This window comes from Chlorocebus sabaeus, chromosome 7 (genome assembly GCF_047675955.1).
Source record: "Chlorocebus sabaeus isolate Y175 chromosome 7, mChlSab1.0.hap1, whole genome shotgun sequence".
Classification (NCBI taxonomy): Eukaryota; Metazoa; Chordata; class Mammalia; order Primates; family Cercopithecidae; genus Chlorocebus; species Chlorocebus sabaeus.
In genome coordinates this window covers 602469-674557 of record NC_132910.1, presented here as the reverse complement: position 1 = coordinate 674557, position 72089 = coordinate 602469, and the positions used below count along the sequence as shown (strand labels likewise).

Sequence of the window (72089 nt, the reverse complement as noted above, 5' to 3'; positions counted from 1 at the left end):
AAGATAAAGGTCCTGGCAAAGCTGAATGAGAACGAATATGAGTGATAAAAAGGGGGGCAGTGCGGGAGAAATTTTTGAATTGTCTGAAGTCCAGTATCCAGCCTTTCCATTGCTTGAAGCATCAGTAAAAAAGGTGGGACCTTTAACTGGAGTGTAAGAGATAGGATTATATGGCAGTAAAGAATATTGTTGCAGAAAAGCAAATAATTTATTACTAGGATAATGCTGAGAGAAATAACCAGCATACTCAGCGCAAGCCACTTTTAACCCTTATGATTTCAAATAGAGATTCAATGTGTTGATTAGATAATCAGGTAACAATTTTTATAGGGTCAGCACCAAGCAACTGATGAGCTCGATGTCATCCTTTAACAATTAATTTAGCCAATTTATCAATATATGGGTGCATTTTTAAAATGATTTTGTTAGCCAAAAACAGCCACTCCAGAATATTATTATCTTGGTGTAAAAAGGCCGTTGGTGAATGGGGAATATGAAAAAGACACAATGAAAGTGCAAGATTGGGTGCAATATAATCAAGGTGAGCTCCACTGATTTTATTTTCTACAAATGACAATTCTTCTTCTGCTACAGGGGATAAAGTCCCCATAGGTTGAATACAAGTATTTACAGCTCTACGATCAGTTAATAAGTGCCATTTTCTGTTTTTTTTTTTTTTTTTTAACAGACAAACACGGGAATTCCATGCAGAAGTACTTGGTTCAATATGCCCCTCGGCCAATTGTTCCTTAACTAAATTTAAAACTTAATTTAAATTTTAAAGCCTTAAGTTTTTCTTTAGATAATGGCCACTGTTCCACCCAAACAGGAGTTGTAGTTTTCCACTTTAATTGTAAAGTTTGAGGCTTGTGGACAGTGGCTAAGAGTTTAAAGGATTGTAGCCCATTTTGAACATTATATTTTTGGCAGCTGAAGAAAAATGAGGAATGCTTAAAAAGGCACCAAATTGTTGTAAAAGATCACGGCCCCAAAGGTTAATATTAATGGGAACAATATAAAAGAACATTTTACCTTGTTGTCCTTCAGGTACTACACAGCTCAGGGGCTCGACACTTTGGTAGACTATAGAAGCAGTACCTAGGCCGGATAGAGTAACCGATACTTGTTTCTTTTTCCAATGATCAGGCCTTTGAGCCAAACATATAATAGATACATCCGCTCCTGTGTCGACTAATCCCTCAAAAAGTATCCCATTAATTTGCAATGAACATAAAGGTTTTTGATCAGAAGCTAAAGTTTCCCAGAAAACAATTTTCCCAGTACTACCAAAACCTCCTTGATGAGGCACATCTCTAGATAAGAAAGGAAAAAAAAAGGCAATAAAAGCAATTGTGCAATACGTTCCCCTGCCTCTAGGCGCATAAACTGTGAGACTTGTACCATAATAAGGATTTCATCAGTAAAATCAGGATCAATAATTCCTGGGACCACCATTAACCCCCGCATAGCACTGCTGCTTCGACCTAGTAAAAGTCCTACATGTCCCTTTGGCAAAGGACCACACACTCCGGCAGCCAACTTATATATTCCTCCATTAGGAGATAAAGTATAAGGTTGGACAATAGCTAGGTCAGCAGCGGCACTCTGCTTAGTGGCAGCATAAAGCTGAGAAACTGGGGTAGGGTAAGATGTCTTTAAGGAGGACTCGAGGTCATTCCTTGATGTTGTTGTAAGCCACTGCTCAAGGGTACTGGGGTAGGCCTGCATTGTAGTTGTTGGGGCCCCAAGCCTGCGGGCCCCGGCTCCCGTTTCCCAAGAGGGGTGACAATACATTCCCACTTTTATCAGTTTTTGAACGGCATTCATTGGTCCAGTGTCGACCCTTGCCACATCGTTTACACATATCAGATGGTAACCTTTTTTCTTTTAGAGCAGAAGAGCCTAATTTTTTCCAGCATTCCTTTTTAAAATGACCCGGTTTCCCACATTGATAGCATATACATTGTTTAGAATTGCCTTTTAAAGCCTTAGAAAGTGCCCCAGCAAACAATTGAGCATTGTAAATAGCTCCTCCAACACCTGCACAAGCCCGAATGTATTCAGCTAAATCAGCTCCACTAGCTTTTAGAGGATGCAGCAATTTTTGGCACTCGGGATTAGCACTCTCAAAAGCCAGAGTATCCAAAAGAATTTTAGCAGCAGGGCCTGAATCTACAGTCTTTAATACAGCATCTTGAAGATGGGCTACAAAATCTGGATATGGCTCAGTGGCTCCTTGAGGGATCTTTACAAAAGATAAAGAAGTTTTACCTGCTATTTCAACCTTAGTCCATGTTTTTATAAACAAGGCTTTAATCTGAGTGAGAGCAATATCATCTAGGCCTACCTGAGCATTAAGAGTGGCCTATTGTTCTGAACCTGTAAGCTGCTCTTCAGTAGGTCCTGGGGGATTTCGGGTAGCATTTTTTCTAGCATGTACTCTTGCTTCCTCCCACCACCAACTTTTTAATTGAAGCCATTGCGAACGATCAAGGACAGCCTGTCCCAACGTTTCCCAGGCAATAGAAATCATCATATGTTCTAAAAAGAAGGAATCGAGAAGGCCAAGAAAAAATGGTGAGTGAGGTCCATAATTAGAAATTGCAGCTTTCATTTCTTTCAAAAATTTAAATTGTAGGGCTGTAAAAGTCACATTCTGGCCACCGTTTGAGAACTGAGCTTTGGGGTCAAAAGCAGCCCATGTTATTGGGAATAAATCTAATTCCTCGAAATCATCCTTTTCCTTCGATTCCTTATTTTCTCCTACAGGAGGAAGAGATACAGAGAAAACCTGAGCTGACATAGGCAAGGAGGTTGGAGGTGGAGGCAAAGGGAAGTCCTTTTCCAAAGGAGCAGAAGGGAAGGTAACAGGGAAGGCTCATGGTGAAGAGATAGGAGAAACAGGAGCAGCGGTATCTTGCAATTTTAACAACAGTTGTAACAGCTCTAAAATGCACTGCAAATCAGAATTTCCTTCAGATGAAGGAGGCATTAGCTCTTTTTCCAATTCCTTGTCCTCAACAACTGGGGCATAAATATGTTCCTCTCTAGGATCATTCCTCTCTAAAGCTTCAGATACCTCACCTCCTGTGGCAGTATCGCCATGCTCTGAGTCTGTTTCAAGTAACTCTAATGCCTGAGTAATGGAACTACACAAAGTCCACAAAGTCAGAGGCATCATTTGCCCTCGCTGACGAGCTCGATGCAGGGCTTTAACCACTTGTAACCATTCCTTTCTATTTAACTCATTTTGGTTTGATTTTGAAACCAATAACAATGTTGTTCAACATGGGCAAACAATCACTTCAAAGTCTTATGTTCCTTAACTAACTTCTACTCCTATAGATATCAACAGTCGCTGGAGTAACCACAAATATTCAGAGGCCAGAGAGGTGGAATTCCCCATAATTTTCCCATGGGTCCCCCTTTCTTTATTTACCTGCCCGGGGTGTTCCCACTCCGGTTCCTTGCTCTGGTGGAGCCACGGACCCTGCTCGCTGAGCCAGATGTTGGGGTCCGCGTGTTTCCTAAACAAAGGAATGAACACACAAGACAACACAAGACAAGACAAACATGGCAGCCGCCTCGGATGGCCCGCTCTGCTTTATTTTATACAGTCGTTTGTGGAATGTTGCCAAGTCACAAGACATTTGCTTTGTTTGCAAGAGCAGGACTTATCGGAACGTCTCATTTTCGAGCACGTAGTCCTCCACATATGGACATTAAAAACACAGTAAAATCCTAAAAGTGTGTGAATTTATATTTTTACAACTACTGAATCATTCATTAAGCATTTTAAAATATTTTCTCATAGATTTTTATGTATGAAATAGGTGTCCTAAAAACTAGATTCAAATAAATTAAACGACATAGTATACTGAGGTGATCATAAGTGACTCAACTTTTTCCAACTTACTCTACTCCAGACACATATACATGCATTAAAAAATGATGTCAAAAGACATATATAGCCTAGTATAAAATGAAGGAAGAATGTCCTCCAATTGTTAAAATTGGAGGGAATTCTATGAATAGATGCTTGTGAAAACTATGAAAAAATGACTTTTGGGAGGAAAACAAATGAGACATAGTATCTTGAAGCAAGGAACAAAAATGTACAGAGTGCAGTGACTTTTCTTAAAAAATAAAGTAAAACATGTGTGTAACTGGAGATCTCCCTATACTGCAGCAGAGGAAATTTTAAATATTGTGAAGGTATTCTCTTACAATAGAGAATATGAGGGATGTTGCAGAAATCCACACACGTTGAAGATTTCCTCAAGAAAACCATATGAGGAAATAACCAGTGATACGCAGCTGGAAGATTTTCACCCAAGGATTGTAGATAGAGGACACAATCAGAAGGAGGCTTTGATTTTTAATATATATATATATATATATATTAAGATAAGGTGGTATTCCATCGTCCAGGCTGAATGAAATTCAGTGGTGTGTTCAGGGTTCACTGCAACCTCAACCTACCAAGCTCAAGTGACTCTCACTTTGCTGTCCAGGCTGGAGTGCAGTGGTGTGATCACAGCTCACTTCAGCCTCAACCTCCGAAGCTCAAGTGATTCTTTCACCTGTCTCCCAAGTGGCTGGGACCACAGATGCATGAGACCACACCCAACTAGTATTTTAAATTTTTGTACTGATAAGCTCTCATTATGTTATCCAGACTGATCTCAAACTCCTGGGGTCAATCTTCTTATTTCAACATCCCAAAGTGTTGTGATTACCGATGTGAACTACCATGCCTGGACAAAATGAGATTTTAAAATAAGCATGATTCAAATATTCAGAGATGCAAGAGTCACGGGGTGAGGTGAGAAGGATGAATAAAAAATAAATCAGATGTTTCTGAAATCAGAAATGGGCTCCCTAATTATATACAAAATGATGATTGAGTACATGAAATAAAATGAAACCAAATGCTTGACTGACAGAGTCCCCCAGAGGAATCACCTAATGCTCTAGATATTGTCAGTAAACAGATTAAAACCTAAAAGCATTGCTTGTTAACATCTTACATTAAAAATTTCCTGATTATCTGCTTTTTTCCAAATCTCTCTTGTTTCTAGTTGTTTTCTTGGTCTTAACTACTCATTACATGCTTTGTTCAAACATTTATAACCTGATTGAATGTGTTTGTCTCAAGTTGTACTTCATTCTGTCTTAACTCTTGCAACCTGCATGTCCTCATTATGACAGATTAATCCAACTGTAAAGTTCACCTTGTCTGACTGAGGATTATTCATTAATTTTTACTTGTTTATCTGACCTTTATCAATCTTGCTTTTGACAATCACTCTGAGCCACTGTCATGATGAGTCAGGATTCTAGATCTTCTATGAAGAACAAATTCATACTTAAATAAAGTCTCTATACCAAAGAAGAATCTATAGAAAAACGGCACTTGAAGAAATCAGTGCAGTACATGCACAAAATTCTCACTGGATCATAAACCCAAAAAGTGATTAATCCGACTAATAATTAGGAACTTGCAATGAAATCAATGAGACATCTTGATATGCTTTGAATTGGTGACAGTTAATATCCATTATAGGTAAAGCACCAAATACCTGGCTACTCCAGTGTTGATTTGTTGGGAGTATGAATAGAGTGGTGATAGGCTAAGAGTATGCATGGGTCCAGCATGACAAAACTTCCTCTAACCAAGTCTGAGCTAGCTACTACTGAAATAAAAAATCCAACCTGCTAGTACATCATTCCTATTATACATTTGGACATTAGGGAAGTGACCACCAGCGGGGTGGTGAACCCAGTGGGCCAACTCTAAATGCATCTGTCTCAGAACCTCTACATGCCCCCACTTTCAAAAATGTTATTTTCAAAAGAAAACCATGCCTCCTACTCAACCAAATTTTTCCAAGATTCAGTGTCCAAAGGAACACAACTTTTAGAATGATAGCAAATGAAAAATTTGAAAATGTATGCTTTACAAGTTTTCGGTTTCTTATCCCCTGGGTACAAATATAACTTTATGATACTGAATCAGGATCCTGTAAACATTCCTCCTTCACCAGCTAGTTGAATATTAAGCTTCATCAGTAGAGAACACTGGGGGTGGTTGTGAGGTGTTAGATGCTGGAAGACACATCCCTTCCAAGAGCCTACTCTTTACTGTTATTCAGTAATTTTTACAATTATTATTGGGTTTTAAGAATTTGTATGTTAAAGAATATATTTAAGACTATTAAATAATATATTTAAAGAATATAAGAAGGAAATTTCTAATTAGCACATTTGTTTTTTCTTTAAGAAACGTTACATTCGGCTTAGATATTAATTCAGAAAACTACATAAACCATTTGTCCTTGACATAAACAGATTCAGCTTCATATGTTACTTTCACCATTAAGTTCACCATTATTTTATTTTTGTCTTCAACTTCTGTGGTACTTCATATTCCAGTCTTTAAGCAGCGTATTCAAAATTTTATAAAAAAAGATTATCACGAGGATGAAGAATGTTATTTCAATTCAATGATTCCAGGTGATTAGAGTTTCTGTGTTTAAATTTTGTTAACTCCTGAGATATTTAAAAGCTTTTAGAATCAATCTCAAAGAAACAGACACATGCACAATACTGGCATTTTTGGAATTCAATATACTATGTGATTTTATGAGTCTCTATCAAGTCAACCTTCATATTCACATACTTTCCTAACTATATGTGTACATAGCGTTTTATGTGAAAAGATTTCTCAATATGAAAACAAATGAAAGTATTCTTTGATAACTCATGAATAGACATAGATTTCTGTATCTGGCTATATGGTCTATGAATTGCAAAGAAGATCTATTTTGGCAAGGTCCTTGATGCATTTTCAGAAGTTGTTTCATTAAAAAAATATAAATAGACTAAAATTTAGTTTGTGTAGTACACGTTGAGTTACATTATTTCCTAGGTAATATTTATCTATAAGGTTTCCCCTTTTATAAAGAAGACATTTCTATAATAGCACTAATACATTACACTTTTTTTCTTGTACTTTGCTATTTTTTTTCTTTCTAATGGCATGACTATATGTTCAAAGTTTAGTAAAATAAAATATTTGGTGTATATTTCTTTTCTAGACATTATAATAATTCATTTTATTACCAATTATTGCTACAACATTTTCTCCTAGAGAAGAGTACTATAAAAATCTATTTCATGTGTCAGAAATAATCATTATGCCTTTCTTTCTTTCAACTGTTTTAGACACAACTCTTGTCAGATGGAAGAACTGCTCTTATGTTGGTTCCCTTCTTCTCTGCTATTTGCTTTTCAAACCCTGTTCTGACTCCAAAGGCTGTAATGAATAACAGTTGAATGTAGTATCAGAGAGCTTTTTGCCATTTACTACGTTTTCTCCAGCATAGATTTTAAAAATTGTTGCATGTGATATTTGGCTCTTTATTCCACCTATAATTTAGTTTTTGATATGTTATGAGAAGAGAATAAGTAAAATAATTATATACATTTCTGGTTTGTATAACTTCAGTATACCACGCATTAAAGTAGGTGGAGATATCATACTTGACAAGGTAAGGACAAGAAACGTGAGATCTTATTGCAGGAGAGAAATCATGTAACACTTTAATCTAGAGGGACTGGACTAAACCTGCTGGACCATTTCTATAATTCCTAACTAAAGGGAACTAACCTTTTCTTTTCTTTTATGTATTAGTCTCCAATTACAAATTGTCATTACTAAAGAAAAAATAGTAACTCAATGGTATTCAAGGTCTCATGTGGAAAATATCTTCAGTCTTTCTAAACAAACATTTTACCAAGTTGCATAGTTTTACCTAGGAAGTCAGTTATGACCATCTAGAGTTTTGAAATAAAGAAAATTTTCATGAGAAAATGTGTTGTATTTCATGAAGGATATGAATTGGAAACACCCATTTAACACAAAGAACTTGCCTAAACACCATGCTAAGAGAGTTGGCTACGTTTAGTCCAGCTTATATGTGCACTATGTCATGGGTTTGTCCTGGAAGGTGACCCTAGCCTTCATGCTGAGGCTTTGCTCAATAAAATGTGATCCTGCCTAATTGCAAAATTACCCTATCTAACTCTCTTGTCTAATAATCAATCATTTACACTTAATTTCTAGGTAATTTTCTACTTCCATATATCCAACTACTCTCTTTTTGGTTTCCTTATTTTTATTTACTCATATTCCCATTTTATTCACAAACAGATTTTCTTTAAAAGTCTCAGTTAACCTTTGTCTTAGTTGGAGTTGAGTTCAGTTCATACTGTAGTCTCTATCCCCTACTTCAGTAGTCAAAATAAAATTTGTCTTGCAATTTTTAACAAGGATCATGCTCCATTTTTCTTTTCTTTTCTTTTCTTTTTTTCTGACAGGCACACATATATTCCATATAATTGTATCTGTTTATATAGAAGAGGTTTCTTTACCTATGTAATAAACATGCACATCCTGCATATATACTTCTGAACTTGAAATAAAAGTTGAAATAAAACAATAAAAAAATATATAAATATATTTATTTTATATATTATATGAATGCATAATATATGAATTTATTATATATTATATAAATATATATATAAAAGAAGAGATTTCTTAAAATGCAAAGTATATCTAGTCTTTCTGGCCTTCTCAAGGAAACAGACTGAGTTTCTAGTGGATCTCTTTTTATTTTTGGTTTAAAAATGTACATAGATTAGCCTTAAGAGTGAATTATTACAGGTTTTCTGAAATTAAAATTGTACATTACTTAATGTTTAACAAAGATTAAAAATTTCAAACAAATCAAGAAGGCACAGGTCTTGTAAAATGCAGTAAAGAATTTTGTCCATAACTAGCTATATACTGGTGGCATTAAATGGCATGATTTTGTATATCATGCCTGCCTGCCTTAGATCTCAAACAGATCTCTCTTTTCTTTCTTACCTTAACAAACAGTTGATAATCAAGCCACATATTATGACAAAGAGGGTAACAATTGCCATGCAGGCCAGCACATCCATAGAGCAGTACTGCAACCAAGTGAGGTTGTGGGTAGGTGGCAGCAGGTACTTGGTTCCATTGTGGTGCATGACAAACTCAATCCAGAAGAGTTTTTGGTCCAAGGGCTTCAGAGACTGATCATAATAAATGATTGATGACTACATCACATTCTTTTTACAGCTACTGGAAAATCAAATAGACATCAACTTAGATAATGAACCAGAAAAGACAAATATGTGAAATTTTTGTGTAGATGTTAAAAAGAATGCCACATAAAAGTGGATGAAAAATAAAATATTTTAGTTCATGGTGGTTATAGAGATTTTGGTTTATGGGCTAGAATTTGTTTCATCCATAAGATTTCAAGATGTAAAGAGATAATTTAGAGAGAACAAGTATTTTTAGCCTAGAAATTGAAATCAGATAAGTCCAAAGGGTTAAAAAAATCATTTGAGAGTACAGAAATTGAATTATCCAGTAAAAAAAAAATTAATGGACCTGGTGTACAAGTTTCAAAATAATATCAAAGTCTAGAGATAGCAGACAAATCTGTCGAGGTCAGGTACATGTCAGGGCAAAGCTCATAAGAAGTTGGCACTGACCAAGAGTTGGAATTAACATTACATCAGTGGATTCATGGTTAAAAGTATGAAAGTGGACGGCCTTAGTTTGAATCCTAACCTGATATCTACTGGTCCTTTTTTAAAAAATGTATCTGTTCCAAGTTTTTTTTTTATTGTTAAATCAAATAAATAAGAATTGTATCTTTCTTGCCTGATTATTGTGAGTCATCATGTAATGATTCTCAGAATACTTGGTAGAATTATTCTCATCATAAAGTGATCGTCAGTAAATATTCACTGTCATTACTCTTTTTCTTGTATTGGGATTGTGGTTTTCAATATTTTACTTTGAGGTGTTGCAGTTCCATTTGTTTCTAGTGTTGAAATAATTATGGACTAATAGGCAAAGAATAAGGATGCATATAAGTATATTGCTTACCAAGTCAAAACCAAAAAGTGCTAAAGCATGGCACTGTAGCAATAGCAATGGAGGTAACTTCTCTCCTTGCTATTTAAAAAAACACGTGGTGGACTGAGTTTTTCAGAAGAGGGCACTAATTCTGATATATTTTTTCATACAATTGGGTTACGTAATACAAAGAACCAATACAATGTGTGTCACACACATTCAGTATGTATCAACTAATTAAAAATTGTCATTTTTCAATACCAGAGCTATGTTTATTAAAAATTATTGCTATTACTAATATAATAGTAATAGCATAACTGAAATTAACGTATGTGCTGAAATAATTTTTAAACCACATATTTCTGGTTTCATACATTTTGGCTATTAAACAGAAATATTCCAACTTATCTCTTTCAAGTCAACTATTTTTTGATATTATAAATCTTCCAAATAAGCAAATCAACCACCACTGTAAAAACAAAGAAATGGCTACATTTATACTAATATCTCCTCTTTTCAATAATTTTTAAAAGGAAAATTTGAAAGCTCTAGTGGTTTACAAATTATCAATGATAGGATCAAAATGTAGTGTGAAAATTTGTAAAATATTGAATATAATGGAAATTAGAGAGATTGATTTTGTCATGCTGATTACTGAAAATAAATCATCTTAGGAATGCTTTAAAAACAAAAGAAATGTATAACTAATATGATATCATGAATATGTTTATTTGCTTTATTATGGTAACTTTTTAAATATGTATTTGTATTCCATAATATCATTTTATATACCTTCAATATACACAAAAAATATTTAAAAATGAACATTTGATGAGTTCTCATGATGAAAGACAACATAAGTGTGCTTAAAATTAGTCAGTACTGTAATAATATTTATAGTTTTCTGCTTCAATTTTATCCTCAATCTTCCTTATAATCCTTCTTTTACCATTTTTAGCAATTCCTCTTATTTCCGTTTTTGGCTATTTTAGAACTTATGCACTATCCTATAACCTCTGAAAAAATGTTTTCACTAAATCAAACAAACAAAAAAAACCATATTGTGATACAATGATGTATTGATCATGGCCTTTAAGTGTTGCAAAAAATATATGTACTCAGCACTGTGTTCATGTTCAGAGTCACTGCTATTCCCTTGGCCTTCATGTGAGAAAGTATGGCTACATGCTATGAGGTTAAAAATTTTACATTCGTGTAGGGTCATTAATGCCTGCCTTTAATGCATCGAGCAAAGGTGTAATTTGCATTGTTTTTGAGTCCAATCTAACAGCTTCCCCCTTAGCCTTCATGTTAGCAAAGTTGTCAGATTGCTCTGCAATAAAGGAAGGCCTACCATAGGGATTCCATGGTAGATTCTCTCATATATTCCGTTGGATCCATCATGAGTTATAAAAGCTTTAGTTTGTGAATGACCTACGATTAGATGATTTTTTGAGAAAGTATGCATTATAAGTCTTAGAACTAAAATGAGCATTGCACAATATGAGTCAATGAAACAGGCAGTGTTCTCTAGATAACAAATTATTGTAACAGTAAAACTGCGTTAAAATCGGTTTCAGATCACAGAGAAAGAAGCACGAAGTACTCTGGGGCAGTAAGTGAAGGCTACTCATTAAGACATGGTATGTGACTTGAGACTTGAAGAATTAATACAAGATTGTCACACGGACAAATAGAGAACACTGTGAGTAAAGATAATTGTGTATCACCCATTTCTCATTACCACCCTCCCCCACAAAAGAAGTAGGATGCATGCTCAGACTTCTCTTAGAGAAATGATGAAGTCACTGAGTATGATAGGGCACAGTATCCAGTGCAGCAGGCAGTGGGGTGGTGGTGCTGCTTGGATAGAGAAAGGACAGGCCACCCTCCATCATGAAATGTGTTATCAACACTCCAGGATAAAGACCGGGGATTTACTCCTATAGAAAATGCAGCAGCTCGTAATGAAAGAAGAGCTGTCATTTTTCAGTTGCATTTGCGACATCTATACATTAGGAGAAAGGGTAGGTGTAATGATCAATTAGGAGACTGACAACCGAGAGAATCATTGAAAAAAAACTTCGTGAAAGGTAACTACACTTGAAATAAAGATAGTTTGTTTCTGACCATAAAGAATGTGACCGAGTATAATAAAATATCAACCCCTTTTAGTTTGTTATATTTTCCATAGGACTGGAAGATAAATGTAAAGAAGTTAGATTTTATTTTTGACTTTTTAAATAATAAATGGTGAATCATTTATTACGTCAACAGTGTGTTTTCTGTTGAACCATTTTCATCCTCAGATGCTGTTACTCAAGTTTTCAATATTTGATCCTCAGGGTCTTACTGGGAAGGTGATTCTGGATTATCCACTATATAGTTGAGTATTGGTACTAAGGTATCTGATTTCCTGTCATCACATTTCTATCGAACTATGTAGATAAGGGAGCATACTGATGAGAACACGTGGACACATAGAGGGCAACAATACACAGGGCCTTTCAGTGGGTGGAGGGTGGGACAAGGGAGAGGAGCAGAAAAAATCACTAATGGGTACTAGGCTTAATGCCTGTGTAATGAAATAATCTGTCAAACAAATCCCCATGACAAAAGTTTACATATATAACAAACTGAAACATGTACCCCTGAACTTAAAAGTTTTAAAAACAAGTTAGCCTAATGTACCTTGTTCTATGAGTAAAATACAAATTATACCATTTCTGTTAGAATTCTAAAAAGATTGAGATCACCTAGTCAAATGCCTTCCATATGGCTAATAAGGAAATGAGGACAAGTTAAGTAATGAGAACTATTGGAAGACTGAAGTAAATAGAACAACGATATTATCTTGACGAATTTTTATATTGTCATGTTAAATGCAATCATGATGTTTCATATATAGTGACCTAGAGAATTGTGATAATAAATTAAAAATTTAAATATTTAAGTAATTTTTAGGCAGACATAATTCTAGTGTAAAGAAGAGTAAAAAGTTACTAATGGTCTATACCTATGTTACTAATGTATTTACTACATACATATTCATCTTACAAATTTAATATTAAGCTTTTCATTTAATAAAAAAATTAAATGGGAGGGAGTTTACTTATATTCACTCATTCCACAAGTTAGAGTCTGATATCTGATAATTTACTAGAAAAGCTAATCTATGCCATCATCTGTGTATGAGAAATAGATTAATTTACTTAGAAAGTACATATAATTTGTTTCTGATTACAAATTATTAAGCATTTCTTCTAAGAAAAAATTGTAAGTGATATTTTTCACATATATCCAGAATATTATCACATTTACTACCACTGCAAATTATTTACATATAAAAATGCTGATTGGCAGTTTATAAATAATAGGGCTGTTGAAAAACTTCAAAAATTGTGATGATGCTAAATTTTGTTCTGCTGACTGTTAACTCTTTGATGGTACACTCTAAAAGCATTGACAGATTCTGCCTACCTTAAGGGCAGGATTTGATCTCCTTTTTTTCTGTTGCATCTTCCTATGAGATTGGCCAAGTCCAGTCCACCAAGGTAGTTTGTTTTTTCTGTGTCTCTAAATCTACGTGGCTAATTGGGCACCTAGACTCAGGATTGGTGAGTTTGGGTTTCCTTTCTTCTAAATAGCTCTCTGAACAATGCACTGAATAGACCTATTTCAAGATTTGGTTAAGTAAAGAGGCCTAGATTACATGGAAAGCCTAAACTCCATGATACATTTCAATTTTTTTATTTTCAATACCTACTTATTGTTATTGTGCTAGTGAAGTAACCCATAAAGTATAACTCCTTTCTGATGACATTTGTAGTGAGTACAGTGTACTTAGAAATCCTAAAAATAATATAATTGAATGGCAGGGCAGAATTTGGTGACATCCGTTGCCTGCCTCCACTATCATAATAATACGAAAATGCCACACTGGACCCCCTAGTTTTGAATTTTTTGCTAATCATAATATTAATGGCAAAGTATTATTAATCAATAACTGTCTTTGTGCTATTTTATCATCTATTATGTATATTTTTTTAAACTGACATCCTTTTGTGGGAATCAGGAGGACCAGAGAGAGACTTTGGGTTATATACAGGAGGATATCTTTATTGAGTGCATTCAGACTCAGCAGACTTAACATCCGAAGATTGGTCCCGCAACAAAGACAACACTTGACTTTTATACACACTTTCCAAAAGGGGTGGGCTAATCTGATGCAGGCCTACAGTGGCGTGAAAGTAGGGATACAGAGGCAGAACAATTAATCAAATTGTGACAGTTCATGACTCAGGATTACACATGACTATTGCTATGTAACCTAGATGTCTCTTGTCTAGGTTCTGCTCAAAAGAGCCTTGCACTGGCTTACCTTATAACCTTCACTATGGTGCCCAGACAGCTGTAGTTCAGGCCTGCTCAGGCTTCTCATGACTTTCACTGTACTTTTTAGATAAAACAGAATACTTGAAGTTACTAGTTACGGAATCTATAACAGAGAACAAGAATCTATAAACTCATACCACAAAACAAAGGAAAATTTGTTTTTCTTCTCTCTATGTTGAAGGAGTGCTGGGAGAGTCTCCGGACCACATTTTGTGTGTGTGTGTTCTGGCTTTTTAGATAGTATTATCAAGACTTTCCCTGGGTCTGGGCTGCACCCGTTGCTGCCTTTGGGATAAGTTAGCCTAATACAGGAAAGCTTATTTCTCTTTTTTAATTTAATTTTTCTTTCTTTCTACAATTTCCCACCTCATCTTTCCCTTTGATGCCTCCTGTAAATGGAGTTTAATAGAAGGCATCACTATCATTTGGTTACTCATTACAAGTCAGTTCTTCTCTGGTACAGGTTGAAACTTGGTTAGAGCCATCAGTCGAGTGGAGGTGGTTCCGTTAATTATGGATTCTATGGTTGATTGGAGGCTTCTGATGAGGAGGGGTAAAAGGCAAGGGAGCATTAGGCAATGCTTTAATACAGCCAACACTACCCCTAATGATTTAAAATCACCAAAGGATGAAAATCAACCTCCTAAAAGGGAATCTGGAGACCATCCGAGTTCCAGGTCTGAACTGGGACATGAGCTGTCTTCCATATCCTTGCAGTTATTTCTATGATGGCTTTCCTGATATCATTAATTTCTAGGCAGGAATTCATCAGGCTCAACTTTCCGCATACTCCTTCTTTCTGGGCTAGGAGGTAGTCTGAAGTCAGTCTATTCTAATAGATGGTGTTCCTTATTTCTGTGGTATGCTGGGCCAGCAAGTCTAACGTATTTGCTGTCTCATTAGTGATGATTTCAAGCACTGCCTGCAATATTATGATGCAATTAAGCATGTAAATAAGGGTACAGTACCCCCTGACCTATCTTGTGTCCAGGTACCTATAGTATGTATGATACAATAAAGTCTTAACTACTGTATTTCTTATCCATGTAATGAGCACGCAGTGAGAGCATCCTAATATGGGTCCTCCTCCTTCTAGCACAGATATGGGGATCAGCACAAACAAAGCAAACAGTAGCATTCTTATGGCCAGAATGGGCAGTAAAGGCAGGTAGGTGATTGGTTAAAGCAATAGCACAAGAGCAATGTAATGAATAATACAAAGAAAATTACTGGGCCTAAGATTTCTGGCCATATTTACTCATTTGGTGATAATTCTTCAAGCTTTGGCCGTGCATAGACTAGTCAATTCTTGGTGTGACTAGAGCAGGGCTTGCTGTTTTCTCAAGCTTCCACCGTGCATAGACTGGTTATCTTCTAGAGTGATCAGAGCAGGGCTGTTGTCGTCTCCACTGGCACCGTGGTCTCATTGCAGGATCAGCTGGGTCAGATGGTCTGGGTCATGCTGGCTCATCCACTGGTCCTGGGCCGATGGTTTCAGCTGCCTGTGGTGGATCCAAGGCATGACACCTGCAACTTTAACAACAGTGGGAGTGGACAAGATCACAGTATGGGGCCCATCCCATAAGGGGCACAGAGTAGTTGGATTCTATTTCTTAACCTAAACAAAATCTTCAGGTTTGAAAGGGTGCACTGGGTCTGTCACACTTATAGGCATTCTTTCCTGTGCCCAAAATAAACCTTTTTCATGTCCATACCTAAAGCCTGCATTTGCCTCCTTAAAGTTAGTTTTTGTAGCTCATGGAGATTACCTTTAATCTGACTTATGATTGGGTGTGGCCGGCCGAACAAAATCTCACAGGCAAATATCCAGTGTGGTTTGTTTTGTGGGCGTGCACCTGACTCAGAGAAGGACCATGGGCAAGACCTGGTCCCGCCTCAGATGAGTTTTCTGACAAAATTTCTTCAGCAGCTGCTTGAGTGTCCGATTCACGCACTCCATCCTTCCTGAGCTCTGAGGCTGGCAGGTTGTGTGCAAGTTCCATTTTATTTTTGATAGTCGAGTTAATCTTGAACTATTTCAGCCACAAATGCTGGTCGATTATCTGACCCCAAAGTTACAGGCAGTTCAAATCTGGGAATAACGTCTCTTAACAACACCTTGGTCACCTCTCATGCCTTCTCTGTCTGGGTGGGGAAGGCCTTGAGCCATCCTGAAAAGGTACAGACAAGCACCAACATGTACCGATATCCCCCTGCTCGGGGCAATTCAGTGAAGTCCATAAGCAGGTTTTCCCAGGGCACAGTTCCTGTTTCCTGAATTCCCAGGGGCTGAGTGGGTCCTATTCGGGAGTTGTTCTGAGCACAAGTTAAACACTGTTTACAAATGGCTCAAGTAATAGCGGTGAGTCATGGCACATAGAAATGATGCCCTAATCGTGTCTCTAGCGCCGTTTTTCTCCTGTGAGTTCCTTGGTGAAACTGTTTTACAAATCTGGGGCCAACATTTCTGGTATGGCTAGAATCCCATTGGAGAATTTCCATCATCCTGCTTCAAAGTCATTCCCATTTTCCTGGGCAAATCAAGCCCTTTTATTTGGAGTGTAGGTTGGGGGCCCCTGGAAGGGAAATCTCTGGGAGGAGGGGCATAGCTAAGGCTTCTTCTTTAGAAGGTGGAGTTGCCATTGCAGCTTGCTTTGCCTCTTTGTCTGCTTTTCTGTATCCTTTAGCCTCTAATGTTCCTGCCTTTTGCCTACATTGCATTACTGCTACCTGTTTGGGGGTCCATACCATATCTAAGAGCCATAGAATTTCTTCATTGTACTTTATTTCCTTACCTCCAGGTTGAGTCCTTTTTATTTGTAAGTAGCCCCATGACCATGCAAAATGGCTAAAGCATATTTAGACTCTGTGTAAATATTTCCTGCTATCAGACCTATCAGCTCTTCTTTCTGAGAGGAAGTTCCTGTAGACAAAGACTGTGCCTCTACTACTGAGTCCAAAGTCACCACTGCATACCCAGTGTGGCAGACCCCTCTAGTATGAAGCTGCTCCCATCAGTAACATATTCAATGTCCAGGTCTCCGAGGGGCCCATCCATCAAATCTCTCCTGGCTTGAGAACCCTTCATCTACCACATCCACTCAGCAATGAAGGCGGCTTCCTGACATTGATTCAATGGGGAGCAAGGTGGCTGGGTTTAGGGTATTCACAGTCTCTAAATTTATGCAGGGATTTTCACATAGGAGCCCTTTTCATTGAGTTATTCTCGGATTTGATAACCAATAGTGCCCCCTTTGGTCGGTCAAAGTTATAACTGAGTGTGGTACCTGGATTGTCAGTGGCTGTCCTAAAGTCAGTTTATTAGCTTCCTGTGCCAGCAAAGCAGGGACAGCTAGTGCCTTAAAACAAGGAAGCCATCCAAGTGCCACAGAATTCAATTGCCTGGATAAATGTGCCACCGGGTGATGTCATGACCCTATGGCTTGAGTTAGAACTCTTATGGCCATTCCCTTTTGCTCATGGACATATAAAAAAAAGGCTTAGTTAGATCTGGCAGTCCTAAAGCTGGGGCCTGAGTCAAGACTTCTTTGATTTCCTTAAAGGTCTTCTCCTGGTCGGCCTTCCAGAAGAGGGACTCCTTTTTCCCTCTTTTTGGCTTCATATAATGGCTTAGCCACGAGCGAGAAATTTGGGATCCAGATGGGGTAGAACCCTGCTGCCCATAGGAACTATTTTGTCACTGGGTGATAGGAATAGAAAGCACATAAACAGCCTGCTTCCATTTGCTGTGGAGCCATCTTTTCCTTTGGCTTATATAGAAGCCTAAATACTGGTCACTTTTAAGGCAGATTTGGGCCTTTTTCCCTGATACTTTATATCCTGCCTTCCATAGCAGGTGCAGGAGGTCTTGGGTCCCTTGGAAGCAGTCCTCCCGGGTTGGGCTGCTGGAAGAAGATCATCAATGTACTGGAGCAAGATACAGTCACTATTCGGTGGGGTATATGCTTTAAGGTCTGAGGCCAGTGCCTCTTCAAAGATCGTAGGAGAGTTTTTAAATCCTTGTGGGAGTCTTGTCCAAGTGTACTGTGATTCACCCCATTGAAAAGCAAAAATAGACTGACTGAATAGTGCAAGCCAGAGACAGAAAAATGTATCATTTAAATCTAGGACTGTAAACTAAGTGGCTCTTACTGGAATATGTTCCCTTAAAGTAGATGGGTTTGGCACCACTGGGTGGATGGTCACCATGGCCTGATTTTTGACACACAAATTCTGTACTGGTCTATATTCACCAGACGGCTTCCGCCCTGGCAAGAGAGGGGTGTTCCATGGTGACTGGCATTTGACTATGATTCCATGCTTATGAAGCTGCTCTAAGTGTTTGCGGACAACCCGTAGGATCTTGGAGAGTATTGGGTCCTATCGGACCAGAACCAGAATTGCTCCCGATTTTAACTCTACCACCACTGGTGCCTGACTTACAGCCAGTCCAGGTGGGATACTTTAGCCCAAACTCTGAGAATTTTAGTAAGCAACCCATGCGTTTCATTTACTCCTGGTTCCAGAGTCTTTTTTGCATATAGTCTCCATTCTTCAGCCTGCGGAACAGTAAGGGTTAACATCATAGCCTCTGGGCGAGGTAGGTTTAAAGTTACATTCCCTTTTGGATAAAATATAATCTGTGCCCGCAGTTTTTGAAGTGGGTCTCTTCCCAGCAAAGGAACTGAACAATTTGGGAGGTATAGGAATTCATGTTGGACTTCTCATCCTCCTATAACACACCTCTTTGACCAACAGGTGAGTCTCTTTTCAGAGACCCCAGTACCTCCTACAATAGTTGCACAGTTCTTGGATAGTGGCCCTATAGGTTGGGTCACTACTGAGTGTTTAACTCTGGTGTCTACCGTAAAGTCCATTAGCTGGCATCTCTCTTCTAATCTGATGTGGGCTCCTCCGGGCCCAAAGTGAAGCAGCCTGGTCTGTCCTAGTCCTCCTATCCTTCATCCCCTTCCAGTCTGATCAGAGCAGTGTCTGGTTTCTCCTGGGTGTGGCAGCCCCCAACTGGTGACCTTACCATGGCCCTGACCCTTCTCCTTGATATTATACTCTGGACACTCATCCTTCCAGTGTCCTTGTCTTTTGCCCCGTGCACACTGATCTCTTTCCAGCCTCAGTCGGCTCTCAAATCCCTGTCCATACTGGCCTCTTCCCCGCCCACGTCCATGCCCGCATCACGACCCTTTGCCAAGCCAGCTTCCCTCTCTGTGAGGGCTGCTGCCAGCAAATCAGCCTTTTTCTTAAGCCTTCAATGAGCCTGCCTCTGCCTCCTGATCTCGGTTAATGTACAACTTGTGGCCACTTCAGTGAGCTGAGTAGCATTCATGCCTGCAAAACCTTCCACTTTCTGCAATTTTCGCCTGATATCCCCCTGGGCCTGCAATACAAATGCCCTGTTCACCATGCGCTGGCCTCACTGTGTTTTATAAAACTGACTGGGGCTTTCATCTGCGCCCTGAAGCACCTCTGAGATTTTCCATAAATTGATTGCCTTTCTCCCGCCTTCCCTTAAACTTTGCAGAGGTGCCTCTTGGTATCTGGGCAGCTGCTGTAGCTGGGCTGCCTCATTTGGATCCTATGGGGGTCCCCTTGTTTCCCAGAGACGCATTTGTATAGCCGGAACATGACCTGACTGGAGAAAGCTTGCTTGATTTCCTAGCATTTCGCCTTAACTTCCTGGAGCGAGCGCTCAGATTTTTTCATCTTAGCAGAGACTAGGGGCGTGTATCCTTTTCAGCTTGACTCCTCAGAGTCAGTAACTCTGGGTAAAGGGGGTTAGATTGGAACATATGAAGGAGGGGTCTCTTTTCCCGCCAGTGGTTCTTGCAAAACCGATTTTTCCTGCGACTTTCTTTCTGTCTCCGTGTTTGCCAGAGAAGCTTTCACTTTTCACTCTGCTCATGCTACAAGCTCTTGTGACTTTCTCTTTAACTCTGTGTTTACAGGCGAAGCTTTCACTTTGTCTTTGCAGCTGCCAGCGCAGCTGATTTCTCTGCTCCAGTGTGAGCATTCCGCAATAAGCTGCTAAACAGGGCTGCATTCGGCCATGAGTTCGTATAAGGAAATTTGGTCTGAATGTGACTGTCCTCCGACTCTGGTCACCACCTTAAACACGTGACCAATGGTCTCCCTATGTGTGGTACATTCGGCCGGCCAGCCAACACCAAAAGAGAGCTATTCTAATTCACAGAGAGCTCTCAGCATTCGATGGGTTCACCTTGACTTCCTAACCCCCCCGCAAAGCCTTTCTTAAAGTTCTTTAACATGCATCCCAATGGGTTGGGTTTCGACAATTTTCCTCCCATTCCCTCCTGGTTATGACACAGCACAAGCACCTTTCCTTTCATTTTAGACCAATTGGCCTCGGTTGGTCCTACACTTTGCTTGGATAGATGCTGGGATTGCTTCAAGGTCTGAGCTTTCATAATAGTGCTGTTATGAATATGGATGTGCAAATATCTCTTTGAGATCCTGATTTTAATTCTTATGGATAAATATCCAGAAGAGGGATTGCTGCATCACATGGTAATCTTATGTTAATTTTTTTGAGAAACCTCCACACTGTTTTCAGTAGTGCCAAGTTTTTAAACAAACCTCATCACTCAGTTCCTTTGGAAGGAGGTATGTGCCACAAGATACATTTCCTCTATTATTAATGCATAGCTGTGCGTGTGTGTATATTTGACTTAATACATATAATAAGAATTAAAATAGCATCTTTACACAGTAATGGGGAAAGATACTGTTAAAAAATATGGAAGCCAGACTCTTCATTTGTAATATTTTAATCACTAGTATGGATTCTTAGTAAGACTAGTGTTATTTGTTTACTTATCTTTAATTTTATATTGTTCTAGTTCTGCTAAATAACTTGTATTTATTCCAGGCAGCTTTTCTGTTTAGTCATGAGGATTTATTTACCTGACTATGAGCACAAAGGAAAAGTTATTTGTTATTGGGAAGATGTTATATATTTCTCTCAACTATATAATCTAGCATAAAACTTTTTTTTATGTTCTTACTGGACATTTACATATTCCCAGGTAAATTCCTGTTTAGATCTTTTAAACATTTTTTGATTAGGCTATTTGTCTTTTTAACATTGAGCTGTGAGCTTTCTTTATATATTTTTTATATAAGTCACTTATCAGGTATGTAACTTGTAAATATATACTTCAAACTCTGGTTTCTCTTTTGACTTCATTGATGGTGTTCTTTGATGTGTGCAAATCTTAATTTTGATGAAACCCTGTTTATCAATTTTATTTTGGTTGCTTCTGCTCCTGGCGTCATATCTAAAAACCTTGCCAAATTCAGTGTTCCAAAAAATTTTACATTTCTGTATATACAATTGTTTTTGTTGCTTTGAAATATGAATGAATTCATCCTGTCATCAACCCCATGAGGTTGATAATACTATGACCACCACTGCCATTTCATTGGTGAGGAAGTTGAAGCAAATAAAGCCACCTTATTATTCCTACTTTTCTTTATAAATGTATCAATACCTGGATGATTTGTATAAAATATTCTGTTGTAAACGCTTCCTATAACTTTTTACATCAATGTTTTAGTGTAGATGTGTCTGTGTATGACATGATTCATATATATGTATACAAATACAAATCTATATATTTGGTGATCTATACATAGTGATATAAATGTGTGTATATATAGACACACACACATCTATATATAGTGATATATAGTTAAATCATGGCTTAGGCTCAAGAATATTTGTTGGGAGACTTGTTTAATGATGAGACTTCTGGTTAACAAAGACAAATAGGTTTCTGTCAGTTTGGACCACTGTGATCATAAAGTGCTTCACTGATGTGCAGATTAAAGGTGTATGGCTTGATTTAGCTATTTTCCACAAACTTTATATACTTTTTGTATTCCTTGTGTATATCGTTTTGTTATGCTAAAAATTTAATGTTATATTTATAGGAGGGAAAGATCAAAAGACTGGAAAAGAGAAAAAATTAGACATGATCTTTTAAAATATAATTATGTAGAATAATAATTATTATTTCAAACTGTCTTCAATAAACACATTGAATTTCCCAACATACCTATTAGATAGTAAAGTGATGCTGTGTCTTGTTTCAAAAGAAATGGACATATATATGTACATGTATGTTTAGCAAGATTGAAAATTCACTAAGTCCTTTTAGAGTGCATTTCCTATATTATCACAAACTAAAATTAAAAACTTACATTTGCAATTAAAGGTCATAAATGAGAATAAAACCAATATGAAATTTAGGATTGTTTTTCCTAGCTCTGTTAAGAATGATGATGCTATGTTGATGAGAATTGCACTGAATTCATAGATTGCTTTTGGCTGTATGGTCATTTTCATAAAATTGATTGTACCTATCCATGAGCATAGGAGATGTTTCCATTTGTTTGTGTCATCTATGATTTGTTTTGACAGAATTTTGTAGTTTTCTTAGTGGAGGTCTTTCACCTTCTTGGTTGAGTATATTTCTAAGTATTTTATATGTTTTTTTTTTTTTTTTTCTTGATTCAGCTGTTGTGAAAAGGGTTGAATTCTTGATTTGATTCTCAGTTTGAAGTCTGCATAGCCAAAGCAAGACTAAGCAAAAAGAACAAATCTGGAGGTATCACATTCCCCAACTTCAAACTACTACAAGGCTGTAGCTACTGAAACAGGGTGGCACTGGTATAAAAACAGGTATGTCGACCAATGGAACAGAATCCAGAATCCAGAAATAAAGCCAAATACTTATAGATAACTGATCTTTGACAAAGCAAACAAAAACATAAAGTGGAGAAAGGACACCTTATTCAACCAATGGTGCTGGGATAATTGACAAGCCACATGTAGTAGAACGGTACTGAATCCACATCTCTCGACTTATTTAAAAAAAATCTACTTAAGATGGATGAAAAAATTATACCTAAGACCTGAAACAATAAAAACTCTAGGAGATAACATCAGAAAGTCTCTTCTAGACATTGGCTTAACAAGGACTTTATGACCAAGAACCCAAAAGCAAATGCAACAAAAACAAAGATAAATAGATGTGACTTAATTAAGTCACATCTATTTAGTTTAATTAAACTAAAAGACTACTGCACAGCAAAGAAATAATCAGCTGAGTCAACAGACAACTCACAGAATGGGAGAAAATATTCACCAACTATGCACCTGACAAAGGACTAATATTCAGAATATACAAAGAGTTCAAGCAAATTAACAAGAGAAAAACAAATAATACCATTAAAAAGTAGGCCGATCAAGAATTGACAATTCTCAAAAGAAAATATACAAATGTCCAACAAACATTAAAAAAAAAAAAATGCTCAACATCACTAATTATCATGGAAATGCAAATCAAAACCACAATGCAATACCACTGTCCTCCTGTAAGAATGAGAATCATTAAAATCCCTCAAATAATACAATATTGGCATGGATGTGGTAAAAGGGAACACTTTTACACTGCTGGTGGGAATGTAAACTAGTACAACCACTATAGAAAAGAGTATGGAGATTCCTTAAAGAACTAAAAGTAGATCTACATTTTTACCCAGCTGTCCTACTACTGGGTATCTACACAGAAAAAAACGAAGTCATTATATGCAAAGACTCGTGCACTCACATCTTCACAGCAGCACAATTCCCAACTGTAAAAATATGGAACAAACCTAAATGTCCAACAACCAATGGGAGGATAAAGAAAATGTGATACACACACACACACACAGACACACACACACAGTCATACACCTTGGATTGCTACTCAGCCATAAAAATAACAAAATAATGCCATTAACGGCAACCTGGATAGAGTTGGAGAACATTATTCTAAGTGAAGTAATTCAGGATTAGGTAGTCAAACATTGGATGTTCTCACTTGTAAGTGGGAACTAAGCTATGAAAACGCCAAGGCATAAGAGTAATATAATGGACTCTCAGCACTCCGGGAAAGGTCGGAATGGGAAGAGGGATAAAAGACTACACTTTGGGTGCTGTGTACACTGCTTGGGTGATGGGTGTGCCAAAATTTCAGAAATCACAACTAAATAAATTATCCATCTAATCAAACACCACCTGTTCCCTAAAATCTATTGAAATAATTTAAAATATGAGAATAAAATCAACCAGATGAATATTTTTAAGTGACCAGAAAAAATGGGTACACTGAGGCTCAGGGTGAAAGATTGGCTCAGCAGAAGCATGGGACTGGACCCCAGCTCTCCTGACTTTTAGTCCAGTGTTCTCTCCACCACTCACTCACTCATTTCTACATTTCTGATTTTTTTTGGACAAAGATGTCTTGATTTTGTTGAAATCACATGGAAAGTCTGAATTGGCTCATAGAACCAAAGACTTTGTAAAATAGTTCAATATTACTGTAGGAAGCAGGTAGCAGTAGCTATATTTCTAATTCCACATACATTCTATTGGGGAAATGAATAAAGCTCTAAAATAATAAACATTTTGCCTCAAGTTTTGGGAAAAAAAATGACGCTGAAGCATAGTGCTTCAGCGTAAAGGTCAAGTAGCACTACTCATCTCAAAATATTAAAAGGAAGAGAGAGATTTTTAATACAATTCAATTGTTTAATAATTCCTTTAACAACAGTTAAAATATGAAAATCCTGCTCAAAATGAAGCCAAAGTAATCTGAGTATTTGCAAAACAGTACCAATACTGTCAGTGGACTTCTTAATATTCTTGCATTTAAGTAAAATATATGAAATGTACTTAAGCTCAGTAAATTTTTTTTTCATGTAACCTATGAATGGGAGCAACGAATTTCAATATAAGCTCTACAAGTTTAAATATCAGCTCGTATGACTTTATACTATTTAATAGTTTTGCCAGTATTTTCCCTCTTGACAAAAAGTGTTTCTAACCATTAAACAGGTATTAAATCTCTGAAAAACAAATTTTTATTTGACAAGGTAAGTAAGTTTTAAAGAGATTTTCTGTCACAGAAAGAAAGGAATCTTGCGTCATAACCTTTCTTGTTGGAATAAACTGAAGAAGTCCCATCTATCTGATTTCTCAGCTTCAAGACTCAAATACAGCTAATCTCTTTTCCCCTTCTTTCCAGTTCTAGCAAATTTCCAGAAATAAAACATACAACATTGTATGATGGTAAATGTTACAGTTGCCACACAGGTCAGCAGGAACCCAATCACATCCAAAGAGTGGTACTGGAAACAGGTTAGGTCGTGGGCCGCAACCCAAGGGTGCTTGGCTCCTTTATGGTGACTGAAAAATTCAATCCAGAAGACTGCTCAACCTTTACTGGTTGATCATGACAAATTCTTGATAACTTCATAGTGTTCTCTTTATATCTGAAGGATAAACATAGAGATACCAAAATTGAAAGTAAGTTTATTTTCTTGAGCATATCAAGTCCATATATGGTTTTTATTTTAACTAATTAATTAATTAATTAATTGAAACAGAGTCTTGCTGTGTTGCCCAGGCTGGAGTGCAGTGGTGCAGTCTCGGCTCACTACAACCTCCACCTACCATGGTGTCAAGAGGTTTTCCTGCCTCAGCCTCCCGAGTAGCTGGGATTACAGGCACAAGACACCATGCCTGGCTACTTTTTGGATTTTTAGTAGAGACAAACAGGGTTTTTCCATGTTGGCCAGAGTGGTCTCGAACTCCTGACCTCAGGTGATCCACCCGCCTCGGCCTCCTAAAGTGCTAGGATTACAGGCATGAGCCACTGCGCCCAGCACATGAAAGGTTTTTAAAGTTCTAAATGATTCAAAGTAAATGACATATAATTGACATAGAATTTGTGCAATTTAGTTTGAGTCATCATAGAAACTTTGGCTTTTACATTGGAATTTTATCATTGACAAATTTTTAAAAGTAAAATGGAAAGTCAGGAAAATTAATTTCTTACAGGAAAAACAAATATAAACCATTTTATTATTACTTTTTAGTTTGTTAATTTTTAGTTTTTGTGGGTATTTACCAGGTATATATATTTATGGGATGCATGAGATGTTTTGATACAGGCTGCAATGTGAAATGATCACATCATGGAGAATAAGGTATCCTTCCCTTAAAAGGATAACTTTGTGTTGTGAACAATCCAATTATACTCTTTTAGTTCTCAAACAGGCGTATGAGAACGTGCGCAACATCATGAGCAATTTTAAGTGCTTTAGGAAAGATAGTGGAAATACAATTTGAGAACTATCATTTTTAAGTTCCAAAAAGGAATTGTGTCATGGCGAGTGAAATGCCTCATAGCTAGTCACTCTGCTTCTACCCTACCTTTTGTCTCCTACTGTTTCCTACCCAGTAGCCAAAATGATATTTTTGAAATAAAAGTCAGATTTTGCCACTCCCCTAATTAAGATTTTTGCCTGACTTCTCATATTAAGAATAAAATCCAACTCTGTTATTTGGCATACAGGACCCTGCAATGTCAAACACTGGCAAACTGTTCTCCTAACACTTTTGCCATACACGCTAGGTCTCCTAGAGACATTGACCTTATATTTTTCTTTAGGGTGCCAAAAGTGTTCTCACCATAGTATCTTTACACATTTTGCCCCCTCCTTATGCTCTTGGAACATTCTTTCTTGCAACAACCCAAGGCATGCTTCTATCTCTTTTTGAGGCTTCCCTCTAAGTATTACCTCTAAGAGAGGCTTTTGCTGGCCACACTATGATGGAATCTCTAGTATTTTCTCTACTGTTTTATACTTATTTTGATACTCGATTCTTACAATGTTAAATATATTATATATCTTATAAAATAAACCTTTAAATATTAAAGTCAAAATATAAATATACATACACTAAGTGAATAGGTCAAAAGCGTAAGATCATCTTGAACAGATATATCTTGAAGAGAAGATACCAATTTACCTACTCTTCAGATCATGGTGTAGGATGTCACAACCTGCCTAGAATAACTCTCTTGTCTTGAAATATTTAGTCACTACTTTTGTCGTCCAATTAAATAGTAGCCTGACTTCAAATATCATACATTAGTTTTCTTTGTTTATGTAACTGAATTATAGAACATGTATTCATTAAAGTCTATTTTTTTAAACTTTTGTGTAGCAGTTGTTGGTTAATACCATTGCTGTGTAGTATTTTGTTGATGGCTAAACCACAGATTATGTCATCATTTTATGACCAATAGACATTTGGGCTACTAACAATTTTTGGACAATATTAATAATTCTGTCATAAACATTCTTGTATATGAAATGCAAGAATTCTTTGCCCCTCCCCCCACAAGATGTGCGACAGCTGTGTGGCTCATCTGTTCCATTGCCATGCACGTTCAAGCCCCTTACGGGAGAGGGAGCACGCAGACAGGCAAGTGCAGGAGCCTGGGCGAGCGCCCCTGGTCTCTGGCGCCATGGCAGCATACAGGGGTGGGAGTCTGCAACTCCTGAAGCCCAAGTGGGTATGTGTTAGTGTACTCTTTTAGCCTTACCATATACTGATGGCTTAAGTGTTAACCAGTTCAGCATCCTGTTAGTACTCAGGTCCTTGTCCAGCATCCAGGAAGAATTAGGTCACACATGGACTTGGAGGACAAATGCAGGGGTTTCACTGAGTGGTGGAGGTGGCTCTCAGTGGGATGAATGGGGAGCTGGAATGGTGATGGAGTGGGAAGATGATCTTCCTCTGGAGTTTGGTCATCCAGCATCCAATCTCCTCTCCTCTCCAACCGTCTTCAGCTGAACTACTCTCGGCATTCAGAAATTCCTTCTCTTCTCTCTGTTGCAGCATTCTGCCATTCTTCTGCTCTTCTGTTCATGCCAGGTGGTTGGGGTTTATATGGGTACAAAATGGGGGGCATGGTGGGCCAAAAGGCAACTTTGGACCTCAAAAACAGAATGTTTCTTCTCATTTAGGGCCAAGAGTTTTCAGGCTTGCGGGTGGGACCTTTGCAGGGGAACCAACCACTTCTACAGAGTATTTTCCTGTTTCCTGTGTGGAATTGGAACACTCTTGCATTGTTAGTGGTAATGACAAATGGAACAAATACTTTGGAAAACAGTTTAGCAGTTCTTCATAAACATACTTCCCACATGAGCCAGCAATTCCATTTATAGTATCAATCCCAAAGAAAAACATGTTTATGCAAAAACATGTGTAGCAATGTTCCTAGAAGCCACAATTGGAAACACTCAAAAGACCAATGAACTGATAAGTGAACAAAGAAAATATGGCATATCCATACTCTAAAATATTATACTGCTGTAAGAAGAAATGAAAATACTACAACGTGAATGAATCTAAAAACCATTAAAAAAAATTATGCTCAGTGAAAGAAGTCACTTATACAACAACCTAAATTTTATGATTCCAGGTGGATTCATGACTCGTAAGCATTCTAAATATATTGGGATTTTACACCTTAAATAGGTGGCTTTTAAGTTATGGAAATTACATGTAATTATCAAGCCTGTTACAATAATAAAATGAAATAATAAAATGTAAAATAATAAAAATGAATTTTTAATCAAGAAAATAGTTATGTTTTTAGAGATTTTAGATATTTAATTAAAATATTTTATCACATTTCTTTAAGTTTATCCTTCCTTTCTACTGTAGACTGATCATATGATTTTTTAAAAAACTGTATTTTTAGGAAAAGAAGAAGCCAAATTGTCCCTGTTTGCAGATGACATGATTGTATATTTAGAACAACTCATTGTCTCAGCCCAAAATCTCCTTAAGCTGATAAGCAACTTCAGCAAAGTCTCAGGATACAAAATCAATGTGCAAAAATCACAAGCATTCTTATATACCAGTAACAGACAAACAGAGAGCCAAATCATAAATGAACTCCCATTGACAATAGCTTCAAAGAGAATAAAATACCTAGGAATCCAACTTACAAGGGATGTAAAGGACCTCTTCAAGGAGAACAACAAACCACTGCTCAGTGAAATAAAAGAGGACACAAACAAATGGAAGAACATACCATGCTCATGGATAGGAAGAATCAATATCATTAAAATGGCCATAGTGCCAAAGGTAATTTATAGATTCAATGCCATCCCCTCTAAGCTACCAATGACTTTCTTCACAGAATCAGAAAAAACTACTTTAAAGTTCATATGGAACCAAAAAAGAGCCCGCATTGCCAAGACAATCCTAAGTCAAAAGAACAAAGCTGGAGGCATCACACTACCTGACTTCAAACTATAGTACAAGGCTACAGAAACCAAAGCAGCATGATACTGGTCCCAAAACAGATATATAGACCAATGGAACAGAACAGAGCCCTCAGAAATAATACCACACATCTATAGCCATCTGGTCTTTGATAAACCTGACAAAAACAAGAAATAGGGACAGGATTCCCTATTGAATAAATGGTGCTGGGAAAATTGACTAGCCGAAAGTAGAAAGCTGAAACTGGATACTTTCCTTACTCCTTATATGAAAATTAATTCAAGATGGATTAGAGACTTAAATGTTAGACCTAAATCCATAAAAACCCTAGAAGAAAACCTAGGTAACACCATTCAGGACATAGGCATGGGCAAGGACTTCATTTCTAAAACACCAAAAGCAACGGCAGCAAAAGCCAAAATTGACAAAAGCCAAAATTGACAAATTGACTAATTAAACTAAAGAGCTTCTGCCCAGCAAAAGAAACTACCATCAGAGTGAGCAGGCAACCTACAGAATGGGAAAAAATTTTTGCAATCTACTCATCTGACAAAGGGTTCATATCCAGAACCTACAAAGAACTCAAACAAATTTACAAGAAAAAAAAAAAAATCAAAAAGTGGGCAAAGTATATGAAAAGACACTTCTCAAAAGAAGACATTTATGCAGCCAACAGACACATGAAAAAATGCTCATCATCACTAGCCATCAGAGAAATGCAAATTAAAACCACAATGAGATACCATCTCACACCAGTTAGAATGGAAATCATTAAAATGTCAGGAAACAACAGGTGCTGGAGAGGATGTGGAGAAATAGGAACACTTTTACACTGTTGGTGGGACTGTAAACTAGTTCAACCAGTGCAGAAAACAGTGCAGCGATTCCTCAAGGATCTAGAAGTAGAAATATCATATGACCCAGCCATCCCATTATTGGGTATATACCCAAAGGATTATAAATCGTGCTGCTATAAAGACACATGCACACTTATGTTTACTGCGGCACTATTCACAAAAGCAAAGACTTGGAATCAACCCAAATGTCCATCAGCGATGGACTGGATTAAGAAAATGTGTCACATATACACCATGGAATACTATGCAGCCATAAAAAAGGATGAGTTTGTGTCCTTTGTAGGGATATGGATGCAGCTGGAAACCATCATTCTCAGCAAACTATCACAAGAACAGAAAAGCAAACACCGCATATTCTCACTCATAGGTGGGAACTGAACAATGAGATCACTTGGACTCGGGAAGGGGAGCATCAAACACCGGGGCGTATCACAGGGAGGGGGGAGGGGGGAGGGATTGCATTGCAAGTTATACCTGATGTAAATGATGAGTTGATGGGTGCTGACGAGTTGATGGGTGCAGCACACCATCATGGCACAAGTATACGTATGAAACAAACCTGCATGTTATGCACATGTACCCTAGAACTTAAAGTATAATAAAAAATAAAAAAATAATAAAATAAAATAAAATAAAATAAAAACAACATCCCAGAAGCCAACGGAGATCAGTGGCTAATATTCAGCATTTTTTTTTTCATTTTTTTTTTAAAATTATACTTTAAGTTCTAGGGTACATATGCACAATGGGCTGGTTTGTTCCATATGTATACATGTGCCATGTTGATGTGCTGCACCCATTAACTTGGCATTTCCATTAGGTATATCTCCTAATGCTATCCCATCCACCACCTCCCCAAAATAGGACCCAGTGTGTGATGTTCCCCTTCCTGTTTCCAAGTGATCTCATTGTTCAATTCCCACCTATGAGTGAGAACATGCGGTATTTGGTTTTCTGTTCTTGTGATAGTTTGCTGAGAATGATGGTTTCCAGCTGCATCCATGTCCCTACAGAGGACACAAACTCATCCTTTTTTATGGCTGCATAGTATTCCATGGTGTATATGTGCCACATTTTCTTAATCCAGTCTGTCACTGATGGACATTTGGGTAGATTCCAAGTCATTGCTATTGTGAATAGTGCTGCAATAAAGATACGTGTGCATGTGTCTTTAGAGCAGCATGACTTATAATGCTTTGGGTATATCCACAGTAATGGGATGGCTAGGTCAAATGGTGTTTCTAGTTCTAGATCCTTGAGGAATTGCCACACTGTTTTCCACAATGGTTGAACTAGTTTACACTCCCATCAACAGTGTAAAAGTGTTCCTATTTCTCCACATCCTCTCCAGCACCTGTTGTTTCCTGACTTTTTAATGATTTCCATTCTAACTGGCGTGAGATGGTATCTCATTGTGGTTTTGATTTGCATTTCTCTGATGGTGAGTGATGATGAGCATTTTTTCATTTGTCTTTTGACTGTATGAATGTCTTCTTTTGAGAAGGGTCTGTTCATATCCTTTGCCCACTTTTTGATGGATTTTTTTTTTTTCTTGTAAATTTGTTTGAGTTCTTTGTAAGTTCTGGATATTAGCCCTTTGTCAGATGAGTAGATTGCAAAAATTTTCTCCCATTCTGTAGGTTGCCTGTTCATGCTGATGGTAGTTTCTTTTGCTGTGAAGAAACTCTTTAGTTTAATTAGATCCCATTTGTCAATTTTGGCTTTTGTTGCCATTGCTTTTGGTGTTTTAGACATGAAGTCCTTGACCATGTGTATGTCCTGAATGGTATTACCTAGGTTTTCCTCTAGGGTTTTTTATGGTTTTAGGTCTAACATTTAAGTCTCTAATCCAAATTGAATTAATTTTCCTATACGGAGTAAGGAAAGGATTCAGTTTCAACTTTCTACTTATGGGTAGCCAATTTTCCCAACACCATTTATTAAATAGGGAATTCTTTCCCCATTTCTTCTTTTTGTTAGGTTTGTCAAAGATCAGATGGCTGTAGATGTGTGGTATTATTTCTGAGGTCTCTGTTCTGTTCCATTGGTCTATATCTCTGTTTTGGTACCAGTATCATGCTGTTTTGGTTACTGTAGCCTTGTAGTATAGTTTGAAGTCAGGTAGTGTGATGCCTCCAGCTTTGTTCTTTTGACTTAGGATTGTCTTGGCAATGCGGGCTCTTTTTTGGTTCCATATGAACTTTAAAGCGGTTTTTTCCAATTCTGTGAAGAAAGCTCATTGGTAGCTTGATGGGGATGACATTGAATCTACAAATTACCTTGGGCAGTATGGCCATTTTCACGATATTGATTCTTCCTATCCATGAGCATGGTATGTTCTTCCACTTGTTTGTGTCCTCTTTTATTTCACTGAGCAGTGGTTTGTTGTTCTCCTTGAAGAGGTCCTTTACATCCTTTGTAAGTTGGATTCCTAGGTATTTTATTCTCTTTGAAGCAATCGTGAATGGGAATTCATTCATGATTTGGCTCTCTGTTTGTCTGTTACTGGTGTATAAGAATGCTTGTGATTTTTGCGCATTGATTTTGTATCCTGAGACTTTGCTGAAGTTGCTTATCTGCTTTAGGAGATTTCGGGCAGAGACAATAGGGTGTTCTAAATATACAATCATGTCATCTGCAAACAGGGACAATTTGACTTCTTCTTTTCCTAACTGAATATCCTTCATTTTTTTCTCTTGTCTGATTGCCCTAGCCAGAACTTCCAACACTATGTTGAATAGGAGTGGTGAGAGAGGGCATCCCTGTCTTGTGCCAGTTTTTAAAGGGAATGCTTCCAGTTTTTGCCCTTTCAGTATGATATTGGCTGTGGATTTGTCATAAAGAGCTCTTATTATTTTGAGATGTGTTCCATCAATACCAAATTTATTGAGTATTTTTAGCATGAGGGGATGTTGAATTTTGCCAAAGGTCTTTTCAGTATCTACTGAGATAATCATGTGGTTTTTGTCTTTGGTTCTGTTTATATGCTGGAATATGTTTATTGATTTACATATGTTGAACCAGCCTTGCATCCCAGGGATGATGACCACTTGATCATGGTGGATACACTTTTTGATGTGCTGCTAGATTCGGTTTGCCAGTATTTTATTGAGGATTTTTGCATCAATGTTCATCAGAGATATTGGTTTAAAATTCTTTTTTTTTTTTTTTTTTTTTTTTTTTGTATCTCTGTCAGGCTTTGGTATCAGGATGATGTTGGCCTCATAAAATGAGATAGGGAGGATTCCCTCTATTTCTATTGATTTGAATAGTTTCAGAAGGAATGGTACTGACTCCTCCTTCTATCTCTGTTAGAATTCGGCTGTGAATCCTCTGGTACTGGATTTCTTTTGGTTGGTAGGCTATTAATTATTGCCTCAATTTCAGAGCCTGCTATTGATATATTCAGGGATTCAGCTTCTTCCTGGTTTAGTCTTGGGAGAGTGTAAGTGTCCAGGAAATTATCCATTTCTTCTAGATTTTCTAGTTTATTTGCATAGAGGTGTTTATGGTATTCTCTGATGGTAGTTTTTATTTTTGTGGGGTTAGTGGTGATATCCCCTTTATCATTTTTTTGCATCTATTTGATTCTTCTCTCTTTTCTTCTTTTTAGTCTTGTTAGTGGTCTATCAATTTTTTTGATCTTTTCAAAAGATCAGCTCCTGGATTCATTGATTTTCTGGAGGGTTTTTTGTGTCTCTATCTCCTTCAGTTCTGCTCTGATCTTAGTTATTTTTTGCCTTCTGCTAGCTGTTGAATGTTATTGTTCTTGCTTCTCTAGTTGTTTCAATTGTGATGTGAAGGGGTCAATTTTAGATCTTTCCTGCTTTCTCTTGTGGGCATTTAGTGCTATAAATTTTCCTCTACACACTGCTTTAAATGTGTCCCAGAGATTCTGGTATGTTGTATCTTTGTTCTCATTGGTTTCAAAGAACATCTTTATTTCTGCCTTCATTTCATTATGTACCCAGTAGTCATTCAGGAGCAGGTTGTTCAATTTCCATGTAGTTGAGTGGTTTTGATTGAGTTTCTTGGTTCTGAGTTCTAGTTTGATTGCTCTATGGTCTGGGAGACCGTTTGTTATAATTTCTGTTCATTTACATTTGCTGAGGATTGCTTTACTTCCAACTGTGCAGTCAGTTTTGGATAAGTGTGATGTGGTGCTGAGAAGAATGTATATTCTATTGATTTCAAGTGGAGATTTCTGTAGATGTCTATTAGGTTCGCTTGGTGCAGAGTTGAGTTCAATTCCTGGATATCCTTGTTAACTTTCTGTCTTGATCTGTCTAATGTTGACAGTGGGGTGTTAAAGTCTCCCATTATTATTGTATGGAAGTCTAAGTCTCTTTGTAAGTCTCTAAGGACTTACTTTATGAATCTAGGTGCTCCTGTATTGGATGAATATATATTTAGGTTATCTCTTCCTGTTGAATTGATCCCTTTATCATTGTGTAATGGCCTTCTTTGTCTCTTTTGATCTTTGATGGTTTAAAATCTGTTTTACCAGAGACTAGGATTGCAACCCCTGCCTTTTTTGTGTTCTCCATTTGCTTGGTAGATCTTCCTCCATCCCTTTATTTTGAGCCTATGTGTGTCTCTGCATTTGAGATGGGTCTCCTGAATACAGCAAACTGATGGGTCTTGACTCTTTATCCAATTTGCCAGTCTGTGTCTTTTAATTGGACCTTTTAGTCCATTTACATTTAAGGTTAATATTGTTATGTGTGAACCTGATCCTGACATTATGATATTAGCTGGTTATTTTGTTCGTTAGTTGATACAATTTCTTCCTAGTATCAATGGACTTTACATTTTGGCATGTTTTTGCAATGGCTGATACCTGTTGTTCCTTCTTTCCATGTTTAGTGTTTCCTTCAGGATCTCTTGTAGGGCAGGCCTGGTGGTGACAAAATCTCTAAGCATTTCTTTGTCTGTACAGGATTTTATTTCTCCTTCACTTCTGAAATGTAGTTTGGCTGGATATGAAATTCTGGGTTGAAAATTCTTTTCTTGAAAAATATGGAATATTGGTCCCCACTCTCTTCTGGCTTGGAGAGTTTCTGCTGAGAGATCTGCTCTTAGTCTGATGGGCTTCCTTTTGTGCTTAAACCGACCTTTCTCTCTGGCTGCCCTTAACATTTTTTCCTTTATTTCCATTTTGGTGAATCTGACAATTACATGTCTTGGAGTTGCTCTTCTTGAGAAGTATCTTTGTGGCGTTCTCTGTATTTCCTGAATTTGAATGTTGGCCTGCCTTACTAGGTTGGGGAAATTCTCCTGGATCATATCTTGCAGAGTGTTTTCCAACTTGGTTCCATTTTCCCCATCACTTTCAGGCATACCAATCAGACATAGATTTGATTTTTTCACATAAAGCCATATTTCTTGGAGGCTTTGTTCATTTCTTTACACTCTTTTTTTCTCTACACTTCTCTTCTCACTTCATTTCATTTATTTGATCTTCAATTGCTGATACTCTTTCTTCCAGTTGATCGAGTGGGTTACTGAAGCTTGTGCATTTCTCACATAGTTCTTGTATTATAATTTTCATCTGTATCAGTTCTTTTAAGGTCTTCTCTGCAATGATTGTTGTAGTTATCCATTCATCCATTTTTTTTTTTTTCAAGGTTTTTACTTTCTTTACACTGGTTACATAGTTCCTCCTTTAGCTCTGAGAAGTTTGATCGACTGAAGCCTTCTTCTCTCAATTCATCAAAGTCAGTCTCCATCCAGCTTTGTTCCATTGCTGGCAATACTACTCATCTTAAAATATCAAAAGGAAGCGAGACTTTCCATACAATTTCACTATGTAATAGTCTCTTTAGTAGCAGTTAAAACAATACAATCCTGTTCAAAATGAAGCCAAATTATTCTGAGTATGTGCAAAACCGCACTGATACTGTCAGTGGATCTTCATGTTCTTGTGTTTATGTAGAATGTGTGAAATATAGTTAAGCTGAGTAAATATTTTTTGTATAAACTATGAATTAGAACAACAAATTTCAATATAAGTTTGACAAATTTCAATACAAGTTTATATGGATTTACATTATTTTGTGTTTTCTGAAGTGTTTTCTTCATTTCCACAAAATATTTCTAACCATTAACTGGCTGGTAAATCTCTGAAAAACAAAATTTTATTTGACAAAATAAATTTTGAAAATGTTTTTATTTTTATTTATATTTTTATTTTTTGGTCACAGGAAGAAAGAAATCTTGCATCATAATCTTTCTTCCTGGAATAAGCTGAAGTAGTCTCATCTATCAGGTTTTCCAGCTTCAAATCTCATATATAACTAATCACTTTTTCCCTTCTTTCCTTTTCTAGCAAACTTCCAGTAGCAAAACAGACAACATTTCATGATGACAAATATCACAGTTGCCACACAGGCCAGCAGGAACCCAATCACATCCAAAGAGTGATATTGGAACCAGGTGAGGTCATGGGCTGCAGGCCGAAGGTGTTTAGCTCCTTTGTGTCGCATGACAAATTCAATCCAGAAGACTGCTCGATCCAGGGGCTTCACTGGTTGATCATGTTGAATTCTTGATAATTTCATAACATTCTCTTTATATCTGAAAGATAAAAATAAAGATACTATGTAGCAGGAAGAGACTTTTACAAAACCCCTCAGACACCGAGTTAAAGAAGGAAGGGGTTTATTCATTTGGGAGCATCAGCAAGGCTCCTGTCTCAAGAACTGAGCTCCCCAAGTGAGCTGCCCCTTTTAAGGGCTCACAACTCTACAGGGGTCCACATGAGAGGGTCGTGATAGATTGAGCAAGCAGTGGGTATGTGACTGGGAGCTGCATGCACCAGTAATCAGAACGGAATAGAAGAGGACAGGGATTTTTACAACGCTTTTCCATAAAATGCCTGTAATCTATAGAGAAGATAAGCAGTTAGGTCAGGGGTCTATCTTTAACTATGAGGCCCAGAGTGTGGCACCAGGCTGTTTGCTTATGCATTTCAAATCTACCTTTTAGTTTTTACTTCTTTTTTCTTTAGAGGCAGAAATTGGGCATAAGACAATATGAGGAGTGATCTCTTCCCTTGCTAACACTGAAAGTAAGTTAATGTGTCTGTGGATATGAAGTTTATGAAAGGCTTTTAAAGTGCCAAATAGTTCAAAATAAATGTCAAAGAGTTGACATATAATTTGTGTACTTTAATTTGAGTCATCATAGAAAGTTTGGCTTTTAAATTGGACTTTTCTCATTGACAAATATTTTCTAAAGTAGAAATTGAATGTTAGGTGAGAAAGTTAATTTTTTTTGAAGCAGAGAAAATATAAGGCATTTTAATTTGCTTTTAATTGTTTAATTTTAAGTTTTTGTGGGTACAGATTAAGTGTATATATTTATGGGGTATATGAGTTGTTTTGATATAATGTGAAACTATCACATCATGGAAAACAGGGTATTCATCCCTTAAACATTTATCCTTTGTATTATGAACAATTCAATTACACTGTTAGTTCTCAGACATATGAGAATGTGCTCAATATCATGAACCATTTTAAGTGCTGTAAGAAAGATTGTGAAAATGCAATATGAGAATTATCATCTCTAAGTTCCTAAAAAGTAATTGTGTCATGGTGAGTGACATTCCTCATAGCTAGTCACTTTGCCTCTACATTACTCTTTTGTCTCCTATTGTTTCCCACCCTGTAGCCAGAATGATTTTTTGCAATTAAAGTCAGTTTATAGCACTCCCCTGATTAAGACTTTTGCCTGGCTTCTCATTATTTAAAGAATAAAATCCAACTCTGTTATTTGGTCTACAGAACCCTACATTGTTAGACACTGGCATGCTCTTTTCCTAACACTTTTCCATTGCACACTGTCTTCTAGATTGGCCTTCTATTTTTTTCTTTAAGTTCCCAAAGGTGTTCTCGTCTTAATACCTTACACATTTTTTTCCCTCTCTCCTGCTCTTGGAGTATTCTCTCTTGCTACAACCCAAGGCATACTTCTCTCCCTTTCTATGGCTTCCTTCTTGTGTTACTTCTAAGAGAGGCTTTTACTGACCACACTGATGGAACCTCTAGGATTTTCTCTATTTTCTGTGCTTATTTTGCTATTTGATTTCTAGAGTTTTAAAATGCATTATATATCTCATAAAATAAACATTTAAATATTAAATGCAAAAGAGAAATATACGTACACTAAGTGAATAGTCCAAAAATGTAAGATCATCTTGAACATTATTTTGAGGTGAAGATATCTACTTACCTACTGTTCAGATTGTGGTATAGGATATCACACCCTGCCTAGAATCATTCTCTTTTTCTGATCCATTTATTCACTACTTTTATCCTCCAATTAAGTATTAGCCTGACTTTGAATAGCATACAATAGTTTTGCTTGTTTATGTAATTGAATGATATAATATGTACTCATTAGTGTCTTTTATTAATGTAGCAGTTCTTCTGTAATTTCATCGCTGTGTAGTATTTTGTTGATTGAGAAAGCACAAATTGTTTCTTCATTTTGTGATTAATACATATTTGGGTTGATAATAATTTTTAGACACTATTGATAATTCTGTCATAAACATTCTTCTAGATGGTATTATATTTATATATTTATACGTATCTCTAGGGTATATAATTGAGAGTAGAATTGCTGAGATAAAAGTAGATGCATAATTATGATCCAATTCTTGACTTTAACAATTTTTGAAGTGTATTTTTTTATCTCTAAAATGTAGATATGTTAGCTATAGTTTTTATAACCTCCCTTACTTCCACTATGACTGCATCACACAGTTTCTATGACATTAAATCTTATTATATTTACTAAGTCTTGAGTTATTACCCACCACATATCACATCAAATAACTATTTGACATGCTCTAAGAAAATGTGTCTTCCAGTTGATATATATAATACATATATGTGTATTGTATATGTACACATGTTCATGTGTGTGTATCATTTTACATTATAAGATTCCATTTGTTAATTGTGCTCTTCAAATGTTTTATGTCTGTACCCATTATTTGGTCTTTTTTAAAGTCTGTTTAGATTGAATAAAAGTATTCATATAATCACATTTAAATCTACCAGTTTGCTTTATATATGTTTTTTCTATTTGTCCAAGTTGGTTTGTGTTTCTTTTCAATTATTTCCTATCTTCTTTAAAGGTGTTTTTATCATTCATTAACCTTCTTTTTTTGTGATGAAGTATTTTTAAAGTATTCCTTTAGATGATACCCTCCTTATTTAAAAGCATTTTTGATAGTAGTTATAAATGCTGAATCAATGGTAGCTGGACTCTGCAAGGAATTTTGCACATTGATATCCTTGGGTGTGAAAAAATAAAATATTAAACATTTAACTTAAAATTGTATTTTTTTGTTTTTCAAAGACCATCATCAAAAAGGAAAATTTAGTGCACCAATAATGGGACAAAATATTTTAAAATTATATATCTGACATGACCCATTATATATAAATAGTTCCTAAAATTTAATAAGGCAAATAGCAAAGTTTAAAAATGTTCCAAGGATTGTAGTATACATGTTTTCAAAGAAGATACATGAATGATCAGTAAGCACATATAAGGATTCTCAATGTCTTTAGCCGTAATGAAAATGCAATCTGAGACCAGGATGAGAGATAATTTTACACCCACTAAGAAGGCTTTAACAAAAAGACAGATAATGACACGTTTGGCAAAAGTATGGAGGAATTGTAACCACGTTGTACTGCTGGTGGTAGTGATGAATGAAACAAGTACTTTGGAAGACAGTTTAGCAGTTCTTCATAAACATACAGTTCCCACATGAGCCAGCAGTTCTACTTGTAGTATCAACTCAAAAGAAAGGAAAACAGGTTTATGCAAAAACTTGTGTAGCAATATTCCTAGTAACCACAACTGGAAACAATCAAAGGCCAATGAACTGATAAGTTAACAACTAAAATATGACCTATCCTTACTAAAAAATATTGAACTGCTATAAAAAGAAATGAAGTATTAAAACACACAACAACATGAACAAAACAAATACCATAAAAAATCACAAAAAATTAAGCTAGGTGAAACGTCATTTACACAGCACCCTAAACTGTATAATTCCATTTATATGAAATTTCTCTAGAGAGAATAATCTCTAGAGAAAGGAAACAAATTAGTGTTAGACTAAGGTAGAGTGGTCATAGGAAGTGAGTTCTGTGTCATTGCAGTTTCTTTTGTGCTGAAAAAAATGTTCCAAAATTATGGGATAATGATGGCTTCATGGCTCTGTAAACATAGTAAATATATTTGGAGTTTATACCACGAAGAGGAGGATTTTATGTTATCAAAATTAAATCTCAATTTCAAGTCCATTACAATAATGATAATAATAAAAGTTAATTTTTCAGCAGGAAAATCATCAAGTTCTGAGGCATTTTAGATATTTAATTAAAATATTTATTATATTATTTCATTTATTCCTCCTTTCTACTATGGATTCATTATGTCAAAATTTTAAGAAATGTATTTTTTGGAACTGGGTGGAGCTCACAGCAGCTCAAGGAAGCCTGCCTGTCTCTGTAGACTCCACCTCTGGGGACAGGGCACAACTAAACAACAACAACAACAACAACAACAACAACAACAAAAGCAGCAGAAACCTCTGCAGATGCAAACGACTCTGTCTGACAGCTTTGAAGGGAGCAGTGGATCTCCTAACATGGAGGTTGAGATCTGAGAAGGGACAGACTGCCTGCTCAAGTGGGTCCCTGAACCCTGAGTAGCCTAACTGGGAGACATCCTCCACTAGGGGCAGACCGACACCCCACACCTCCCATGGCGGAGTATACCCCTGAGAGGAAGCTTCCAGAGCACGAATCAGACAGCTACACTCGCTGTTCAGCAGTATTCTATCTTCTGCACCCATTGTTGCTGACACCCAGGCAAACAGGTTCTGGAGTGGAACTCAGGCAATCTCCAACAGACCTACAGCTAAGGGTCCTGACTGTTAGAAGGAAAACTAACGAACAGGAAGGACACCCACACACCAAAACCCCATCAGTATGTCACCATCATCAAAGACCAGAGAGAGATAAAACCACAAAGATGGGGAAAAAGCAGGGCAGAAAAGCTGGAAATTCAAAAAATAAGAGCGCATCTCCCCCTGCAAAGGAGCGCAGCTCATCGCCAGCAACGGATCAAAGCTGGATGGAGAATGACTTTGACGAGATGAGAGAAGAAGGCTTCAGTCCATCAAACTTCTCAGAGCTAAAGGAGGAATTACGTACCCAGCACAAAGAAACTAAAAATCTTGAAAAAAAGTGGAAGAATTGATAGCTAGAGTAATTAACGCAGAGAAGGTCATAAACGAAATGACAGAGATGAAAACCATGACACGAGAAATATGTGACAAATGCACAAGCTTCAGTAATGGACTCGATCAACCGGAAGAAAGAGTATCAGCGATTGAGGATCAAATGAATGAAATGAAGGGAGAAGGGAAACCAAAATAAAAAAGAAGAAAAAGAAATAAACAAAGGCTGCAAGAAGTATGGGATTATGTAAAAAGACCAAATCTATGTCTGATGGGGGTGCCTGAAAGTGAGGGGGAAAATGGAACCAAGTTGGAAAACACTCTTCAGGATATCATCCAGGAGAACTTCCCCAACATAGTAGGGCAGGCCAACATTCAAATTCAGGAAATACAGAGAACGCCGCAAAGATACTCCTCGAGAAGAGCAACTCCAAGACACATAATTGCCAGATTCACCAAAGTTGAAATGAAGGAAAAAATCTTAAGGGCAGCCAGAGAGAAAGGTCGGGTTACCCATAAAGGGAAGCCCATCAGACTAACAGCAGATCTCTCGGCAGAAACTCTGCAAGCCAGAAGAGAATGGGGGCCAATATTCAACATTCTTCAAGAAAAGAATTTTCAACCCAGAATTTCATATCCAGCCAAACTACATTTCAGAAGTTAAGGAGAAATAAAATCCTTTACACATAAGCAAATGCTTAGAGATTTTGTCACCACCAGGCCTGCCTTACAAGAGACCCTGAAGGAAGCACGAAGCATGGAAAGGAACAACCGGTACCAGCCATTGCAAAAACATGCCAAAATGTAAAGATCATCGAGGTTAGGAAGAAACTGCATCAACTAATGAGCAAAATAACCAGTTAATATCATAATGGCAGGATCAAGTTCACACATAACAATATTAACCTTAAATGTAAATGGACTAAATGCTCCAATTAAAAGACACAGACTGGCAAACTGGATAAAGAGTCAAGACCCATAAGTTTGCTGTATTCAGGAGACCCATGTCACATTCAGGGACACACACAGGCTCAAAATAAAGGAATGGATGAAGATCTACCAAGCAAATGGAGAACAGAAAAAAGCAGGGATTGCAATCCTAGTCTCTGATAAAACAGACTTTAAACCATCAAAGATCAAAAGAGACAAAGAAGGCCATTACATAATGGTAAAGGGATCAATTCAACAGGAAGAGCTAACTACCCTAAATATATATGCACCCAATACAGGAGTACTCAGATTCATAAAGCAAGTCCTTAGAGACTTACAAAGAGACTTAGACTCCCGTACAATAATAATGGGAGACTTTAACACCCCACTGTCAACATTAGACAGGTCAACGAGACAGAAAGTTAACAAGGATATCCAGGAATTGAACTCATCTCTGCAGCAAGCAGACCTAATAGACATCTATAGAACTCTCCACCCCAAATCAACAGAATATACATTCTTTTCAGCACCACATCACACTTATCCAAAACGGACTGCATAGTTGGAAGTAAAGCACTCTTCAGCAAATGTACAAGAACAGAAATTATAACAAACTGTCTCTCAGACCACAGTGCAATCAAACTAGAACTCAGGACTAAGAAACTCTATCAAAACTGCTTAACTACATGGAAACTGCAACCTGCTCCTGAATGACTACTGGGTACATAACGAAATGAAGGCAGAAATAAAGATGTTCTTTGAAACCAATGAGAACAAAGATACAACATACCAGAATCTCTGGGACACATTTAAAGCAGTGTGTAGAGGGAAATTTATAGCACTAAATGCCCACAAGAGAAAGCAGGAAAGATCTAAAATTGACCCCTTAACATCACAATTGAAACAACTAGAGAAACAAGAGCAAACATATTCAAAAGCTAGCAGAAGGCAAGAAATAACTAAGATCAGAGCAGAACTGAAGGAGATAGAGACACAAAAAAACCCTCCAAAAATCAATGAATCCAGGAGTTGGTTTTTTGAAAAGATCAACAAAATTGACAGACCACTAGCAAGACTAATAAAGAAGAAAAGAGAGAAGAATCAAATCGACGCAGTAAAAAATGATAAAGGGGATATCACCACCAACCCCACAGAAATACAAAGTACCATCAGGGAATACTATAAACACCTCTGTGCAAATAAACTAGAAAATCTAGAAGAAATGGATAATTTCCTGGACACTTACTCTCTTCCAAGACTAAACCAGGAAGAAGTTGAATCCCTGAAAAGACCAATAACAGGCTCTGAAATTGAGGCAATAATTAATAGCCTACCAACCAAAAAAGTCCAGGACCAGATGGATTCACAGCTGAATTTTACCAGAGGTACAAGGAGGAGCTGGTACCATTCCTTCTGAAACTATTCCAATCAATAGAAAAAGAGGGAATCCTCCCTAACTCATTTTATGAGGCCAACATCATCCTGATACCAAAGCCTGGCTGAGACACAACAAAAAAAGAGAATTTTAGACCAATATCCCTGATGAACATCGATGTAAAAATCCTCAATAAAATACTGGCAAACCAGATTCAGCAGCATATCAAAAAGCTTATCCCCCATGATCAAGTGGGCTTCATCCCTGGGATGCAAGGCTGGTTCAACATTTGCAAATCAATAAACGTAATGCAACATATAAACAGAACCAAAGACAAGAACCACATCATTATCTCAATAGATGCAGAAAAGGCTTTTGACAAAATTCAACAGCCCTTCATGCTAAAAGCGCTCAATAAATTCGGTATTGATGGAACATACCTCAAAATAATAAGAGCTATTTATGACACACCCACAGCCAATATCATACTGAATGAGCAAAAACTGGAAAAATTCCCTTTGAAAACTGGCACAAGACAGGGATGCCCTCTCTCACCACTCCTATTCAACATAGTGTTGGAAGTTCTGGCTAGGGTAATCAGGCAAGAGAAAGAAATCAAGGGTATTCAGTTAGGAAAAGAAGAAGTCAAATTGTCCCTGTTTGCAGATGACATGATTGTATATTTAGAAAATGCCATTGTCTCAGCCCAAAATCTCCTTAAGCGGATAAGCAACTTCAGCAAAGTCTCAGGATACAAAACTAATGTGCAAAAATGACAAGCATTCTTATACACCAGTAACAGACAAACAGAGAGCCAAATCAGGAATGAACTTCCATTCACAATTGCTTCAAAGAGAATAAAATACCTAGGAATCCAACTTACAAGGGATGTAAAGGACCTCTTCAAGGAGAACAACAAACCACTGCTCAGTGAAATAAAAGAGGACACAAACAAATGGAAGAACATACCATGCTCATGGATAGGAAGAATCAATATCGTGAAAATGGCCATACTGCCCAAGGCAATTTGTAGATTCAATGCCATCCCCATCAAGCTACCAATGAGCTTTTTTCACAGAATTGGAAAAAACCGCTTTAAAGTTCATATGGAACCAAAAAAGAGCCCGCATTGCCAAGACAATCCTAAGTCAAAAGAACAAAGCTGGAGGCATCACACTACCTGACTTCAAACTATACTACAAGGCTACAGTAACCAAAACAGCATGATACTGGTACCAAAACAGAGATATAGACCAATGGAACAGAACAGAGTCTTCAGAAATAATACCACACATCTACAGCCATCTGATCTTTGACAAACCTGAGGGAAACAAGAAATGGGGAAAGGATTCCCTATTGAATAAATGGTGCTGGGAAAATTGGCTAGCCATAAGCAGAAAGCTGAAACTGGATCCTTTCCTTACTCTATATATGAAAATTAATTCAAAATGGATTAGAGACTTAAATGTTAGACCTAATACCATAAAAACCCTAGAAGAAAACCTAGGTAGTACCATTCAGAACATAGGCATGGGCAAGGATTTCATGTCTAAAACACCAAAAGCAACGACAGCAAAAGCCAAAATTGACAAATGGGATCTAATTAAACTAAAGAGTTTCTGCACAGCAAAAGAAACTACCATCAGCGTGAACAGGCAACCTACAGAATGGGAGAAAATTTTTGCAATCTACTCATCAGACAAAGGGCTAATATCCAGAACCTACAAAGAACTCAAACAAATTTACAAGAAAAAAACAAACAATCCCATCTAAAAGTGGGCAAAGGATATGAACAGACATTTCTCAAAAGAAGACATTCATACAGCTAACAGACACATGAAAAAATGCTCATCATCACTGGCCATCAGAGAAATGCAAATCAAAACCACAATGAGATACCATCTCACACCAGTTAGAATGGCAATCATTAAAAAGTCAGGAAACAACGGGTGCTGGAGAGGATGTGGAAAATAGGAATACTTTTACACTGTTGGTGGGATTGTAAACTAGTTCAACCATTATGGAAAACAGTATGGCGATTTCTCAATGTTCTAGAACTAGATGTACAATATGACCCAGCCATCCCATTACTGGGTATATACCCAAAGGATTCTAAATCATGCTGCCATAAAGACACATGCACACGTATGTTTATTGCGGCACTATTCACAATAGCAAAGACTTGGAATCAACCCAAATGTCCATCAGTGACAGATTGGATTAAGAAAATGTGGCACATATACACCATGGAATACTATGCAGCCATACAAAAGGATGAGTTTGTGTCCTTTGTAGGCACATGGATGCAGCTGGAAACCATCATTCTTAGCAAACTATCACAAGAACAGAAAAGCAAACACCGCAGGTTCTCACTCATAGGTGGGAACTGAACAATGAGATCACTTGGACTCGGGAAGGGGAACATCACACACTGGGGCTTATCATGGGGAGGGGGGCGGGGGGAGGGATTGCATTTGGAGTTCTACCTGATATAAATGATGAGTTGATGGGTGCTGACGAGTTGATGGGTGGAGCACACCAACATGGCACAAGTATACATATGTAACAAACCTGCATGTTATACACATGTACCCTAGAACTTACATTATAATAATAGTAATAAAAAAAAAAGAAATGTATTTTTTATATTTTCTATATCATTTTAAAAGTATTTTTGTGTAGAAAATTGTTTCACTAACTGGCTATTCATTAGACATATGGGTTTCAAATACAGTTTTTAAATAACAGATAAAAAATAAAAGCAGATTTCAGTTTGGTTAAATCATTTAAATTCTTTCAGAATTACACTCTTATAAAAAGGATGAAACTCACACTCACTCTTGACAAGAGAAGCTATCTATAAATACCACCTAGTGAAAAATATTGTTCTACTCACAAAGGATCATTAATTACTGTCTTCAGTGCATTCGCCAAGTCTGTACTCGACATTGTGTCGAAGTCCAATCTAACAGCTGCTCCTTTGGTCTTCATGTGAGCAATGTTATCAGGTTGATCGGCAAACAATGGAATGCCCACCATAGGGACCCCATGGTAGATCGCCTCGTAGATGCCATTGGCTCCACCGTGAGTTATAAAAGCTCTGGTTTTTGGATGACCTAGGATTGCATGAATTTTAGAAAAATTATTCATAGGAATAAAATCAGATGCACAATGAAAGGCTCTGAAAGTGACAGTGTTTTCTAGATAACACATTGAACTAATCTGCTATTGCTTTTCAGACTTCAGAGGAAAAAACACGTACTTGTGCTGGGTATGTAAGTGAAGGCTGCATGGTGTGTGTGACTTCAGACTGCAAAAAATACAAGAGTTCCAATTGGACTAATGAAAAAGTGCGATCTAGATTTTTTAAGTGTGTAATAAAGAAGACAGCAAGAGATGGGCATGATGTGAACCGCTGTTTTAAGTGCAGTCACAGAGTGTGATAGGTGGGGTGTGCAAGGCAGCAGGCAGTGGGTTGGTGGTGGTGCTAGGATTGAGGAAGGACAGGTCACACTTCATCATGATGTCATCACTTTATGAATTAGATTAGCAATTTAATCCTTCAGAAAATACAGAATCACTGGTGATAGAAAAGCTAATATTTTGGTGGCATTTGAAATAACCCTGCAGGAGAGGAAACAACAGGTGTAAAGTTGTAGAAATAGGAGACAGAGAGACAGCTCAGGAAGTTATTGAAAAGTTCTATGTGATGTACTAACACCTGAAATAAAGATTCTTGCTGATTCTGACCATAAAGAATGTGAGCGTATATCATAAAATACCAATAATTATAGCGTACTCTTTTTCCCCTAGGACTGGTAAATAAATATAAAGAAGTTACATTTTGCTTTTCCTAAACAAATATTCAAAAAGCTTGTTTCATGATTAACTATTAACACTCTAATGTGCTGTTACTAATATATCCAGTATTTGTTCACTGGAGTCTTACCTAGAAGGTCATTCTGGGGTATCCACTTATAAAGCCGAGTATTGAGGCCTAAGGTATCCGGTTTTTTCCCATCAAATCTCCACAGAACCTGTTACAGTAAAGAAAATATCTTATTCCATGAGTGGAATTCAAAAGTTATATAATGTTAGAACTGTTAAAGGATAGGAACGAGATCAAGGGATGTTAGTAAATCAGAACTACTCAAAGACTGATGTAAATAGAATACTCACATTTAGTTTTCTCAACTTTTATAATTAGTTAGGCACATAAGGATATCATGATTTTCCAAAATAATACCTTAGAAAAAATCAGATTATCAATGAAAAGTTCAAGTATTGGGGGGCGGAGCAAGATGGCCGAATAGGAACAACTCCAGTCTCCAACTCCCAGCGCGAGCGACACAGAAGACCGGCGATTTCTGCATTTTCAACTGAGGTACTGGGTTCATCTCACTGGGGAGTGCCAGACGATCGGTGCTGGTCAGCTGCTGCAGCCCGACCAGCGAGAGCTGAAGCAGGGTGAGGCATTGCCTCACCTGGAAAGCGCAAGGGGGAAGGGAATCCCTTTTCCTAGCCAGGGGAACTGAGACACACAACACCTGGAAAATCGGGTAACTCCCACCCCAATACTGCGCTTTAAGCAGACAGGCACACCAGGAGATCATATCCCACACCTGGCCGGGAGTGTCCCACACCCACGGAGCCTCCCTCATTGCTAGCACAGCAGTCTGTGATCTACTGGCAAGGCAGCAGCGAGGCTGGGGGAGGGGCGCCCGCCATTGCTGAGGCTTAAGTAGGTAAACAAAGCTGCTGGGAAGCTCGAACTGGGTGGAGCTCACAGCAGCTCAAGGAAACCTGCCTGTCTCTGTTGACTCCACCTCTGGGGACAGGGCACAGTAAATAATAACAAACACAGCAGCTCTGCAGACGCAAATGACTCTGTCTGACAGCTTTGAAGAGAGCAGTGGATCTCCCAACATGGAGGTTGAGATCTGAGAAGGGACAGACTCCCTGCTCAAGTGGGTCCCTGACCCCTGAGTAGCCTAACTGGGAGACATCCCCCACTAGGGGCAGTCTGACACCCCACACCTCACAGGGTGGAGTACACCCCTGAGAGGAAGATTCCAAAGCAAGAATCAGACAGGTACACTCGCTGTTCAGAAATATTCTATCTTCTGCAGCCTCTGCTGCTGATACCCAGGCAAACAGGGTCTGGAGTGGACCTCAAGCAATCTCCTACAGCTACAACCTACAGCTGAGGATCCTGACTGTTAGAAGGAAAGCTATCAAACAGGAAGGACACCTACACCAAAACCCCATCAGTACATCACCATCATCAAAGACCAGAGGCAGATAAAACCACAAAGATGGGGAAAAAGCAGGGCAGAAAAGCTGGAAATTCAAAAAATAAGAGCGCATCTCCCCCGGCAAAGGAGCGCAGCTCATCGCCAGCAACGGATCAAAGCTGGACGGAGAATGACTTCGACGAGATGAGAGAAGAAGGCTTCAGTTCATCAAATTTCTCAGAGCTAAAGGAGGAATTACGTACCCAGCGCAAAGAAACTAAAAATCTTGAAAAAAAAGTGGAAGAATTGATGGCTAGAGTAATTAATGCAGAGAAGCTCACAAACGAAATGAAAGAGACGAAAACCATGGCACGAGAAATACGTGACAAATGCACAAGCTTCAGTAACCGACTCGATCAACTGGAAGAAAGAATGTCAGCGATGGAGGATCAAATGAATGAAATGAAGCGAGAAGAGAAACCAAAAGAAAAAAGAAGAAAAAGAAATGAACAAAGCCTGCAAGAAGTATGGGATTATGTAAAAAGACCAAATCTACGTCTGATTGGGGTGCCTGAAAGTGAGGGGGAAAATGGAACCAAGTTGGAAAACACTCTTCAGGATATCATCCAGGAGAACTTCCCCAACCTAGTAGGGCAGGCCGACTTTCAAATCCAGGAAATACAGAGAACGCCACAAAGATACTCCTCGAGAAGAGCAACTCCAAGACACATAATTGCCAGATTCACCAAAGTTGAAATGAAGGAAAAAATCTTAAGGGCAGCCAGAGAGAAAGGTCGGGTTACCCACAAAGGGAAGCCCATCAGACTAACAGCAGATCTCTCGGCAGAAACTCTTCAAGCCAGAAGAGAGTGGGGGCCAATATTCAACATTCTTAAAGAAAAGAATTTTAAACCCAGAATTTTATATCCAGCCAAACTAAGTTTCATAAGTGAAGGAGAAATAAAATCCTTTACAGATAAGCAAATGCTTAGAGATTTTGTCACCACTAGGCCTGCCTTACAAGAGACCCTGAAGGAAGCACTAAACATGGAAAGGAACAACCGGTACCAGCCATTGCAAAAACATGCCAAAATGTAAAGACCATCAAGGCTAGGAAGAAACTGCATCAACTAACGAGCAAAATAACCAGTTAATATCATCATGGCAGGATCAAGTTCACACATAACAATCTTAACCTTAAATGTAAATGGACTAAATGCACCAATTAAAAGACACAGACTGGCAAACTGGATAAAGAGTCAAGACCCATCAGTCTGCTGTATTCAGGAGACCCATCTCACACGCAGAGACATACATAGGCTCAAAATAAAGGGATGGAGGAAGATTTACCAAGCAAATGGAGAACATAAAAAAGCGGGGGTTGCAATCCTAGTCTCTGATAAAACAGACTTTAAACCATCAAAGATCAAAAGAGACAAAGAAGGCCATTACATAATGGTAAAGGGATCAATTCAACAGGAAGAGCTAACTATCCTAAATATATATGCACCCAATACAGGAGCACCCAGATTCATAAAGCAAGTCCTTAGAGACTTACAAAGAGACTTAGACTCCCATACAATAATAATGAGAGACTTCAACACTCCACTGTCAACATTAGACAGATCAACGAGACAGAAAGTTAACAAGGATATCCAGGAATTGAACTCATCTCTGCAGCAAGCAGACCTAATAGACATCTATAGAACTCTCCACCCCAAATCAACAGAATATACATTCTTCTCAGCACCACATCGTACTTACTCCAAAATTGACCACGTAATTGGAAGTAAAGCACTCCTCAGCAAATGTACAAGAACAGAAATTATAACAAACTGTCTCTCAGACCACAGTGCAATCAAATTAGAACTCAGGACTAAGAAACTCAATCAAAACCGCTCAACTACATGGAAACTGAACAACCTGCTCCTGAATGACTACTGGGTACATAACGAAATGAAGGCAGAAATAAAGATGTTCTTTGAAACCAATGAGAACAAAGATACAACATACCAGAATCTCTGGGACACATTTAAAGCAGTGTGTAGAGGGAAATTTATAGCACTAAATGCCCACAAGAGAAAGCAGGAAAGATCTAAAATTGACACTCTAACATCGCAATTAAAAGAACTAGAGAAGCAAGAGCAAACACATTCGAAAGCTAGCAGAAGGCAAGAAATAACTAAGATCAGAGCAGAACTGAAGGAGATAGAGACACAAAAAACCCTCCAAAAAATCAATGAATCCAGGAGTTGGTTTTTTGAAAAGATCAAGAAAATTGACAGACCACTAGCAAGACTAATAAAGAAGAAAAGAGAGAAGAATCAAATCGATGCAATTAAAAATGATAAAGGGGATATCACCACCGACCCCACAGAAATACAAACTACCATCAGAGAATACTATAAACACCTCTACGCAAATAAACTGGAAAATCTAGAAGAAATGGATAATTTCCTGGACACTTACTCTCTTCCAAGACTAAACCAGGAAGAAGTTGAATCCCTGAATAGACCAATAGTAGGCTCTGAAATTGAGGCAATAATTAATAGCCTACCAACCAAAAAAAGTCCAGGACCAGATGGATTCACAGCTGAATTCTACCAGAGGTACAAGGAGGAGCTGGTACCATTCCTTCTGAAACTATTCCAATCAATAGAAAAAGAGGGAATCCTCCCTAACTCATTTTATGAGGCCAACATCATCCTGATACCAAAGCCTGGCAGAGACACAACAAAAAAAGAGAATTTTAGACCAATATCCCTGATGAACATCGATGCAAAAATCCTCAATAAAATACTGGCAAACCGGATTCAGCAGCACAACAAAAAGCTTATCCACCATGATCAAGTGGGCTTCATCCCTGGGATGCAAGGCTGGTTCAACATTCGCAAATCAATAAACATAATCCAGCATATAAACAGAACCAAAGACAAGAACCACATCATTATCTCAATAGATGCAGAAAAGGCTTTTGACAAAATTCAACAGCCCTTCATGCTAAAAACGCTCAATAAATTCTGTATTGATGGAACGTACCTCAAAATAATAAGAGCTATTTATGACAAACCCACAGCCAATATCATACTGAATGGGCAAAAACTGGAAAAATTCCCTTTGAAAACTGGCACAAGACAGGGATGCCCTCTCTCACCACTCCTATTCAACATAGTGTTGGAAGTTCTGGCTAGGGCAATCAGGCAAGAGAAAGAAATCAAGGGTATTCAGTTAGGAAAAGAAGAAGTCAAATTGTCCCTGTTTGCAGACGACATGATTGTATATTTAGAAAACCCCATTGTCTCAGCCCAAAATCTCCTTAAGCTGATCAGCAACTTCAGCAAAGTCTCAGGATACAAAATTAATGTGCAAAAATCACAAGCATTCTTATACACCAGTGACAGTCAAACAGAGAGCCAAATCAGGAATGAACTTCCATTCACAATTGCTTCAAAGAGAATAAAATACCTAGGTATCCAACTTACAAGGGATGTAAAGGACCTCTTCAAGGAGAACTACAAACCACTGCTCAGTGAAATAAAAGAGGACACAAACAAATGGAAGAACATACCATGCTCATGGATAGGAAGAATCAATATCGTGAAAATGGCCATACTGCCCAAGGTAATTTATAGATTCAATGCCATCCCCATCAAGCTACCAATGAGCTTCTTCACAGAATTGGAAAAAACAGCTTTAAAGTTCATATGGAACCAAAAAAGAGCCCGCATTGCCAAGACAATCCTAAGTCAAAAGAACAAAGCTGGAGGCATCACGCTACCTGACTTCAAACTATACTACAAGGCTACAGTAACCAAAACAGCATGGTACTGGTACCAAAACAGAGATATAGACCAATGGAACAGAACAGAGTCCTCAGAAATAATACCACACATCTACAGCCATCTGATCTTTGACAAACCTGAGAGAAGCAAGAAATGGGGAAAGGATTCCCTATTTAATAAATGGTGCTGGGAAAACTGGCTAGCCATAAGTAGAAAGCTGAAACTGGATCCTTTCCTTACTCCTTATACGAAAATTAATTCAAGATGGATTAGAGACTTAAATGTTAGACCTAATACCATAAAAATCCTAGAGGAAAACCTAGGTAGTACCCTTCAGGACATAGGCATGGGCAAAGACTTCATGTCTAAAACACCAAAAGCAACGGCAGCAAAAGCCAAAATTGACAAATGGGATCTCATCAAACTAAAGAGCTTCTGCACAGCAAAAGAAACTACCATCAGAGTGAGCAGGCAACCTACAGAATGGGAGAAAATTTTTACAATCTACTCATCTGACAAAGGGCTAATATCCAGAACCTACAAAGAACTCAAACAAATTTACAAGAAAAAAACAAACAACCCCATCCAAAAGTGGGCAAAGGATATGAACAGACATTTCTCAAAAGAAGACATTCATACAGCCAACAGACACATGAAAAAATGCTCATCATCACTGGCCATCAGAGAAATGCAAATCAAAACCACAATGAGATACCATCTCACACCAGTTAGAATGGCGATCATTAAAAAGTCAGGAAACAACAGGTGCTGGAGAGGATGTGGAGAAATAGGAACACTTTTACACTGTTGCTGGGAGTGTAAACTAGTTCAACCATTATGGAAAACAGTATGGCGATTCCTCAAGGATCTAGAACTAGATGTACCATATGACCCAGCCATCCCATTACTGGGTATATACCCAAAGGATTATAAATTATGCTGCTATAAGGACACATGCACATGTATGTTTATTGCAGCACTATTCACAATAGCAAAGACTTGGAATCAACCCAAATGTCCATCAGTGACAGATTGGATTAAGAAAATGTGGCACATATACACCATGGAATACTATGCAGCCATAAAAAAGGATGAGTTTGTGTCCTTTGTAGGGACATGGATGCAGCTGGAAACCATCATTCTTAGCAAACTATCACAAGAACAGAAAACCAAACACCGCATGTTCTCACTCGTAGGTGGGAACTGAACAATGAGATCACTTGGACTCGGGAAGGGGAACATCACACACCGGGGCCTATCATGGGGAGGGGGGAGGGGGGAGGGATTGCATTGGGAGTTATACCTGATGTAAATGACGAGTTGATGGGTGCAGCACACCAACATGGCACAAGTATACATATGTAGCAAACCTGCACGTTGTGCACATGTACCCTACAACTTGAAGTTTAATAATAATAAATAAATAAATAAATAAATAAATAAAAAGTTCAAGTATTTAAAAATTGTTACACTTTTTCGAAGAAATCTACGTGCGGCCAGTCATCATATATAAAAAAAAAAAAAAAAAAAAAAAAAAGGCTTAACATCACAGATCATTAGAGAAATCCGAATCAAAACCATGATGAGACAGCATCTCACACCAGTCAGAATATCATGCTGTGGGCGAGGTTGTACAGAAAAGGCTTGCTTATACTCTGTTGGTTGGAATGTAAGTTAGTTCATCCATTGTGGAAGACAGTGGCGATTCCTCAAAAACCTAGAGGGGAAAATACCATGAAATCCAGCAACCCCATTACTGGGTATGTAATGAAAAGACCGTAAATTGTTCTTTTATAATGATCCTTGCACAGGTATATTAATTGTAGTACTATTTACAATAGTAAGGACATGGAATCACCCTAAATGCCCATCGATTATGGGTTGAATAAAGAAAATATGGTACATATACACTACTGAATATTATGCAGCCATAACAAAAGAACAAAATTATGTATTTTGCAGGGATATAGAAGGAGCTGGAGGCCATTATGCTTAGCAAACTAGCAATGAGATGGAAATAAAAATATGGCATATCCTCACTTATAAGTGGAAGGTGAAAGATGACAACATGTGGACACATAGAAAGGAACAACGTACACTGCTGTGTATTGGAGGCTGGAGGGTGGGAGGGGAACGAGGATCAGGAAAAATTATTAACTGATGTTAGCCTGAATATCTGGGTGACGAAATGGTCAGTACAATAAACCCCATGACGCAAGTTTACCTATGTAAAAAAATTGTACACGTACCCTTGAACTTAAAATAAAAGCTAAAAATAAAAGTTAAATTAATTTTTAAAAATAAAAATATTCTAAAAAAGTATAAAAATTTTAACTATTCATTATAATTCTAGTGTAAAAAACTAACAATTTCATAATGACCTGTGTGCTTCTTTTCTTTTTTGTATTTTATATTAGTTTTCATCTTCCAAATTTAATTTGAATGTATTCATTTCTTTTTGAGTAATTTGACAAGTAGTTCACACGTACCTGCTTGTGTGTAGGTTATAATGTTAGAGCCCGTTGTCCCTTGATTGACAAAATAGCAAGACCATAAATAAGCTACTTATAAGAAAGAGATTAATGCTGCAAGGGTAGTGTGTATAACTTCATTGGAATTATAAATTATCAAGCACTACTTCCAAAATAAATTTCAAGGGACCATTTTTGACACAAATTCAGAGTACTATCAGTATTTCTAACTTTGGATACTTTCTGGCATAGAAATGAGGAACCTGTTGGTATCATGAATAAAAATACAGCTGTTGCATAAACTCAAAATTGTATTTTGCTGAATTTGATCAACTGATTATTACCACCAAGACAACGTGCTACAAAGCTTTGACAACAGTGATTAATATGTTCTGCTATAGCCAAGACATTTTATGTTTAAGTTACTAATTTTGAAACTGTGTGGGTACTTGGACAAGTTGTCTGTCAGCCTAGGCTGTTCTTTCTCTGAATAGTACCCTGAACATTACTCAGATACACCTCTTCAAAAATGTACAGGAAGTACAAGAGGTTGGATTACACGGCAAGCCTAAACTGCATGATGTATGTGAGACTTTTTGAAATACCTGCTATTGTTATTGTACTAGTGAAGTTACCTATTCAAATGTAACTTTTTCTGATAACACCAGTAGTGTGTACAGTGTCCTCAGGAATTCTTAAACGAAAGGGTCAAAGGACAGGGAGAGAATTTGGTGGTATCTCTTACCTGACCCCAATATCATGGTAATACCAAAACTTCACCTACATTTCTTGAATAAATTTATTCCTGATTATGCTATTAATGCCAAATTTATTATCAATGAACAATACCCTCTGTATTATTTTAGCATTGTTCGTGTATATTTTTGATTTTGAACTAATATCTGAGATAATTAGTGCTTACTCAACAGCTAAATTTTTAGTCACAATGTTTCTTTTTTAATTTTTCATATCCATAAAGTTTATTTTAAAAATGTATAAAAGTAACTATATGGGAATATTTATTAATATACTTAAAAAGTTTGTTCCATAAGTTGAAGTAAAATACATTAGCAATATCTTCCAAACTCCATCTTTACAAAAATAATACTTCTAGATCCTGAAGTGTACTACAGTGGAGTCCATAGTTTACAATTTTTTTTTTTTTTTTTTTTTTTTTTTTGAGATGGAGTCTCACCCTGTTGACCAGGCTGGAGTGCAATGGTGCAATCTTGGCTCACTGCGACCTCTGCCTCCTGGCTTCAGGTGATTCTCCTGCCCTAACCTCCCAAGTAGCTGCGATCACAGGTGCATACCAACATGCCTGGGTAATTTTTTGTATCTTTAGAAGAGATGGGGTTACACCATGTTGGCCAAATTGGTCTCGAACTCCTGACTTCGTGATCCGCCCACCTTGGTCTCCCAAAGTGCTGGGATTACTGGCGTGAGCTACTATGTCTGGCCTATAGATTACACTTTTAATCACAGGATTGGAATTCATTTTCCTTACTCCCCTACTCCCCACATGTGGCAGTTATTATTCCTAAATTAACGACATTCAATCGTGTTATACTACCACAGATCTTTAAATAAAGTATATACCGCATAATTACTAACAGAGGCAATCTTCTCCACTTGTTGTCAAGTATTTTATATAAGCATCTGACTTAAAGTGCAAATAGAAATATTACATTCCATAACTGTAAACATTCACCAAGAGCTTCCAGAGTACGATAAGTAACAGAGATGGCCCAAGAATCAGTCAAGTGTTCTTCACTCATTGGATACGGCTGAGATTAGGAAAACTGTTCTGAAGAAAATGATCATAAGTCTTACTTGTATTTCTACAAGGAAACAGTTCTGGATACACATGTTTTTATGAAAACACCTGAAAGTCATTCTAAGACTATATTAAGCACCATTTTCACTTACCTGAAATATATTGAGTTAAATTCAGCAGTATGTATGAGTGTTAATATCAGAAATTAAAAATAACTCTGGGTCTCAAGTTGCCTTTGGTGGATACATATGGAGTAGTGAGTTTCCACTGATGCTAATAGAAACCACTCATGCATACCAAGGGTAGGAACTCCCCCAGGGCCACATGCAACCTCTAAGTCTGAGGCACAACTATGACTTCTGTTGGTGGATGCTATACAAGCACATTTAAGGCTATATTCGGCTATAAAGAGTTCAATCTACTCTTTAATATTCTTTCCATGTAGATCACATACACAATTCAAAATTTTATGGGACAGGAGGTGAAAAGTCTCCAAACACTTTTTAAATACCTTTCTCCATACAATTTATTGTCCACATATTTACATAGGGGAATGTTCATACTTAAAAACATTTTTTTTTTTAAATGCAACCACAATTTTCAAACTTATCACTGTTTCTCCAGGAATATCCTTGTTCTAATTTTTCAACTTTTGGCCAACTTCACATTTGTCAGAAGTTTCTATAATTGGATTACTTACAAACTTTAACAGCCTCTTTCAGTAGTTTTCCACACCAGTAAGACACTTCATCTTACCTTTTGTGGGATCTGGGCAAGGGCTGATGCAATTACGTTGGCCCTTTCTTCTTTCATGTTAGTGACCATTGACCCCAGAGAAAACACCACAACACCATTTTCTCCAGAGCTCTGTACAAACTCTTCCATTTCCTGTGAAAAAAGAATTTGTTTCATCACAAAAGAGTAACAGCATAGCAGGCACTACTGAAAGAATTGGCACAAATTACTAAAGAGAGAAAATCAGGTATTTTGAGTAATCATTGGAGTAAATAATATTTTCTAACTGACTCAATCACTCAGGTTTTTTGCAATTAGATACAAAATGTGAGATAGGTGGACGCTGCTAAGGATATTTGTGTAACTGTGTGTATGTGTGTGTATTTGTGTGCATGTGTGTAAGGGAGAAAAGAAGTGGAGCTATTACATTGTAGTCAGGGAGATAATGTTAAAAATATTACACACAGACTCTTCTCTTATATTACTAAAATTAGTAATATAGGTTCTTGGAAAGTGGCACCACTCAGCTTTAATTCTATATTGTTGTTCTACTAAATCACTTGTGTTGATTTCAGGTAGGTTGTCTGTAGGATTCTTTTATTAGGAAGCCATTAGTGTTTACTTTCCTCACTATGAGCTCTGAGGATAAGCTGCTCACTGTTGGGATAACTTTATGTCTACATTTATGTTTCTCTACAGTGCTTTATACTTCACTTAAAGTTTGTCAGAGTTTTCTGGTAGTTTTTGAAAAACTAAGCAAAAATAAAAGCTGATGGTTAAGAACCACTGACATTCTGGAGTTTGGTATTGTAATTTGGAATTTCTGTGAATAAGTCCAGGAGTCTTATTTATAATACAGAATTGTGCACTATACAGTTACATAGTTGAATGACCATATTTTCAGATTATTGTTTAGGTGGAGCACCTATTGACCTGAAATCACACTGTTAAACTAATGTGCTATTTATTACTGCACGTGAGGAACTCTCATCATCACTTTGTTGTGTCTCAGAGGCAGCACTTGCATCAGAATAGAAGAGGCCACCAGACCTTTTTGCAGGGGAGATCTTGTCTCTCTTTTGAGTAGCTCACTCACACCACATTACACTCCTGGTGAAGATGTGCTTGGCTGCAATCGATTGTGAATTATTCTGACTTACGTTCTCCAATGAATGCCAATATTTAAACTTAAATACTTTCAGATTTAATCATTGTGGTAAAACTTTTCCTTATGGTTCTTAATAAAACAAAGAAAAAAAGTCCAAATGTTAACTGTGTAGACCACATATAACAGAGTGTTTTTTAAAATATGATTTTTAATCTTAACATAAGAGTCATTGTACTGCTCTTCCAGGTAATACTTGGGGCATCTAGGTATTGTGTGTGACTGCAGTTGACTGTAGCCATATTTACTGTAACTGGTGTTCAGTGTTTCACCTCACTAGCTTGATGCCGAGAGCCCTGGTTTATCCATGCAATGTTGAAGGAACCTAACCTCTGTTTACAGATTCATCACTGATATGGACTGGTTCTTTCTTCTTCTGTGATAACATCATAAAAATAATATAAAATTAATGTAAGAAATTTTATAAAAGCATGAAAAATTTTTTTAAATAAAATTTTCCTAAAATTTTTATGTTGTGGTATTAGTTATGTAAAATATGTTTTTTCATCATGGCTTTTGTCCTATTTATATAGCTCAATGTACACATGTGACACTTATTTAGAAAATGTTAATCTTATTGTGTATGCATTTTCCTCCTGCAAAAACTTGTCATCTTGTTACGTTTATCATTTTCTAACTCCCTTTGTTTGTATTACAGCTGACAGTGTAATTGAATATTTCATTGATAAAATTATTGTAATGCTATTGTATGCACATAGTGTAAGTTTTTAATCATTCCTTCATTTAAGATGTTGGACGACTTCCAATGCTAATTTCATGCATATTTTCCATAATGTCGAATAGATGTACCTTAATTAATTTTTTTCTCTGTATGATTTCACATGAATATAGTATAAAACTTATGGCAATATTCATTTTTAAACACCTGATACATTTTGTCGTGTCTTATCCTCTTATATAGAAATTGTCTGAGAATCTAATATTTAATTGAAATGAAAGCAACCTGGGTTAGCAATTATTTTACATAATAAACAAAGAACTGGTTTCACAACCACTGACTTGCATTCAAATCTTTCTGCAAATTAGTAACAACAGCTAATAGTAGTAATTATCACTATTGTACTACTAGTCATCCTTTTTCTTGTCCTTCTACAAATCCTACTCTCTTCCCCTTCCTACTGACACTATCGCTTTCCCTTAGTGTGAGTGGGGACATCTTTCAAGAGTAGGGCAGGGTGGCATAGATTTTTCATTAGTCTTACCCCAGCTTTTGTCTCTTGAGAAAGTTATCATATAAAGCCCATGCAATTTGCATTCAATATAGATATTGAGTTTTAACAATGGAATAAAATCTCAGTTTTATGTGGACAAAAATTATCTTTTAAGAAATTACTTAATAATGTAATAAAGAATGCTTGCTTTGTATACAGGTTTTAAAAGTGTGATATTAATTTAAAATATATGAGTTTATTGTGTTCTTTCATAAAGAATATAATCTTATATGCCGACAGATTTTTTTTGGTATTGAAACTAAGAACACTATTCAGATACAATTGGTATAAATTATTTGGTCTTTATTATACATGCATTGTTCATTATCTCTGTGCTTCTCTGTCAGGCAGCTATGATGTTAAGACAAGTTGACACAGGGAGCTTTAATGAGTTACTTGTCATATGACAAAAATCATCTGCTTTCATAGAGTATGTTTATGGTGTAATACATAAACCCCTGGGGTCTCAATGAAGAATGATTTAAATGCTTTAGTAAGATCAAGTGAAACTGAGTTTGTCTGCAAATGTTATAGGAACACATTTATTTTGTTGAGGAAGTGTTTTAAGCTGTGATACTGGTGAAGATCCTTATTACCTATGAGAGAATTTTAGAATTTTAACTAGCTCATTGCTGTGGGAAGTCAGGGACCCAGAGCGAGGGACCAGCTGAAGCTGTGGCAGAAGAACATAAATTGTGACGATTTCACGGACATTTTTTAGTTCCCCAAAGTAATACTTTTATAATTTCTTACACCTGTCTTTACTGTAATCTCTGAACATAAACTGTGAAGATTTCATGGACACTTATCACTTCCCCAGTGAATATCCTTGTGATTTCCTATGCCTGTCTTTACTTTCATCTCTTAATCCCATCATCTTCTTTGTAAGATGAGGAGGATGAATGTCACCTCAGGACCCTGTGATTGTGTCAACTGCACAAATTGTTTGTAGAGCCTGTGTGTTTGAATGGTATGAAATCTGGGCATCTTAAAAAAAGAACAGGATAACAGCGATGTTCAGGGAACAAGAGAGGTAACTTTGAACTGGCCACCAGTGAGCCGGATGGAACAAAGCTATATTTCTCCTCTTTCATAAGCAAATAGGAGAAATATCACTGAATTCTTTTTCTGAGCAAGGGACATCCCTGAGAAAAGAATGCGCCCTGAAGGTAGGCCTATAGACAGCCCCTTTTTAAGGCATTCGGTCTTTTATGGTCGAAGCCTAAGGGATGAAAGAAGCCTCGGTCTCCTATAGTGCTCCCAGGCTTATTAGGTGGAGGAAAATTCCCACCTAGTAAACTGTGGTCAGACAGGTTATCTGCTCTCAAACTCTGTTTCCTGATAAGATGTTATCAATGACAATGCCCAAAACTTCATTAGCAATTTTAATTTTACCTCATTCGTGGTCCTGTGATCTCGCTCTGCCTCCATTTGCTTTGTGATATTTTATTACCTTGTGAAGTATGTGATCTCTGTGACCCACATCCTATCCGTGCACTCCCTCCCCTTTTGAAAATCGCTAATAAAAACTTGTTGGTTTTACGTCCCCGGGAACATCACGGATCCTGCCGACATGTGATGTCTCCCCCGGACACCCAGCTTTAAATTTCTCTCTCTTGTGCTCTTTCTCTTTATTTCTCAACCCAGCCGAGACACTTAGGAAATAGAAAAGAACCCACGTGAAACATCAGGAGCGGGTTCTCCCGATAGCTCATTTTACTGTCAAAACTGATAAACTGATAAGTCTACTTTTAGTCAAGTCCACATGGTGTCTGTCAACTATGACTTTGCAAGATCATATAATTCCGATGTACTGAAAAATCTGGCTGTATTAAACGAAGAATGATATCGCAAGTGACCTGCACATGTTAAGTAATTAGCACTATTAGTAATAATAGCAAAGTAACAATAATTGCAAAATAAATACTATCTCTGAGTAACTGATTACAGGTCAGAGACATTTCAAGTGTTTTTCTGTGTTAATATTTTTCCACACAACACAACATAAAGTTGTCACTATTTTTTAAATGTAGGTATCATTATTTCTATCAACATACTCGTCCACTTTTCCATCATCTGTTACCTGAATCCATGCAAAATTTCCTGAATGGCTGGCTCTTTATTCTGACCCTCCTGCAATTTAATCATTGAATATCTTGAAAGCTCTTCTTAAAGAAGAGAATCTTTTCATATAGCTTTCTTTCTTAACTCTTTTTCACAGTTTTTCAATGTGCTTAAAAAATATTTCAACTCCTAATATGTATCTGGCTCTAATTTGCCTCTCAGCATCATCTGATTCTTAGTCTCTCCCTACAAATAAAACCTGAGGACTTGAGAACTATCCTGATGACTTTACCTGCTTTCCTTCTTTTGTGTATCTCTCCCCATCATTCTTTTACTTATTCCTGTGTATTGTTCAGCTCTCATCTTAGTAATCAGTGACTCCAGGATACTTTCTATTATCTCCACTGATGCTTTCTTGTCATTGGGTTTTTCCTTGAGATAATAGTTTTTATATAATTTTTATTACTTGCACATATTCTATCTTTTCAAGTAGAATGTAAGGTATGTGGGGACAGAAACTAAGTCCATTTTTTTCACTGAAAATTGTGCACTTACCTGTGTTTTGTACTAATCCCTTTGTAAATATTATTTGAATGAATGATCAATACCTTCTTAGGTGTTAAATAATGAAGACTTTAATTCAACCAACTCTATTTTTGAAGTCTTCTTAGTATTCCTCTCTATTAGTAGTACTCATAAAACTCACATACGTGTGATGGTATCACTATGTACATGAGTTCTAATTAGTATCTACTTTACCCCACCCACTTCCCATCTTTCTTTCAGTATAAGTCAAACACTCTGAATGAAGACCGTAGAATCATTTCTACTGAAAATTCAAAGCCAACAACAACAACAAAAAAACCAATGACAGTATGTTTACCTTAGGTAGGGGTTTGGCAGGTTTGCAGTGGAGTCCTCCAACAAAATCAACATTTGGTAAGAGTGGATGTGGAAACTGAAAATTCCAGGAGTTTCGAATAAGCCATATGTCAGCTTTCCCCATTGTCTCAGATAATGTAGTGGGTCTTCCTGACAAGAATAAAAAAAAGAAAAGGTGGAAGACACAAGATAATTACATTAGGTAATTTTCTGAAAGGGGTTAGAATAATGAAGGCAAAAATATAGGCAAAGTGTCTGTGCTTTGAAAAATATATACATATGTTCATTTATAGACATAATTTAATTTTATGTATTTTTTATTTTGCCCATGAATATTTATAAGAAAGTAGTAGGAGAATTGTGAGGTTAAGCTACATATCTAGGGGGCGGAGCAAGATGGCCGAATAGGAACAGCTCCAGTCTCCAACTCCCAGCGCGAGCGACACAGAAGACCGGTGATTTCTGCATTTTCAACTGAGGTACTGGGTTCATCTCACTGGGGAGTGCCAGACGATCGGTGCTGGTCAGCTGCTGCAGCCCGACCAGCGAGAGCTGAAGCAGGGCGAGGCATTGCCTCACCTGGAAAGCGCAAGGGGGAAGGGAATCCCTTTTCCTAGCCAGGGGAACTGAGACACACAACACCTGGAAAATCGGGTAACTCCCACCCCAATACTGCGCTTTAAGCAGACAGGCACACCAGGAGATCATATCCCACACCTGGCCGGGAGTGTCCCACACCCACGGAGCCTCCCTCATTGCTAGCACAGCAGTCTGTGATCTACTGGCAAGGCAGCAGCGAGGCTGGGGGAGGGGCGCCCGCCATTGCTGAGGCTTAAGTAGGTAAACAAAGCTGCTGGGAAGCTCGAACTGGGTGGAGCTCACAGCAGCTCAAGGAAACCTGCCTGTCTCTGTAGACTCCACCTCTGGGGACAGGGCACCGTAAACAATAACAAACACAGCAGCTCTGCAGACGCAAACGACTCTGTCTGACAGCTTTGAAGAGAGCAGTGGATCTCCCAACACGGAGGCTGAGATCTGAGAAGGGACAGACTGCCTGCTCAAGTGGATCCCTGACCCCTGAGTAGCCTAACTGGGAGACATCCCCCACTAGGGGCAGTCTGACACCCCACACCTCACAGGGTGGAGTACACCCCTGAGAGGAAGCTTCCAAAGCAAGAATCAGACAGGTACACTCGCTGTTCAGAAATATTCTATCTTCTGCAGCCTCTGCTGCTGATACCCAGGCAAACAGGGTCTGGAGTGGACCTCAAGCAATCTCCTACAGCTACAACCTACAGCTGAGGATCCTGACTGTTAGAAGGAAAGCTATCAAACAGGAAGGACACCTACACCAAAACCCCATCAGTACATCACCATCATCAAAGACCAGAGGCAGATAAAACCACAAAGATGGGGAAAAAGCAGGGCAGAAAAGCTGGAAATTCAAAAAATAAGAGCGTATCTCCCCCGGCAAAGGAGCGCAGCTCATCGCCAGCAACGGATCAAAGCTGGATGGAGAATGACTTTGACGACATGAGAGAAGAAGGCTTCAGTCCATCAAATTTCTCAGAGCTAAAGGAGGAATTACGTACCCAGTGCAAACAAACTAAAAATCTTGAAAAAAAAAGTGGAAGAATTGATGGCTAGAGTAATTAATGCAGAGAAGCTCACAAACGAAATGAAAGAGACGAAAACCATGGCACGAGAAATACATGACAAATGCACAAGCTTCAGTAACCGACTCGATCAATAGGAAGAAAGAATGTCAGCGAGGGAGGATCAAATGAATGAAATGAAACGAGAAGAGAAACCAAAAGAAAAAGAAGAAAAAGAAATGAACAAAGCCTGCAAGAAGTATGGGATTATGTAAAAAGACCAAATCTACGTCTGATTGGGGTGCCTGAAAGTGAGGGGGAAAATGGAACCAAGTTGGAAAACATTCTTCAGGATATCATCCAGGAGAACTTCCCCAACCTAGTAGGGCAGGCCAACATTCAAATCCAGGAAATACAGAGAACGCCACAAAGATACTCCTCGAGAAGAGCAACTCCAAGACACATAATTGCCAGATTCACCAAAGTTGAAATGAAGGAAAAAATCTTAAGGGCAGCCAGAGAGAAAGGTCGGGTTACCCACAAAGGGAAGCCCATCAGACTAACAGCAGATCTCTCGGCAGAAACTCTTCAAGCCAGAAGAGAGTGGGGGCCAATATTCAACATTCTTAAAGAAAAGAATTTTAAACCCAGAATTTTATATCCAGCCAAACTGAGTTTCATAAGTGAAGGAGAAATAAAATCCTTTACAGATAAGCAAATGCTTAGAGATTTTGTCACCACTAGGCCTGCCTTACAAGAGACCCTGAAGGAAGCACTAAACATGGAAAGGAACAACCGGTACCAGCCATTGCAAAAACATGCCAAAATGTAAAGACCATCAAGGCTAGGAAGAAACTGCATCAACTAACGAGCAAAATAACCAGTTAATATCATAATGGCAGGATCAAGTTCACACATAACAATCTTAACCTTAAATGTAAATGGACTAAATGCTCCAATTAAAAGACACAGACTGGCAAACTGGATAAAGAGTCAAGACCCATCAGTCTGCTGTATTCAGGAGACCCATCTCACACGCAGAGACATACATAGGCTCAAAATAAAGGGATGGAGGAAGATTTACCAAGCAAATGGAGAACACAAAAAAGCGGGGGTTGCAATCCTAGTCTCTGATAAAACAGACTTTAAACCATCAAAGATCAAAAGAGACAAAGAAGGCCATTACATAATGGTAAAGGGATCAATTCAACAGGAAGAGCTAACTATCCTAAATATATATGCACCCAATACAGGAGCACCCAGATTCATAAAGCAAGTCCTTAGAGACTTACAAAGAGACTTAGACTCCCATACAATAATAATGAGAGACTTCAACACTCCACTGTCAACATTAGACAGATCAACGAGACAGAACGTTAACAAGGATATCCAGGAATTGAACTCATCTCTGCAGGAAGCAGACCTAATAGACATCTATAGAACTCTCCACCCCAAATCAACAGAATATACATTCTTCTCAGCACCACATCGTACTTACTCCAAAATTGACCACGTAATTGGAAGTAAAGCACTCCTCAGCAAATGTACAAGAACAGAAATTATAACAAACTGTCTCTCAGACCACAGTGCAATCAAACTAGAACTCAGGACTAAGAAACTCAATCAAAACCGCTCAACTACATGGAAACTGAACAACCTGCTCCTGAATGACTACTGGGTACATAACGAAATGAAGGCAGAAATAAAGATGTTCTTTGAAACCAATGAGAACAAAGATACAACATACCAGAATCTCTGGGACACATTTAAAGCAGTGTGTAGAGGGAAATTTATAGCACTAAATGCCCACAAGAGAAAGCAGGAAAGATCGAAAATTGACACTCTAACATCGCAATTAAAAGAACTAGAGAAGCAAGAGCAAACACATTCGAAAGCTAGCAGAAGGCAAGAAATAACTAAGATCAGAGCAGAACTGAAGGAGATAGAGACACAAAAAACCCTCCAAAAAATCAATGAATCCAGGAGTTGGTTTTTTGAAAAGATCAACAAAATTGACAGACCACTAGCAAGACTAATAAAGAAGAAAAGAGAGAAGAATCAAATCGACGCAATTAAAAATGATAAAGGGGATATCACCACTGAAACCACAGAAATACAAACTACCATCAGAGAATACTATAAACACCTCTACGCAAATAAACTGGAAAATCTAGAAGAAATGGATAATTTCCTGGACACTTACTCTCTTCCAAGACTAAACCAGGAAGAAGTTGAATCCCTGAATAGACCAATAGTAGGCTCTGAAATTGAGGCAATAATTAATAGCCTACCAACCAAAAAAAGTCCAGGACCAGATGGATTCACAGCTGAATTCTACCAGAGGTACAAGGAGGAGCTGGTACCATTCCTTCTGAAACTATTCCAATCAATAGAAAAAGAGGGAATCCTCCCTAACTCATTTTATGAGGCCAACATCATCCTGATACCAAAGCCTGGCAGAGACATAACAAAAAAAGAGAATTTTAGACCAATATCCCTGATGAACATCGATGCAAAAATCCTCAATAAAATACTGGCAAACCGGATTCAGCAGCACATCAAAAAGCTTATCCACCATGATCAAGTGGGCTTCATCCCTGGGATGCAAGGCTGGTTCAACATTTGCAAATCAATAAACATAATCCAGCATATAAACAGAACCAAAGACAAGAACCACATGATTATCTCAATAGATGCAGAAAAGGCTTTTGACAAAATTCAACAGCCCTTCATGCTAAAAACGCTCAATAAATTCGGTATTGATGGAACGTACCTCAAAATAATAAGAGCTATTTATGACAAACCCACAGCCAATATCATACTGAATGGGCAAAAACTGGAAAAATTCCCTTTGAAAACTGGCACAAGACAGGGATGCCCTCTCTCACCACTCCTATTCAACATAGTGTTGGAAGTTCTGGCTAGGGCAATCAGGCAAGAGAAAGAAATCAAGGGGATTCAGCTAGGAAAAGAAGAAGTCAAATTGTCCCTGTTTGCAGATGACATGATTGTATATTTAGAAAACCCCATTGTCTCAGCCCAAAATCTCCTTAAGCTGATAAGCAACTTCAGCAAAGTCTCAGGATACAAAATTAATGTGCAAAAATCACAAGCATTCTTATACACCAGTGACAGTCAAACAGAGAGCCAAATCAGGAATGAACTTCCATTCACAATTGCTTCAAAGAGAATAAAACATCTAGGAATCCAACTTACAAGGGATGTAAAGGACCTCTTCAAGGAGAACTACAAACCACTGCTCAGTGAAATAAAAGAGGACACAAACAAATGGAAGAACATACCATGCTCATGGATAGGAAGAATCAATATCGTGAAAATGGCCATACTGCCCAAGGTAATTTATAGATTCAATGCCATCCCCATCAAGCTACCAATGAGCTTCTTCACAGAATTGGAAAAAACAGCTTTAAAGTTCATATGGAACCAAAAAAGAGCCCGCATTGCCAAGACAATCCTAAGTCAAAAGAACAAAGCTGGAGGCATCACGCTACCTGACTTCAAACTATACTACAAGGCTACAGTAACCAAAACAGCATGGTACTGGTACCAAAACAGAGATATAGACCAATGGAACAGAACAGAGTCCTCAGAAATAATACCACACATCTACAGCCATCTGATCTTTGACAAACCTGAGAGAAACAAGAAATGGGGAAAGGATTCCCTATTGAATAAATGGTGCTGGGAAAATTGGCTAGCCATAAGTAGAGAGCTAAAACTGGATCCTTTCCTTACTCCTTATACGAAAATTAATTCAAGATGGATTAGAGACTTAAATGTTAGACCTAATACCATAAAAATCCTAGAGGAAAACTTAGGTAGCACCATTCAGGACATAGGCATGGACAAAGACTTCATGTCTAAAACACCAAAAGCAACGGCAGCAAAAGCCAAAATTGACAAATGGGATCTCATTAAACTAAAGAGCTTCTGCACAGCAAAAGAAACTACCATCAGAGTGAACAGGCAACCTACAGAATGGGAGAAAATGTTTGCAATCTACTCATCTGACAAAGGGCTAATATCCAGAACCTACAAAGAACTCAAACAAATTTACAAGAAAAAAACAAACAACCCCATCAAAAAGTGGGCAAAGGATATGAACAGACATTTCTCAAAAGGAGACATTCATACAGCCAACACCAGTTAGAATGGTGATCATTCAAAAGTCAGGAAACAACAGGTGCTGGAGAGGATGTGGAGAAATAGGAACACTTTTACACTGTTGGTGGGATTGTAAACTAGTTCAACCATTATGGAAAACAGTATGGCGATTCCTCAAGGATCTAGAACTAGATGTACCATATGACCCAGCCATCCCATTACTAGGTATATACCCAAAGGATTATAAATTATGCTGCTATAAAGACACATGCACACGTATGTTTATTGCAGCACTATTCACAATAGCAAAGACTTGGAATCAACCCAAATGTCCATCAGTGACAGATTGGATTATGAAAATGTGGCACATATACACCATGGAATACTATGCAGCCTTAAAAAAGGATGAGTTTGTGTCCTTTGTAGGGACATGGATGCATCTGGAAACCATCATTCTCAGCAAACTATCACAAGAACAGAAAACCAAACACCGCATGTTCTCACTCATAGGCGGGAACTGAACAATGAGATCACTTGGACTCGGGAAGGGGAACATCACACACCGGGGCCTATCATGGGGAGGGGGGAGGGGGGAGGGATTGCATTGGGAGTTATACCTGATGTAAATGACGAGTTGATGGGTGCAGCACACCAACATGGCACAAGTATACATATGTAGCAAACCTGCACGTTGTGCACATGTACCCTACAACTTGAAGTTTAATAATAATAAATAAATTTTTAAAAAAAAGATAAAAAAAGCTACATATCTAATGTGACATCAGTATACTCACAATCATAAATAATTATTAAAACAAGCCACAGAGAATTAAACACCAATTTCTTTTCTTTTTAAAGCTTCAATAGTAGCATATGGACATTTAAACAACTCTTTGAGCTCCATATTCAATTAATTCTACTGTACCCATAAAAATAATTTTCTAAGAAGTACTCTAGTTTACACAACTCATTAAGCCAATCCTTTTATCTTTGGTTCTTCAAGTGAACTGTGGACTACGTGGACAGTATGGATGAAAACTTTGTACTCTTTTAGATTTAAGCTAAGATCTTAATAATATTATCTTTAAGTAAATATATTTGTAAATTATAGCGAGATATTTTTGAGAAATTATTGAAATAAAGATTTGTACTCAACCTTAATCTGTCTTATATCTTTTAATAAAGAGACATAGTTTGAAAAGCAACTATGTAGATATAACCACCTTCACATTCCAATAAGATGATTGGTCTCCAAATGAATGGTTTCCAATTCTTTAATGAAAGAGTATAGAAACATTAGAAACTTCAAATTATCTTTAATGATTTTTGCATCAGAGATATAGACTTTCTCTCTCTCTACTGTGAAGGAAAACTTCTGGTAACATGGGAATATCTTTTCATTTCTAAATAAGAAAACTAAGCTTTACAGAAAAAATAATTTTGGCAGTTATATAGATAGTTGTAGAAAAATGTGTAACTACTCATTCTAAATCTATGCATTCAGTACGATGTTATTTGATGGGTTTTACAGATTTTAAGATGTAAAACAATGTATACTAAAACAGATGAGTAATTACTTAAAGTCTTAGAGGCACTAATACATAGGTTTATGATTTCCTGGGGTTTTCTGTGTGAATCATGGCCACACAGTTTTAACTGACCCTGTAATTTAAGCTTTTCTATAATACTTGTGAGATTGATAGATCATCCTGTATTTTCGTTTTATAAATTCACTTACCAAAACCCCACTACCCTGACTTTATGGCTTTATATAAGCTCTGCTTCAAAGAGACAAATAAGTTACAGATTGAAAAAAAATACTTACCTAGAACTTCACTATATAACCGATCCCACTTCTTCATGTCATACATTTGGAAATAAAAGTCAAAAGAAAGCATGTAGATCATATTTTTTACCCTCTCCATGAAAGTCATTTGATCACTTAATTCTGACATAACAACAGGTACGTAGGAGGGAGGGAAAAGAAATCCTCCACAATGCTTTTCAAAAATGTAGCCAGGAGTGAAGCGGAGACTGTACACAAGGGGTATGTTAAGTAGCTCAGCCAGCAGCTCACTACAGGGAAAAATAGCATCTGCAAAAACGACATCAAATCTTGACTCTTGTAATTTCTTCATTAATTTCTTATTTGAAACCACATCTTTACAGAAATTTCTAATTATGTCACCAAAGTTCCACATGATTTCTTGCATTTGTGAAAAATATAACCAAAATGTGTCTTTTGGAAGTTCTATCCATCTCTTCACCTCTTGCATGGCGATATTCTCGAACTCAGTTTTAGTTAAAGATGTAGGAAAGACTTCAATTTTAAGAGCGGATGAGTTGTTGGGATCGAAAAGAATGGAAGCTGAAGATGCCAGCACAGTCACCTCATGACCTCTCTGGACAAGCTCTTCCAGGATTGTCTTCATATTCATCCAATGGCTATATTCTGCTGCCCACACCAGCACCTTTCCACAACTCCCAGAGCTAAAGTAAAAGCTCAGTTGTATTAGCAGAATTACTGAAGTCCATTTCACAGACATCCTGGTGCAATGCAATGCTTGTTTTCCAGTTGCTGTTCCTTTCTGTCATTTCTCATGGTTATATCCAATGATAAATTAGCCAAGAAGTTAAAATGTAACCCTTATATTTCAAAGTACATACAATATCATTAAATCAACATTCTGAGCATGTGGATGGCAAGGAGACAAATGAAGGTAAATGACCTGTTTACAAAGATGTGATTAATTTCCCGTTTATGCTTATGAGTGCTATCCTTCAGCTAATATCAAGGATCTTGTATGGACATACCATCTGTCTTATGCAATATATTTTAGAAGAGTGTCCAGAATTGTAGCAGTGAAAGGTCATGTTTCTGCAGTCCATTTGACACAGAACTAAAGATAAAATGACGAAACATGGTCCATATAGTTTTATACCCTTTGTTGACGTATAATTTAAATATCATACAATTTATCAATTATTGTGTAAAACTTAATGTTCCATAGTATATTCACAGAATTGTGCATCTACCACAACAATCTAGTTGACAG

At 37.5% G+C, this 72089-nt stretch overlaps 1 protein-coding gene and 1 long non-coding RNA gene across 5 annotated transcripts; one reads left to right on the top strand and one right to left on the bottom strand.

The window, feature by feature from the left end:
* The first annotated feature begins 19922 nt into the window (after positions 1-19922).
* On the top strand, positions 19923-38568 carry LOC140711986 (uncharacterized). The gene is made up of 4 exons (XR_012093335.1): positions 19923-20998; positions 22914-23078; positions 36720-36826; positions 37401-38568. It is a non-coding gene; the product is annotated as an uncharacterized lncRNA (long non-coding RNA).
* On the bottom strand, positions 33584-71579 carry LOC103235708 (UDP-glucuronosyltransferase 2B9). 4 transcript variants are annotated; one of them, XM_073017320.1, is made up of 7 exons: positions 70859-71579; positions 63315-63463; positions 57992-58123; positions 47921-48008; positions 46868-47087; positions 36735-36967; positions 33584-33588 (listed from the first exon to the last, which is right to left on the bottom strand). In XM_073017320.1, the coding sequence occupies exons 1-7, from the start codon at positions 71577-71579 to the stop codon at positions 33584-33586; spliced, it is 1548 nt and encodes a 515-aa protein (XP_072873421.1). The 4 variants fall into 4 exon arrangements, with proteins under 4 accessions (XP_072873421.1, XP_072873423.1, XP_072873419.1 ...); XM_073017322.1 differs by lacking the exon at positions 33584-33588 and having other exon boundaries at positions 36601-36967; positions 70859-70910; positions 71262-71579; XM_073017318.1 differs by lacking the exon at positions 33584-33588 and having other exon boundaries at positions 36601-36967.
* Between the last annotated feature and the right edge of the window lie 510 nt (positions 71580-72089).

Bases quoted from the DNA above. Each gene is read 5' to 3' on its own strand.
- LOC103235708 (XM_073017318.1), bottom strand. From the start codon at position 71,579: ATGTCTGTGAAATGGACTTCAGTAATTCTGCTAATACAACTGAGCTTT. The intron at 63,464-70,858 runs GTAAGTATTTTT...TATTCTTGTCAG, and splicing joins GTTATATAGTGAAGTTCTAG to GAAGACCCACTACATTATCT. The intron at 48,009-57,991 runs GTAAGATGAAGT...TTACTGTAACAG, and splicing joins TTGCCCAGATCCCACAAAAG to GTTCTGTGGAGATTTGATGG.